General features: G+C 41.4%; 2 protein-coding genes across 11 annotated transcripts; one reads left to right on the forward strand and one right to left on the reverse strand.

The window, feature by feature from the left end:
- Window positions 1-1,521: 1,521 nt before the first annotated feature.
- On the reverse strand, window positions 1,522-58,743 carry LOC310888852 (spindlin-Z). Of its 10 annotated transcripts, XM_083852468.1 has the most exons (9): window positions 57,277-57,574; window positions 55,818-56,040; window positions 54,726-54,856; window positions 53,236-53,302; window positions 32,217-32,442; window positions 21,056-21,104; window positions 9,144-9,397; window positions 8,252-8,485; window positions 1,522-5,265 (listed from the first exon to the last, which is right to left on the reverse strand). In XM_083852468.1, exons 5-9 carry the CDS (start codon window positions 32,266-32,268, stop codon window positions 5,066-5,068), a joined length of 789 nt encoding a protein of 262 aa, XP_083708594.1. In that variant the 5' UTR covers window positions 32,269-32,442; window positions 53,236-53,302; window positions 54,726-54,856; window positions 55,818-56,040; window positions 57,277-57,574; the 3' UTR covers window positions 1,522-5,065. The 10 variants fall into 10 exon arrangements, with proteins under 10 accessions (XP_083708594.1, XP_083708595.1, XP_083708590.1 ...); XM_083852469.1 differs by lacking the exons at window positions 55,818-56,040; window positions 57,277-57,574 and adding an exon at window positions 45,640-45,698 and having other exon boundaries at window positions 54,726-55,101; XM_083852464.1 differs by lacking the exons at window positions 54,726-54,856; window positions 55,818-56,040; window positions 57,277-57,574 and adding an exon at window positions 58,320-58,740.
- On the forward strand, window positions 42,830-44,756 carry LOC310888851 (ATP synthase subunit alpha, mitochondrial-like). The gene has a single exon (XM_083852461.1). It carries the CDS (start codon window positions 42,971-42,973, stop codon window positions 44,630-44,632), a length of 1,662 nt encoding a protein of 553 aa, XP_083708587.1. The 5' UTR covers window positions 42,830-42,970; the 3' UTR covers window positions 44,633-44,756.
- Window positions 58,744-60,948: the final 2,205 nt, after the last annotated feature.

A 60,948-nucleotide genomic window follows, 5' to 3' on the forward strand; every position in this document is an offset into this window, starting at 1 on the left:
CAGACAGGAAAAATTATGACAAGACTTGAATGAAATTTGGAAGCAGACCAAAATCTTACATGAGGTTCAACAGAATGACACATCATTTGGAATTTTTAAAATATGGAATTGGATGACATCCTGGTTTCCTGATTTAAAATTATGGGTGAAGAAAATTTTAGTTGTAATAATTATGCTAATGATTCTTTTAATTTATGTATATGTATTGGTACAATGTATCTGCATCTGCTGTTCAAAGTTAATCTACTAGAAAGGACATTAGTCTTGAATACAAGAATTATTTTGATCACCTTTCTATAACTGTGTGTATAAACACCTGTAAGATGGTACAGTGTTAGGTTGTAGTTGTTGCTCTAATATGATGAGGGTTGTAGTTTGCTCACTACAAAGCCTCAAAAGAAAAGAAATTGATACCAAGTCAGAAGGACATACGGTTCTCTCCATGGTAGAATAATAGAACCAAATCTGAAATGTTTTATGAACAGACAGCCCAAACCTCTTCTATGTTTAGTTAGATAGAAGGAAGACTAGAAACTTTGTATGTCTGATGCTACCTTACTCACTAATTAGTCAGCCTTATCTGTAAGACCATACATAATTGTATCAGTACGGGGAATGGAGCCAGGTAACCCAGGCCTGGAGGATGTGTCTGAAAAGAATAGGTGAGGAACTCATGGTATACATAGGTCCTTGGATACATAAATGACTTAGCTTATTATGCATGCCTAAATTTAAACAAGATAAGAAATAATCTGATGATCTGAGCACGTGCAAGAACTGGGTTCTTGTGAACCCAGCGAACATAGTGAGGAAGACTACTGACAACCACCAGAGACCCCCCAAAAGACCACCAGCGGAATGAGACATGTATGTCAGAGACATTTACATATTTCAATGAATTCCAGTAAATAGCATGAATATGTTAACTATTTATTGGAAATCCAATGAATATGTATGTTTTGACTGTATATAACCCCTGTAGCTTGAACAATTTGGCATGCACACTAAGTGGAGTGATCCCCTGTGCTTCCAGCACCGCAATTAAAGAATGCCTGCATTTTAAAACTCCAAATTGAGTCTTAGAGAGTTTCTTTGACTTACTTTTATGGTAACAGTATCAGTTAAACACTGACAAACACTTCTACTGTACCCCACTGCTGAAGTACTGCTAACAGTTTGAGCTATACTACGTTCTGGAAATAGAGGCTCCCTCACAGACTTACATAACCACCTGAAGAGGAATCTTTCTGCCTTTGGTGAAATACAGTTTAAACGTTATGCTTTACCTCAGTTGAATTCATCTTATCAATGTTCCTACTTACTTGACAAAAAAAAAAAAATGGCTAAGCAAGCAAACTTATTTCATAGGGGAAAGTGTTATACCAGCATACATGGCTCAACATTAAAATACTAAGTTGTCTTTAATTAAATTTAAAAAAAAATAATGAAGAAACTGCTTTTTCACAGTCTGAAGTCACATCACTACATTTTGCTCATGAGAACAAAATTTACAGTCATGAGTTGCACATAAAGGATTTATTTTAAACGTTTTAAGGATAGAGTTACATCATAATTATAAAAATTACTTACAGAATTAACAGATTTAAAAGTGTTCATACTTCTAAATGCAGAAAACAGGGAACTGACTACATTGTTCAAAATAAAATAAAAATAATGAAACCGAGCTCTAAAGATGAAGTCATTACCTAATTTCAAAATGTGAATACAAAGACCTCTGAACTATACACATACCAAGAAACATCCAAATTGCACTAATGAAAGATGTAAAATACAAACAGCACAGCATTTTTAAGGAACCCAAAACTGCTTTTACCATAATTTTTCCCTGAATCATCTGTAATATATTCTGTCTGAAGATAAAGCCTCCCTTTTTAAATAATTCATTTAAAGAAGGCTTATGCCTATTACAATAAATAGGATTTTCCCCAAAGTATTTTAGTCTTCATGTAGTCCAACTTATTTTAGGGTTTGGCATTCAAAAGAAAAAATGTAGTGTTTTACTAATCAATTGTGATTTTATTTGTTCTTGAACAGAATACATGGTCCCTTCAAATGCTGTATGACACATACAACTGGAAAATTACCTTCTGTTGGCACCATGCTCGCCTCACCAGCACATTTAATCCTACTAACAACCATTAAAACAGCACAATAAGCAAATTCACAAAAAACTGAACACACAAAAAAAAGAACAAAACCCAAACCTAAACATTATAACATGCAAATTCAGTTTGTTACATTGAACGTTCTAACATTCTAAGCATGCAAAAAAAAAAAAAAAAGATGGCCTGGTTTTAATTTTTTTTTTCCCTTTTTAAAAGTTTTAATTGGCAGCTTGACATCACACACACACACACAATACATAATACTACAGCAGGTAAATGAGAGAGGCCAATAACTTTTATACAAAGATCCATGTTTTGTGCCATCACAAGCCCTATGATAAATTTGGAAAGTAATGTTGCACCCCTAGAACAAGGGACCAACATATAGTTACCAGGTTAATGAAAGCACTGCATGCAGATCTGAAACATGAGCCTAAAACAAAGCCCAAAGCAGATGGCAGGGAGTGGAATTAGTCTCAAGCCACAAAAAGGTGGTTTAAGCTATAGAAAATAAACAAAACAACAAAAAACCACAACCTAACAACAATAACAAAATTAAGAAAAAAGATTAAAAGAAAAAATCATGCAACAGAGAGCAATGACATCTAAAAACTGCCATAAATTTGACAGTTTAGAGATTATATTCTAATTAGCAAAATACGTGTTGTATTAGTGTCTTGCATAAAACCCACACATGTAAGCTTAATGCTAAAAGTGTTCCAGTAAACCTCAGCTATTTCAAAACAAACCTTGTATTCCTTAGAAGTATAGCCCAAAATTCATTGTACTAAGTTATTCATGTATCTTGTTTGTAATCAATACACTCACTCATTCTTGTGCCACAAATATCAACTGGGGCTCACGGAGCCAGGCTCAGCTTTAAGATTTACATGCAGGACTCGTAAGAGTCAATAGAAAGCACATAACAGATCTGCAGGATGAAAGCACTGTGTTGCAAATCTGCTCACTGTTCAAAACACAAGGAAAATTTATGACTCAGGTACTTAGCGCTTAAGTACTAGATTGAGAAGCTGTGAACTGAAAGACAATAGTCTGCCTTTGGTTGCCCATGATGAAATACTGGACAGAATGCAATATAGTAGCAAGGGACAAAGGATTAAGGTATATTTATATGGTATTACCATTAAACAGCATAATGAGGCATGGGTCTTAAGGCTAAAATATGAAATCAGGCAAAGAAAAGGACAGAAGGGGTCTTAAACCACTTAGTTCTTGATATCAAGGATACCCACAATAAAGGTCAGATCTCTGATTAACAGCACCTCTCCTGCATCCTTCCACTGACTGCATAAGGTTGGATATCTATGTATTCCTTCTTTCCATCAACAGTGTCGACTGTCCTCACGTACTGTATTTCTGTAAAGCTGTACTTTGAACCTTGTAGAGCTCTGCTTTAATGTAAGCATGATAATTTTGCTGCTGTGCTTATCCTTGTTGCAGCTCTGTAGCTTTTAAAAGCTGCTACACTTCAACAACAACAACATAACCTTGATTTAGAACCAACTTGCAAGATTAAAACTGTGGAATGATTTGTCTGTTGTGGGCTGCTATTTACATCCACAATCTAATGCAGATGACTGAACCACTGAGACTGCCTATAGCTTCCATTAGATAGTACACCACTGGCATGCAGAATTCTAGTGTTCATAGAATGAAATTCATGTTAATAGCATACCTCTAAGCAAGTACACCACCAAAGGCAACAATGGGTTTAAGCTGTAGATTTGTCTGGTCACTTCTTACATGGAAAGGCCAGAAAAAGCAATAAATGGGGAACGTGCCTTCTTGAACCAAGATGGTTAAGAACAAAAGAAAAATGAAAAAAAAAAAGCAAAGGAAAGGAAAGAAATACAGAAGACTGAGCAGAAGGCAACAAACACTTCTTCTCTAAAGGAGGTCTTCAATGTAAAAGGGCCCCACCCCCAAGATTGTATTTACCATGTTAAAGATTAACTACTCTTAGGCTTCTAAATCCACACACAAATATCCAGTTTGCTAGGTTCTGATATTAAATGAGAGACTACTGATTGCCAATGCATAGTCTAAAGTCTTCTTAAGTAGTATATATACTATTAAACTTGTGGCACCAAACACTTGGGTTTTGCTAAGAAACGTGTTTAACAAAACGAAGTACAACATTTAGGATTGAAGGCAGCTTTTTTTGTGTCTATTTTACTGGTTCCTACAACTTGTAAAAACTGGGACATTAACCTGCATTTTCTAATTAACTGGTTATACAGATTAAATATGTTTTTATACTTTAAAGCGTTTACACTAAAAGGTGCTTAAGTCAAACAATTGATATTCAACTGCCCTGTGACTACTAAAAATGCACAAGTATTTCCATGTACCACAAATTCTTAAAAACCTTAATGTGAAGTAAAGTGTAGAAACACAGTAGATTGATGTTACTTGTGTTAGGCACTCCTTACCGCTGCACAAAGCATTCAAACCTTTCAGGAAAGTCACTTCTGTATCAACCCGGAAAACAAAGGACTGCCAGTAGCCAAGAAATTAAATTTAATGTTACAAAAGAAGGTATATCAAAAATAGCAAACTACTTCCATGTGGCAGTTGAACAGGTGAGTGCAACGTTGAAGAAAGTTAAAATCTATGAAAAAAATAGATTACAATACTAGATTGACTTTATACAGCTTGATTTTGCAGCTGTTCTTTGCTTTTAACTCCCTCCCACCCAAATATATTGACTTCCTTCAAGAAAAGGAGTTCTCTTATGCAAAACGGATCACGTTCACATAAATGTTTGTATCATTCAGAACACAACAGCTTTGATGACAGAGACTGTGGCTTCACAGGGACATTTAAGCTTTCATTTAACTGAAAAGCAGTCAAGTCTTTGTGTCTACAAATTTTACATTTAATAGTTCCACAAAATTGGCAAAAGTTCATGTTGATGTCTAGGATGTCTTCACCAAATCATAGACATAAATATGGAAATCATCATCAAACTTGATGAAATAGACAGATGGTTTGGCTTCAACTTGATGAATGACCATGCCAGTCCGTTTTGATCCATCTTCTTTGGCATATTCCACTTGTTTGCCTACCAGGCTGTCCACAACTTCACCTGGTTCCCGTTCTGCAGGAGGTGAATCATCTGTAATACAAAAATACAGCATACTTTGGTAGACATTTATAGATTTATTTTCAATAGAGAAAACTGCAGTCTTCTTTAAGAAGTCTTCTTTTTAAATAATCACAAGTTTAAAATGCAGAGTACGTCTAAAACGAGTTGTTCAGACAAACACCTAACTATTGTCATGCTTCTAGAAAGTACAGTCACAGAATTATTATTTTTTCTTTAAGGTAATGCTATCTTCAATTTTATGAAGCCAAAAACAGCACTTCAATTGGTTAGAAAAGTAATTTTTTTGGCATGAAGGTTTACACACTAGTTACAGAATATATTTGTAGATAATTAAATTTAAACCCCCAACAGAACAAGGCACTGAGTCTCTAACAAAAAGGCAGGCATGCTAGGCGTCCCTCTCTTCACATGCTTTATTCAAAATGCCAATGCAAGCATGCCAGTGCAACAAAACCACATCTTCTAAGTTAAGTGTAAACTCCTTAATCAATAAGGCTGTTAAAAGGGGCTTTTGATTTCACACTGAAATGGATGCTGTTGCTTAAGTCTAACTATATTATTTCTAGCAAAATCTAGCCAGAAGTATCTTTAAGGACAATTCACATTATCTGAAAAAGATCCAGATTCAGGGAAGGGAGTTCATACTTTGGAGTGTCTTGGAAACAGAAGTAAATAGTAGATAACCTCATGATGAGCATGAAGGGAAAAAAGAACACATGAAAAACAATTCTTAAATGTGGAAAGCATATAGGCCTTTTCCCTTATTTTATTCCCTTATAAGAAAGCAAAGTAGAACTATTAAAAGCAGAAATACCTTACAATCCTTGTTAAGGTTTTGCACAGAGAACACATTACTTGGAGATGCCTGCTTTGAAAGACCTTGCTTTATTTGTGACCATCTTATTCCTAAAGAAACTTTTTTCCATTTGTGGCTCACTTTTTTCAAGCAACAGATATGTTATTTTTGTGTTGCAAATTTGCTCACTGTTCAAAACACAAGGAAAATTTATGACTCAGGTATTTAGTGCTTAAGTACTAGATTGAGAAGCTGTGAACTGAAAGACAATAGCCTGCCTTTGGTTGCCCATGATGAAATACTGGACAGAATGCATCTTTTTATAACTATGTATAATCACCTGTAAGATGGTAGTACAGTGTTAGGTTGTAGTTGTTGCTCTGATATGATGAGGGTTGTAGCTTGCTCACTACAAACCCTCAAAAGAAAAAGAAAAACCCCATGTTTATTATGTAGTTACCTTCTTTCATTCCCTTCACATGAACTCTCATTATCCGTTCCCCATTCAATACTAATTGAATCCATATGTTTGTTTTCCTACCATCAGAAATTCTAACTCAAGCAAGATAGCTTTTCTATCTGTTTCTAATAAAACTGCATGATAATTTTCACTTTTTCTTTTATTCTTTCAACGTCAGCTTCTGAGAAGAAAATACACCGAGCCTCACTAACAATGAGAACTTTGCATTAGGAAGAGTAAATATTTTTTGAAGGTGGAAATTTAGAATGTTGTATACAAAATGGGTATACAAAACCTGATATTAGTGAGGAAGAGTTTCATCCTTCCCCAATTAATATATGGTAATGTAGCAAAAATAAATACTTGCATAACTTGCTGTTACTATCCTTCTTAAACTTTTGAGCATGATCTCTAAGTAATATCATAGATTTTTGTACTGCTTTTGCTATTAATGTTGTTTGCTGTTCTTATAGCTTAAAAGGTAATTTTGTTTTCTAATTCATTAAATTCATAAGAATTTATGTTAGACACCTACTTTTCTAATATAGTAATCAGTACTGTAAAGGCAAATTAATCAGAACTTTTATGGAAAACACAACAAACTATTCCGAACACATAAGACTTCAGTTGTAAGAGATCAAAATGTTCATGAGGATAATTTAAGACATCCCACCATCCAGTTTAAATGTGAGCATATACAAAATACATATACACTCTTTTCAAGCCACAGATATATCATTTTTTGGTAGACTGGAAAAAAATATCTAAAAAAGTAAGATTACTACAGAGGCTATGCAAGTAAGTGCCACCTGTTCACTCAGCCATAAGACTATTTATCATCAGTGCTAGATCTGAAGGAAGACAGTCTCAAACCTCAATGAATGAGTTTTAACTAGTATTTATGTAGTGCATTGCATAGCCAAACACTAATCATCTAATTATTAATTCACTTTAAAGCTAAAATTGCCTCTCTGTCAGAAGTGCTTTTTAGGTGCAGGGAGAGTACAATATTTTTGACAATTTTTTTTTTAATATATATACACTGGCTATCCAAATCTCTTGAACAATATTAATTATGTGAAAATGCTTCTATATTAATAGGAAAAACACCAATAACTTTCACTTCAAGAATGGAAGAAAAAATATCCCTCCTAACCTATTGAAACATTTTTCCTGTTACTGCGTTTAAACATGAGAGAAAATGAGTTTTCAAAAGACTAGTGCTTCTTTCCTCGAAAGAACTACTCAACAACTTTTCAAACTGAAGATGCCTACTCAAACTAAATTAATCTGCCTATTTTAGTTATCCCCAAAACATTATTCTTAGAAGAACTGCTTTAGAAATGCAAATCCAGAGCCTGTCAAGGAGCTGTGACACTTCTGTAAGAAAACAACAGTGGAAGGCTTCTAGTTTGTCAGTTTCCAGTTAAAAAAAAAAACTTCAAGCGTTCTCTCTTCCACAGAAGTATGTACATCCATCAGAATTAGGCATGACTACAGAACAGTATTTTCCTGTATTTATTGCATACTTCACCACTGATTCAAGTGAAATATTTCAAGAGTTAATATGTGTATTTTCTGTTGTGCTATAGTTTTGATACTTTTAAGAAAACATAAAAGGGAGTAACAAACAAGACCCTTGTTTGTCATCTCTCTTTTCCATAAATAAACCATAAGCCAAACAGTAATACAAAGAGAGATGCCGCTTCCTAGAAGAAAAAAGTAACTGGCCTACTCACTAGAATCAGGCATAATGCGAAGGTCACCTTCTTTATAATCATCTAAGAGCTGGTACATGTACAAGACAGGATCTTTCTCATAGGTAATATAAAACCATGTGTTCATAATAGGAGCTCGAGCCAAGACCATCCCCCTCCATTCATCTTTTGAGCCATCCTCTGTCTCAAACATATGTTCCACAGCTTTGCCAATCATTGTGTCTGCCAGGTGGGCATCGCTAATTCGAGATGAAGCTGAAATGACATAAGTTCATAAATCCATTAAAAAAATACAGACGTAAGTCTTTGTCAAAAATAATCTTTATCCAGATTCATGAATAAATTTGTTTGAAAGTTAGTCAATTCACATATAAATCAAATACTGTCTATTCCAGATAGTTGAAGATTAAAAATCTGCAGAACTTTAGGAATTATTTTAACATGTTAACACTCATTAATATTTTCCATCACTGTACACCTCCCGGTCCAGATTAAACAAACTGTTATAATGCAAGATAAAGGGAGACCAATATATGCCATAGCAATAAATAATGTCTGTGTTTTCAATATTTGTATTGTGGGGGGAGGGTAGAGGAGGAAGAGAGGCTAATCACAGAGCAGCTCTATGAAATTATTAATGAAAGTGTTGGGTTTAGTCCCCCCAACCTCATTCTAGAGACTACTACTGATCTCTTTGCAATCAGGAAAAACAAGATCTTACTCCTTTCATAAACAAGTAATTACTAGGGTAAACTTGAACTTTGTGAAAATTTGGATTATCTGCAAAGTGACAAAAAGTGATTTAATAAAATTTAAATGTTCTGATGTTATCTTGGGGGAAAGTCAGGAGAGATTGGTGGAGAACATTTAATATTAAATGACAACATATGCATATATAGGAATAACCTCTTACCAACTCTGTCTGGAAGGACTTCAAGTGCTGAAACTCTTTCATCTTTGTGCAGTTCTAGTCCATACACACAATCAAATCCATCATACTTTATAAGATAGAGAGAGGGATTTACAGGAACTTGATCAAGAACTGTGCCCTTCCATTGTGTTACAGGTCCACTCCCTTCTTTCCAGCCATGCTGTATTCTGCAGCCTACAATGTTTCTTCGTGGCTGAGAAATAGGTTTGCTTGGTCCCACATTGTTTCTATGCTTTCTGTACACAGATACAAACATAGTATTAAACAAGTACATACTCAAAGTTCTACTCTGGCAAGAGCTGTATGCTTTAAGAAGGCAATATATTATTATATATTAATTAAATTAAAATTATAAAGATGCAATAAATTCTAATACATACAGTTTAGTGCACATTATTCAAGTTAGGGTATAAAGCATATTCTATTATACTGGAAAAAAGAAAAAAAAACATTGAGAAGTAGCAAAACACTTTCAACATTTTGTGTAAGGTTGCTTTCATAATAGTAGTTTCCAAACCTAGCTTGCTTAAGCCAAAAGAACTATTTTACCTAGTGCAACAATGAACATAAACTCATTTGTTAAAACCCTAAATCAGGTCTCAAAGAACAGCGTTACCTGACAGTACTATAGCTTTGCTGCTTTGTTGCTCTCTGCGGAACAGTAAACACAATTCCCTTACCACAGGAGGAAGAAGTCAGTGGAAACTTTAGTGGTGGTTGATTAAAATTATTCAAGGCATTTGTTTTCCCTAACCTGTGTTGTCACCTGAAAGAAATTTCACTTCCCTCTGCACTTGCAGGTATCTTTGACTTCGAGTGTTTTTAAAGACACACTGTAGTGACAATATTCTTCTAACATTCCTTTTTAGTACAACACAAGAAAAATTATATGCAAAGGTAAAAGCAATAACATAGATACCCCTTAAAGCAGAAAACAGATTAAATATACTTTTTGCATTTCCTCAGTTTTTTAATGCAACTTGCATGGAAAGATTTCCGCTAGTGAATATCAGTTTTTCAGATAAAGTCATGTAAGCTATTTCACAGTTTCAAACCACTAAAACATTATTACACAAGTTTTATTCTACTCAGATTAAAAAACAAAACAAAACAGTTTCAATTAAAAAACATGAGCGTTACAACAGTACATTGGTGATAAACGTATATTATATTTATTTTAGCCTGTTATGATACACATATTAATTCCTAAAATGATATTTTGAAGGTTGCCTGATTAAAATTTTCATGAATGTTAGCTAATTCCAAAATAAATTTCTGGATTAGTTAATTAAATGGCAGTAAAATATACTTGAAAACATACTAGTCATGCAACTTCTAAAAAATGAAAAATCAGTTGCAGAAAACAACATCCACCCTTAGATTAGTGACAGTGACCAAAGAGAAACGTCTCCAGGAACAATGTATGATAGAGTTCCAAAAGAGACAAATAGCAATCATACAAGTAAAATCTCATAATCAGTCTTAAAGAATAATGAAAAACAGTACATAAAATTAGTAATGCTGAATATGTAATCATAATTCTATTAAAAATAAGATGTACAATTCCTTCAGCAGTTTGTCCCACCTCCAAATTTTCATTCTTCATGAAGATCTTAGCAGAGCTCCACATTATCTTTTGTCAAATTTCACTTTTGTGATGATTTAATCCTTATCAAGGATGTCACCCTGCAGTTCATACTCCTAACTTAGGTAACTGATTATTATAGAAATGCTAACTTCTATTCCACTTAAGAGGCACTCCCCTGCAAAGTTGGTTCTAATTTTACACAGAAACTTGAACACATGCTCAAATTCTAGTTTTTGATCAAATCTTACTTTTTTTTCCCTAAATATTCCAGTTTAAAGCATCCTAACAGAATAAAACTAACTACTACTGAACCTAAAAAGTTAAAATTGAAAAAGGTAAAATAATGCTTATGTTTAAATTCATGTTTATGTTCGTGTTTAACTACATAATTTTACTTTATGCCTATAAAGCATAATCATAACATTTAAGTTTGCACAATTAAGTGAAAAGCTTAAGCATTTTTTAAAAATATCATAGAAAAAGATTACATAACTAAGTTCAAACTGGTAATTACCTTTTAAAGTGCCTTGGAGAAGACAAAGAGCATTGTAAATGCAGTTACAAGTCAAGCAGCAGTTAGGTATACTCACAGTTCAAGTTATTCTTTGCATGACGGTTGTACTACTGAACAAATATTCATTCTCATTTGGAGTCTCTCATATTGCAAGAAATTATTTTCTAATGAACAAATTGTCAAAGAAAAACTACTTTTGCTTGCACGTGAACATGTGCTAAGAAAGAAAACATAGGTTTCTAACTGATAACAAATAATAGCTACCAGTATGCTTTCAAATAAGACAATAGCAAACCTTAAACCATTTTTTTTCCAATAATGTGTGGTGTTTTGTTTTTTTTTTTTTTCTGACGTGCAGAATAATACAAATGTACATAATTTGTGATTTAACCTGGCAGGCAGCTTAACATCACACAGCTGTTTGCACACTCCCTCCTGTACCCCACAGTGGGATGGGGGGGAAGAATTGAAAAGAGAAGTGCAAAAAGTAAAGTGCAAAAACGTGTGGGTTGAGATAATGACAGTTTAATAAGAAATAAAATAAAAAAAAGAAAAAAACCCACACAACAACAACAAAAAGAATACACAAAACAAGTGATGCACAATGCAATTGTGCATTACCAGCTGACTGATGCCCAGCCAGACCCTGAGCAACAGCAGTCCTCCCCTAACCAACTCCCCCCAGTTTTTATTGTTCAGCATCACGTCATATGGTATGCAATATCGTTTGGCTAGTTTGGGTCAGCTGTCCTGGTTCTGTCCCCTCCCAGCTTTTTGGGCACCCCCAGCCTCCCCCCTGGCAGGGTGGTATGAGAAGCTGAAAATCCTTGACTTACTGTAAGTGCTGCTCTGCAACAACTAAAACATCCCTGTGTTATCAACATTATTCTCATCCTAAATCCAAAACACAGCACCATACTAGCTACTAAGAAGAAAATTAACTCTATCCCAGCTGAAACTAGCACAATAACCTTTTGAGATGCTATAATCAGAAAACCCAACTAAATATTTTCCTTCTGTTTTATTGGAAATATCTTTAAAATTCCACAAAGGTTTGTTCTTAAAGACTGAGATAACATTTGAATTCCCTAGACAGTCAATATTTCAATTTCCCTATGTATGTAAAACACAGTCAGGAAAAACAGATAATAGCAATTTCTAAAAATAGTTCTTGATGCATCAGATACATCCTCATTTTAAATGGCCCTTCAATTGCAGTAAGTTTCAGATCCTCTTACTTATCTTGAAGGCAATAAGTTGATAAGTAAACCTAGTTACATGAAAAAGTTTCATTAGCAGGACTAGATATTTCATAGAAAGTTCAAAGAAATCTCAAAAATAGTACAAATGAGGCAGAGTAACAATGGTCAGTACAATTTCTGTCTTTCACGGTGCGAAGTAGAAAAATTATTTAAAATATGGTTCAAATTATAATTGTGATCAAACTAAAACAGTGAAAACTCAATAACTGAAGTTATTAAGCAGGTATTCTTTATTATGGCACCAGGCGTGTGGGGGATCGCTCCGCCTAACACACACACACTAAGGGTTACTGGCAGTGTGCTTATATTAGTGGGACAAACACACACACTAAGGGTTACTGGCAGTGTGCTTATATTAGTGGGACAAATACATATTCATTTCATTTCCCATAAGTCTCTTGCATATTCATCAGGTCTCCGAAGAATCATTAACGTAGGTTCCCGCCCCTATTTGCATGCGTACTGGAATCCTTGGGTGGTCATCAGGCGTACTCTGGTGGTCTTTTGATGAAGGCCAGGAGTCTTCTAAATTCCTGACCCTTACTTTCTTTGACAGACTTCAGCAGTCAAGCCAGTACTTTCTGGTTCTATTATCTATGCACACAGTCTTTTACTCCCTTATCTTTGGGGTCGTTAACATACAATTGTGCTAGCTAAGACCTAGGAATCAACATCCTTTATCTTGTTCCCTGTCTCAAGTCCCCCCTTTGCTTTATCCTAAGCGAATTATTTTGCTTATAACACTCCTTGATTCAAAGTTTTCATAAAATTCTTACCAGTTTCTACATGGTGCTCGATTTGGTTACACTTACAGGTTTCATAATCACCTAGTCCTTTTATACAGCACCAAAATCTACACTGTACTAATACACAGGTTAAGAATACTAGTATAAGGAAGATACATATTCCTATAAACAATTGCTTAAGCCAAGAAAAGTTGGGTAACCAAGAGGTCAGTTTGTTCCATAATTCTCAAAAACCCCAGGAAGTGTCATCTTGAACTACCTTATGTAAGATCTTGGTCTTTTCCAAATACTTTTTTGAGATCAGTCTCAATTCGTCCTGCCTCATTTACATACATACAGCAACTAATATTTATTAAAGTGCATATTTCCCCTTGGGAGGCTAATAAAAGGTCTAGTTCCTAAAACATTCTTATTGATTTGTAAGGCCTGCCATACAGTATCTCAAAGGGGCTTAGTTTTTCCTTGGTCCTAGGCCTAGTTCTAATTCTAAGAAGTGCGCCATGGGTAGCGCCTGATACCAATACATATTGGTTTCTTGACAGATTTTAGCAATCTGTTGTTTTATCAAATGATTCTTTTTTTTTTTTCTTTTTCCACTTGGCCACTCACCTGTGGCCTATATAGAGTGCATAGTTGATAATCAATCCCCAGCACTTTGCTGACTTGTTGGGTCAATTCTGCAGTGAAGTGTGGTCCCCTTTCAGATGACATTACTGAAGGTACACCAAATCTCAGTATAATTTCATTCAACAATACTTTGGACACTTCTCTGGCTTTGCTAGTTCTACACGGGAATGCTTCTGGCCATCTGGAAAAGGTGTCTGTTAGTACCAATAGGCATCTAAACCTCCCTTTTCTTGGGAGTTTGAAAAAATCAATTTGCCACTGTTTCCCAGGAACATTTCCCTTCCCTATTGTTCCCATCTGGGGTTTGATTCCTGTCTGTGGGTTATTTTTAAGACATATGACACCTGTCTGACAATGGTATACAAATTAGGTCCTATCCATGTCCTACTTAAAAACTGTTATAAAATTTCAGCTCCCCAGCATGTTTTATTATGTTCTCCATCTAATATAATATGGTATCACAATTCTCCCATCATTTATTTGTGCTAAACCTGTAGGTAACATTTTCCATTTACATCTTCAATTAATTGCTTATCGATCTTAGAATATTCTACTTCATTTTCTAAGGCTTTTGTTAATGCCTGGTTTTCTGTTCCTGGTACTAGTGCCAAAATTTGACTCTCAGATGCCCGTTCTGCCTCCCCTTTGGCTTCTGCATCAGCCAATCTATTTCCTTCTTCCAATATCAGTTTCCCCTGTTTGATGTCCTTTACAGTGCATAATGGCAACTTCAGTAGGCAGGTATACCGCTTGGAGTAACTTCAGTATCTCTTCTGCATGTTTAATTGAGGATGATAAGAGTCCTCTCTCCTTCCAAATTGCCCCGTGTGCACGCAAGCACCACACCAAAGTCATATTTCAAATCTGTCCATATGTTAATTCTTTTCTCTTTTGCCAGCTCAAGAGCTCTTACCAAGGCGATGATTTCAGCCTTTTGGGCTGATGTTTCTTACCACATACCCTGTGCATACCCTGTGAGGTGAATTCCCTGGCAGACGAAGCTGCTGCCATCTATATAACAGTCCTCTGCGTCTTCTAGGGGTGTTTCCTTTAAGTCTGGTCAGCTGGAGTATACCGTGCCCATGGTCTTGATGCAATCATGAAGGGGTGATCTGGAAACTCTGTTACTAAGGAAAGAGGCTGGGTTCACGGTATTAGTGCCGAAAAAATTTAGTAAACTAATAGTCCATTCCACACACTCCTTTTCTTCTTCGGTAGCTATCAACAGATCATCTATGTATTACAGCAGTGTCCCCTTTTCCTGAAGGGGTTTTCCAAGCTTCAAGATCACAGGCTAACACAGTCCAAGTAAGCTGAGTTTTTCTTCATGTATTGGGATTTTCCCATTCAAAGGCAAAGAGTTTCTGGCTTTCAGTCATCACGGGCAGGCAGGAAAAGGCATCCTTTAAATCTAGTACCGTGAACCAAACTTGACTGTTTTCTAATTTTGTCAAAAGGTTATAGGGGTTGGCTACTACAGGGTATAAATCTTTTGTGACCCTATTGATGGCCCTTAAGTCCTGGACTACACAATAGGTTCCATCTGCCTTTCTAACCGGGCCTATATGGAGTGTTATATTCTGACTCATATTCTACTAATAGTCCATATTTAAGAAAGTTATTAATTATTCCTTCCATTCCCCTTCTGTCTTCCACCTTTAGTGGGTATTGCTTTTGGCATACCTTGGGAGCATTTTCCTTTAAATCAAAATTATTTTTTTTCAGGTACTACATTCTTTGCTCCCCCGGGTATTCCTGTAGCCCAAACTCCCAGATACACTTGGTTCATAATTACATCCATTCAGGGAGTCCTGTCTGGAGCTTTCTCTGGACTCACCAGGGATAGACTTAAGAGTTTAATATGTTACTTTTATTTCCATTTTCCCTTGGTCAAAAGAAATTTTTGCATCCAATTTTTCCAGCAAGTCCCTTCCCAATAAGGGCCGTGGCGAACTGGGTAAGTATAAAAATTGATGTATTCCAATCATTTTTCCCAATTTAAATTTCAAGCATTGCAAAAATGCCTTTTCCTGTTGGCCAGTTGCTCCTATTACATTTATAGACTCAGCACTTTTCCAGAATCAATTTTTGAATTAACACAGAGAAAGAAGCTCCCATAAGCAACAAAAAAATCCAAGCCTCTCTCTTCGTTCCCTAGCTTTATTTCAACCAGTGGACCTGCTAGGGTAGATGCCCCAGGTCTCCATCATTCCTGTTCTGACTGTTGCAAGTTTATCCTGCAACCTAAGACAATCCTCTTTTTTTTTTTTCCTTTTTTTTTTCCCAATGTCCTTCCTTCTTGCAGTATGCACACTGGTTCTGTCCTCTAAACCCTCCTAAAGTCCTTTCTTTACCTTTATCAATTCCCCCTTTGCCCCCCTCCTTCTCTCTTTCTGTTCTAGTGCAGCCACTGTTTGTCGTGGCTATCACCTTAGATAACTTCTGTCCTTTGCATCTTCCCTATTCCTAAATGCTTTCCACGCTGCATTCAATAACCTTTCTGGGTCTCCCAAGTCTTGTCCCTCCAATTTCTGTAATTTCTTGCTATTTCTGTAATTCTTGCTATCAGGGGCCGATTGCCCTAGAAAGAGGCTAGCCAATTGCCTCTATTTGTCTTCTGAAGCCAGGTCCAAATTGTTTTTTTTTTTCCATTGCATTTCAAAGTTGGTCCAAAAATTCCATAGGGGTTTCTTTTGGACCTTGTTGGATACTATATATGTTTGAATGATTTATAGCTTTCGGAACCGGTTCTCAATTCCCAATTTAATCAGATTTTGGTATTTACATAACTGTTCATAATTTCCGGGGTGATTAGGGTCTCAGAGGGGGTCGGTCAGGGGAATGCAATCATCTACAGTTCCCTGAGCGGTCCCATTGGCAATCTGAGCTCGCACATGAACTCAGGCTGCTTTAAGAATTAGCTGGTTTTCTGTTTCCATCATCTCAATCATCTCCCCCATCATTAGATCAATGTCTCCCCAGTCTGGATCCTGATTTTTTTTTTCTCTCTATTAAGTCCACCATTGGTTACAATACTTAATTAAGGTCTTACAATTAACATTTCCTCCAGGTGGTCCACCAGTGTCCCTCCAATGGGCCAAGATACAACCCAGAGGGGTCTTTTTATCAATAGTACTCAAAATTCTTCCCATTATGATGTCTTTTCTCAATCTCTTACACTTCTTCCATCTCCAGCCATATTCCTCACGGAATAGCGGAACCGCGGATCAGGACTCCGCACTCACTTCGCAGCGATGCTGCGTCTCACTCACACAGCACAATCACGCAATCACACAAAGAGGCCCCTTACACCTTTCACTCAAGCAACACAAAACAGCAATCACTACTACAAATAGTATCACTTATTACAACAAATTTCCCAGTATAAATCGTGATCCATTAAGCGTTTTCCATTATTCAATGTCAAGAACACATCCAGAGTCAAAGTGCCAGAACAAATCCAAAACGAAAACAAAGTACTGACTAAATCACATGGACTCCCAGTGGCTAGTAGTACGGGACCAAATGTAGAACGTCTACAAAACAAAGTACTGACTAGATCACATGGCATCCCACTGACTAGTAGTACAGCACCCAACATAGAACGTCTTCTATGCTTTACGGGTACCTTCCAAACCAACAGTATACCAACCAAACAAAATTCCAAAAAGAATACCTTTACAAAAGATGGTCCTTGTCTGTCCCCCCAGTGAGCCAGCTGAGGTGAGGAGTCCCTCCGAGAATCTCCCGGGCACGCCTAGAGAGTCCTACATCTCAGCGGCTCCCGCAGCCAAACAGAGAGGGTCCCATCTGGGTCGCCAAACTAAAACAGTGAAAACTCAGTAACCAAAGTTATTAAGCAGGTATTCTTTATTACGGTGCCAGGTGTGGGGGGGGATTGCTCCGCCTAACACACACACACTAAGGGTTACTGGCAGTGTGCTTATATTAGTGGGACAAATACATATTCATTTCATTCTCCGAAAGAATCATTAACATAGGTTCCTGCCCCTATTCACATGCGTACTGGAGTCCTTGGGTGGTCATCAGGCGTACTCTGGTGGTCTTTTGATGAAGGCCAGGAGTCTTCTAAATTCCTGACCCTTACTTTCTTTGACAGACTTCAGCAGTCAAGCCAGTACTTTCTGGTTCTATTATCTATGCACACAGTCTTTTACTCCCTTATCTTTGGGGTCGTTAACATACAATTGTGCTAGCTAAGACCTAGGAATCAACATCCTTTATCTTGTTCCCTGTCTCAATACTATAGAACATACAATTGTGCTAGCTAAGACCTAGGAATCAACATCCTTTATCTTGTTCCCTGTCTCAATACTATAGACTATCAATAATATCACTGATAGGGGGATTGTGTGATCAGATAATTTTTATAAATTGTTTTTCCTCAATATGAGGCACATTACTTGAGGAAGCAGTTTTAGAGTACTTTCTGTACTCCTTCAAAAACCATTATTCACTTCTGAAATTCATTTTCTTAGAACACTGGGGTGGCCTCAAGTGAGAAGAGGTCAGGGGCTGCCCTGTGACAGATGCAACTGGTTCCAGCTGGCTTGGCAACATCACCACAAGCCAAAGTTGAGCCAATCAGCAAAGTTGGTGGCGCCTTTGTGAAAACATAAAAGAAAGCGCAAAAAAGGCTGGACAGGCAGAGAAGGGGGAGGGGTGTAGGGAGAGAGCAAGAGAGAGCGTGAGGGAGAGAGAGGGAGCACGTGAGGGTGGTGGGGAGCGGGGAGAGAGAGGGAGAGAGCAAAGGGAACACCAAGTTCAGAAAGAAGGAGGTGTTCTATGGCACCAGAGTAGATATCCACACTGTAGTCCGTGGAGGACTCGTGCTGGAGCAGTCGGATATTTCCTGACAGGAACTGTGGCCTGTAGAGAACCCATGCCAGTGCAGGGGAAAAGTATGGGGGGAAGGAATAGCAGAGAGAGCAATCCTTATGTACTGGCTATAAACGCCCCTCCCCACTTCCCTGTGCTGCTTTGGGGAGGAAGAGAGGGTAGAGGAATCTGGAGTGAAGTTGATCATGGGAAAGGAAAGGTGTTATTTTAATGTTTGTTTCTTACAATTCGAATCTATTTTAATTGGCAATAAAATAATTTCCCCTAACTCAATTTTCCCTAACTCAAGCCTCTTTTGCCTGCAACCGTAATTGGTAAGCAATCTCCTTTTTATCTTGACCCATGAGCTTTCTCATCCTATTTTCCACCCCTGCCCTGCTGAGGAGGGGGAGTGAGCAGATGGGTGGGAGTTTGGCCCTTAGCCAAGTATAACCTGCCACAGTAAGTGTGAAATTCACAAGGGATAAATTCAGTGGTAGTTGAAAGGATAAAAGCTAAGAGACTACTGACTGATCTGACAATAGGGTCAGCTTCATATTCATCACTACCTATTGACACTGACAGAGCGCACATAAGAACTGCTCTTTTGCAGCTGACCTATAACCATGGGAACCCCTTCCAAAAGAGTCAGTAAAAGGGTCAATGGTTAACTAACATTAGTTAAGAAGAGTTCAGAAAGCTAATCCACACAGCTCATTTTATCACTTCCTGAGTTCCCCTGTTCCATCCACTTGGCTCCTCCCTTCCCCATGGACTTTCTGAACCTAGTTTAGAAGTTTTTGAAGGCCCTATGGCCTTCAAATGCCAGTAGACTTGTTCCTCTTTTTCCTTTAAATGAGGAATGTAAGAGTCATCATAACTAAATCAACTATAAAGTATGCATTACTAATTCATGGTTGGCTATAACAGCTCAGAGTAGCATCAGCATACATTTTTACATAGGCATTCATATCCCACTTGTTTAGTATAAACATGTCTACAGCACTACTTACTGTTACCTATTCATTTCAAAAATGTAAGTAATGAATATCAAATATAAACAACTCTATACTAGTCTCTCATTCTCAGAGAAGTCAGTGAGCAGCACACAAAAAGTCATCTTGGTTTGGTACAAAATAAAACCTTTACCAAACAATTCTAAAACAGTTAGACTAGGCTAAATTAACATAAAACTCAGTTGGGTGCTTAAGTTAAATGCCTCAAAATCATGTGACATAGGATCACAAATTAATATGCCCCATAAAAGCCTTTATGCTAACAAATATACAACCTATTTAGCTATTTGAATAAGCGTATATCAACAGAACAATAAAGACAAATCTAGCCACCCTCAAGTACAAAAGGCAACCCACCTCTGATAGTCTTCCCATCATACACTCCTTTCTCTGAGCGGTTGAAAAAGAACAAGAGAAATTAAGTTTTAACCAACTCTACCTGTCTCTAAACAAATAAATGTTTATCTTTGCCTTGTAAAGAGATAGACAAGAGTGAATAGTGAAGAGTTGGTGAAAGGGATTAGAGCAGAGCATCATGTGTCGTGTCTGGGAAACACTTAATATTAATTCAAATATGTTAATCATAGAAGATATTCCTGCCAGACAAATTGCTTTGTATTGATGCATGTCATATAGCACCACTATAGTAATTCATAATTAAAATATAAGTAGCAGTATATTAATATTTCACCCTTCCCCAGCTTATGTTTAGAGTTCTCCAACTAGACATTCAGCCAGTTGCAACATCTAGCTGTTAGACACTAATGTCAAACATGTCCAAGCTATTACCTCTGTCTTCTCATACTCATAATTTAGCTGCTACTATTTCAAAATGTAGTAGAGAGAATAATACGTGCCATGAATGTATAGGATAAGCAAGTATCCTTCACACACAAATAGCAGCCTTCTATAAGAAGTGCTTCAGTTTGTTCTTTATTTAAAAAAAAAAAGTGAAAAATCCTTTTCAAAAACTAAAGCTGTAACAAATCCTAGAGTACATGTACTCAATTTCTGGCTTGCAACCTCTTGCCTCTGAATTCCAGAGTAAATTAAAAAATTGCATTCACAGGATAATTTCTCTCAGAGTAACATTCAAAACGATATTTAGAACTCCACCAATGGTGCATTCTTTCCCACCTCCCTCCCAAAAGAATTAAAGTCTGACTCTACACACATACACTGGCTGAATACTACTCCACATGATTTTCAAGAGCAAAGTGACTGGAACAATACAGATATATTTCTAGAATGGAAATTCCAGTTATTGAGAACTATTCTTTAGTAAAAATATTAGCAACTTACTTGTGGGAAGTTCTTTTCTTCATCATGCTGGCAGAGACTCCCGCATGACCTACAATATAAATAATGGAATTATTGAAAAATAAAATGTGTTTATACACAATGCCAAAAAGGCATCTTACAGAAAAGTTCTCTTTTTGAAGTCAAAATGTAAAAAACTTAAACACTTCATGTTGTGATTGATCAATGAACTCCTAGAATGGAAGAAGGCTCTGAGGGGATAACTTCATGAGTACATATTCATTGCCTAAGTAAAGAAGTAGAGAGTGACTGACCACAAGTGTTTTAAAAAACTGAAAACACAAAAGGGATAGGAGATAGTCTTTGTTCTAGATAAATGGCTACAATAGTTGAGGGAATCAATTGGCTGTGTAACTGTCCCTGGCTTAATTAAAATAAATAAATACGTGCAAATACATATCTTCCAGAGTTAGCCAGACCAGAATGGGTAGGGTTATATGTGGCTCAGCCAAACTGAGTATAAAAAACTCAGTATAGAACATACAGTATAAAAACTGTACAAAAAACAGAAAGAACTTTGAAGAGAGCAACAGGCTTAAGCCAGTTTCAACCCATGTATTCCTTCCTAGCAACTGGGGACAGCCAGAGTCATGATGAAGACCAGCAACAAGAATCACATTTGTATTATGATTCAACTGTATATTGCAACTACTATACTCTGCTAAGCATAATTTTTATTTGTATTGTGATCGAAGTAAACTGCTATTTCATTCTGCTAAATCAAAGTCCCGTGTAGTGTCAAATAACTTCAAAAAAGTAAAGTTGGTGTGCTGGTTTGGTTGGGATAGAGTTAATTTTCTTCCTAGTAGCTCATTTGGTACTGTTTTGAATTTGTAATGAAAATAGTGTTAACACACTGATGCTAAGCAGTGCTTACACTGAGTCAAGGTCTTTTCTGTTACTCACATTGCCCTGCCAGCAAGTAGGCTAGGGATGGATGCACAAGAAGCTGGGAGGGACACAGCCAGGACAACTGACCCAAACTGGCCAAATGGATATTCCATACCATATGATGTCATGCTCAACAATAAAACTGGGGGGAGTTGGCCAGGGGGGTGCTGCCATTGTCTGGGGTCTGGCTGGGCATTGGTCAGCTGGTGATGAACAATTGCATTTTGCATCACTTGTTTTTTTGTTCCTTTGTGGTTTTTGTTTGTTTGTTTTTTCCTTATTAAACTGTCTTTATCTTAACCCACAAGTTTTCTCAATTTTGACCTTCTGATTCTCTTCCCCTCATCCAACTGGGGAAGGGGTGGAAGGGAGCAAGCAGCTGTGTGATGCTTAGCTGCCTACTGGGGTTAAACGACAACAGTTGGTATTAAACATTAAGCTCTCTACATATGGAATATCTAAAAGAACCCAGTCAAAGAGTGTTGGACTTTGACACATACATAACTTCAATGTCTGTCAATAATAGTAATAATAATAATAATAAAAACACCTCATGTATATGTAGAAACATGTTCAGAATTTCATCTACGGATGCTTAAATTCACACCTATGGAGAAATACTTAATTGAGTTTCTCTACAGATCCAAATAAACAAATTCTTTAACATTATGTACATGTTCCAAGCATAGCTTGAGCATATGTATTTTGAAAATTAACTTTCATATTACTAGTAATGTCACATGAGTCAAGAACTGAAAATGCCATTAACCTTAAAAGTTTTCATAAATATTTTAATCTTTGGATTTTCTGATGGAGAAATAAAGAGGATGTAAATCATGTGACAGAAATGGCAGAATTAAAATAAGACTACACTTTATGTTTCCAACACTCAAGCTTGTACTGAATCCATGGAAAGATGTATCTCCAGTTTTAATGGCAGGTAGAATTTTAAGTTTTCAGAAATTAGGCCCTCTATGCTAATAGCTACAGTAAAGATCCTATTTGCAATTTTTGACTATTAAAAGACCAAGTAAATAGAACTTCCCTTTATAAGGGCTGTTTATAAGAACTATTAGCTAGAAATTAAAATTAAAAAAAAAAAAGATATCACAAAAAGTCTGACTAGAAACCCAAAAGACCTAATAATGGAGAGTTATCCAATTCTATATAACATGAATGTCATTGAACGGATTTAAGTTCACATCCTTTACCTTCTTCTGACTATGGAATGACAAATGCTATTGTTCTAACTAGAACACTCCATTAAATTCCATGTTTTAGACAACATTCAAAATAAACTCTATACAACTAAGTTGTATGGGGGGAGTGCCACACAACAAGAAAAAACAACAAAAAGACACCCCACAAATAGTGATTGTATTTGTTTTATGCTTGTTTGTAATAAACAGCAAGACTCAAAATTTGATAGATCTGAAGAAAGAGAAAATGTTTATGTCTCAATCTCTTATGACTACAAAAATAAATATTTTTCATAATAAAAAGTCAGTACAAACTCTAACTCCCAGTCAAGAACAAAAGCACTTACTTGTCAGTTGGTCTGTGTTTTTTGAGCCTGAATTAATTTTGCCTGATGGAGCCTTAAAATAGACCATTAAATTCAACAACAAAACTATGAGCCATGTTTCTAAATGCTTCTACCTTACTCTCACAGAGAAAGAAAAAGGGTAAGACAAGACAGAAGTAAAATAAACATCCTTTGAGGATGTGGACACTAAAGAGACTATACATGTTTCAACTGGGGGGGGGGGGGAGGAGGAGAAGAGAATAGGAAGAAGGATAAGAGAAAGCTACTAGCAATATTTTTAGTTTTGTCATATCAGATGGCAATCTCCATCCAGTCCATCAAAATTAGATGGGCTCTTCAAAACACACCTCAGCATCTTATTTCTCAGAATATCCGCTGTCTTTATGAGAGGCAGCAAAAGCTGGACATTTTAAAATCTGCTACAGAAACACCATATAATCACATAAGAATTATTCTTGATCTTTTAAAATTACTTTGGGCTTATGGGCTCTTTTAAAATTACTTTGAGGGACCTAAGAATTCCACAGACGTGTTTATTCACACCTAAAATTGCCCAATGTGAACTTAAAGAGTTTGTGAAAGAAGACCAGGAGTAGAGCAGTAAAATAAATTCCCAACTCTGCCAAAAGATTTCACCATAATTTTAAGCAAGTTGCATCTAGGAGTGGGATCTCTTTTCTTAATTCACAAGGACAATACCGATAACAACTAGGAAGGACTGTAAAGGACCATATCTTACATTTCTACAGCATGAAACAATTAATCAGTATACTCAAAAAGGCCAAATATAAATGTAAACACAAGAATAATCACAACTTAACTTACAATTATATTAGATTATGTTAATGAAAAAAAATCTGGATTCACCTATTATTGGAAAGTGCCATGCAATAATTAGAAGCACAGATACAATGCCATGCATGGAGTGGCTACTCAAATTATATCCCAGAAAGCTGCTCTATATTTTAACAAAATTACTGAGGCTGCAGGCATGCACTCTACTGTTATAAATAAATAAGAAACAAGTTTGGTTTTCCTTCATTTTTCCATCTTCGGTGTTATCCTTTATTTCTCAAGATGGAATTATTGTCTGTTTCCCAGTAGAGGCAGACTTCAAAAATCTGGATATTTTAATTAAATGTATTTTTCTCCTCTTACACCTACTTGATAGCAAATAAAAGCCTTTACCTTTGTAAGCAGGAAGACAGAACAGAGAAAAACTAGCCTTTTCAAAGCAGTCACTGCATCTAAGTCTTTACTATTGAATGAAACCAAACTCAATTGCAAAAAGCTTTGGTAAAGCATTTAATTCAGTAACAGTAATCATGTTAGGCCATATGAACAGCTGACACAATCACTGGATCATCTATACCTACAGATTTTTTGCAGCCTGAGCATGATTGCCAAAGTCATCTAGAGTCCCATGATTTTACAATTTTACATGATCTACAGATGAAATATAAATGAAGTAGGTAAGTGATTTGCATGCTTTTACCATATCTTTATTTAGGAGGGAAAATGAATAGGAGAAAATATACCAACTTTATATATATTCTTCTCTTAAATTATGACAATTTTATAGACAAGATTTTTATCAAATTATTTTCTAGTGAAAGTATATAATTCTCATGAAAATAATTATCTGCTCATGTAGTTTCTGGGACATGGCCACAATCTTTAAAAAAGGAAATTAATGAGAAGCATCAAAATATATGAAACGATACTTGCATCAACGATTCTTTAAAAACACAGAAATCTTGTTTAAAAGTTATTTACCATTAACATACAAGATTTTCTGTTATTGTTGTTTTAACAATATGCAAGTTAGAAAATATACTCCCCCCATTGTTAATGTCATTAATAATTTTCAAATCCATTATACTGTCAATCCAGTAATCACTTGAAGTATTTGCTTTCAACTGAAAATCTCAGCACCAGTAGGATAAATCCTTAACAGTCCCAATTAGAACCAAGAAACAAAACCCCAAACGCAAACACTTTAAAAGTCTATAAAAGTTCACAAACATCACTGACACACAATTAATTCTAATGTATAGAATAGGTGAGATTTAGTGACAAATTTCTGGACTTGAAGTAGTTCTTCCCTAACAAATTTATTAACGTACAATTGAGGAACAACATCCCTTCACTGGTATGTAACTAAAATCTCCTTCTAAAAGAAGGGAGTTATCACTTAAACTACTTTCCAATTTGGATTTCTAATTCCAGCTCCCTGTCACTTGACCTAGTTTTGCTTTTGATAGGTTTTCTCAACCAGATTTTTTTTTAATAGTTCCTTTTGAGAAAGGTCCTTTCAACATTTCTGTTGCCCTCCTTTGGACACATTTTAATATTTTTTATCCTTCTTATATTGTGACGCCCAAAACTGCACACAGTACTCTAGGTGAGGCCACACCAATGCAAAATAGAGTGAGACAATCATTTCTTTTTGACATGTTAGCTATACTGTGCTTAAAACACCACCCCATCAAACCCCTCCACAACATTATAGAGTGGGCTGTTCCGTCTCCTAATGATGGCTACCTGGTACACTCCTTCCTAATATACATCCATAATTAAGAAACATACAGCAGATAATTCCATCATTGCATAATTTTTTTTTCAAAAATCAATAAAGGCCAACTACCCACAGCCTATGAAATATGATCAGAAGAAGGAGCAACCACAGCAAGAAGGTCAGAAATTGTCTTCTTCAAGAACATATATCCAGAGGTTGGAAGCTGGTGGCACCCAAGCCTAGGCAAAGACTATGTCAAGAGTTGAGAGTGAACAAATGTGTATGACTTGGAGGCGTGTATCAAAAAGACAGTGATATATTAATCAGCCAGGAGTGTAAATTAAGGACTCCTCAGTTACAATTAAACAAACCTCATAAAGAAAAAAGTAAAGGTCTAAATATTAACTGTTGTGTATAGATATTAAAAAGCAAAAAAGGCATCTAAAGAAATCTGAGTGTCAATTATGATTTTTCATGGAACAAAATGAAGGTGCAAATTATAGGATAAACTATAATGACATAGCAATGGAAAGTGTGACCATCTAAAATAAGTCTGGTTTGTTATTTTTTAAGCCAAGAGGACAAATAATGAAATTTTCTATTCAACATGTAAAGTAAAATTACCTAGTTTCAGTCAAAAAATTCACTCTCTACATAAAATCCACATTATGACACCTCAAATCTGCTGTAATGTTCTTGTTCATTGTATGTTACAGATTATTAGACAAAATTATTCTAAAAGTTACCTTTACAAACCTAATGTCTAAATTCTTTGAACTCTCACAGTACCCAGCTAATGCTTAGAAGGCAACCATACTGATATTAAGTACCGTGTCAAAGCCTGCTTTCCTTTCTTTTCTCTTACAAAAGAAATTCTCCTCCCACAAATATTCTGGCGGTATCAAGAAGGAGGACTCTGATGGTTTTACTCTGCTGGGCACCTGAACTCCACCACAACCGCTCTCTCACTCCCCCTCCTCAAAGGAAAAGGGGCAGAAAATATGATGAAAAGGGCTCAAGGGTTGAGATAAGGACAGGGAGATCACGCAACAATTATTATCATGGGCAAAACAGACAACATAGGAAGATTAATATAATTTATTGCCTATCACTAGCAGACTAGAACAGCAAGAAACTAAAATCAAACTATCTTCTACCTCCTCCTCCCGAGCAGTGCAGGGGAATGGGGAACGAGGATTGCAGTCAGTCCATAAGGCTTCATCTCTGCCACTCCTTCTCTGTCACTCTCTTCCCCTGCTCCAATGTGGGGTCCCTCCCATGGGATGCAGTCCTTCCGGAACTGATCCTACATGGGCTTCCCACAGACAGCAGCTCTTCAAGAACTGCTCCAACCTGGGTCCCCCACAGGTGGCAGTGGGTATTTTAAAAAGTAGTTGAGCTTTCCTAATTTCATATGAAACTGATTTGGTTTCATGAGATTTTTCAGAAAGCACCAATAAACGATGGTCAGGGTTAGATAATGTGCTGCACCATTTGTCTACAAAGTTTTCCACTGTGCAGGTCAGTAGTGAATTTTGCTGTGGTACAAAATAGGAAGGGCATTCCCCCTCTGCCAAAGAACGTGAAGTAATTCCAGAAGAGAGAAAAACAACTACAAAGTAAATTATATTACTCTCAAAAGTTCAACTAAAAAGCAAATAATTAAACAGTGGAATGAATGAACAGCATTCATTTTTAACATTTTAATCCCCAAAAAGCTGGACTGCAGAATTCTTAAATGAGAATTTCTAATTTCTAGACCCTTTCCTGCACACTAGTCCAAAAAGAATGCACAGAAAAAGCACAGTTTTGCTTAGTTTATAAAAGACTAAATACTAGCATACAGAACTATTCTTGACTGGTAAGTTGATGCTTTTGCTGTGCCATGCTGATAATCCTCACTACAGAGCACAAAAAACGTATAGAGATTCATTAGTCTATTGAGCTACAAAACTTCAAATTATTCCAATGTGGTAGTTATACTCAGGTGGGCAGCTGAGCTCCACCACAACCGCTCTCTCACTCCCCCTCCTCAAAGGGAAAGGGGGAGAAAATATGATGGAAAGGGCTCAAGGGTTGAGATAAGGACAGGGAGATCACTCAGCATTTATCATCACAGGCAAAACAGACTCACCACAGGAAGATTACAGAAATTTATTATCTATTACTAACAATCTGGAGAAGTGAGAAACAACGAAAACAAACTAAAAACATCTTCCCCCCATCCACCCTCTTCTACGTCCTCCTCCCGAGCGGCGCAGGGGAATGGCGGAATGAAGGTTGCAGTCAGTCTATAGCACTTTGGGGACCCCACAACGTGGGGCCCTTCCCACGGGATGCAATCTTTCCTGAACTGATCCTGCGTGGGCTTCCTATAGGCAGCAGCTCTTCAAGTAATGCTCCAAATATGGGTCTGTAATACAGGGTCCATCCCTCAGGAGCAAACTGCTCCAACATGGGTCCCCCACGGGCGGCAGCTTCTGTCATATCACCTGCTCCCCTATGGGCTCCTCTCCATGGGCTACAGGTCGGGCCTGGAGTCTGCTCCAGTGGGGGTCCTCCACAGGCTGTAGCCTCCTTCAAGTCGGATCCACCTGCTCCACTGTGGGCTTCTCCATGGGCTGCAGCGTGGAAACCTGCTCCACCGTGGTACACCACGGGCTGCAGGGGGACAACCTGCTCCACAGGCCAAGGGAACTTCAGCTCCGGCGCCTGGAACACCTCCCCCCTCCTTCTTCACTGACCTTGGTGTCTGCAGGGCTGTTTCTCACTCCTCATTCTCCCAGCTGCTGTTGTTGCAGCAGGTTTTTTCCCTTTCTTAAAAATGCTCTCACAAAAGTGCAAACTGCATCGCTCATTGGCTCGGCTCTGGGCAGCAGTGGGTCCCTTTGAAGCCGGCTGAAATTGGCCCTTATCTAACATGGGGCAGCTTCTGGATTCTTCTCACAGAAACCACCCTGCAGCCCCCCACTACCAAGACCTTGCCACGTAAACCCACTACATTTAACAAGTCATAAAGGACTGAATGAAGAGCAGTTTCAAGACCTCCTGATGAAACTAAACAACTACAAGTCTATAGGACATGATGACATGCATCCCAGGGTCCTGAAGGAAATGGCTGATAGAGTTGGCAAGCCTCTCTCCATCATATTGGAAAAGTCCTGGCAGTCAAGAGAAGTCCCTGGTGACTGGAAAAAGGGAAACATCACTCCCATTTTTAAAAAGGCTAGAAAGGAGGACCTGGGGAACTACAGACCTGTGAGCCTCACCTCTGTGCCTGGCAAGATCATGGAACAGATCCTCCTGGAAGCAATGTCAAGGCACATGCAGGACAAAGAGGTGATCCGAGACAGCCAGCATGGCTTCACCAAGGGCAAAGCATGTCTGACCAATCCAGTGGCTTTCTACAATGGAGTGACTGCATCAGTTGACAAGGGAAGACCGACTGATGTCATCTACCTGGACTTCTGCAAGGCCTTTGACACGGTCCCACATAACATCCTGGTCTCCAAATTGGAGAGAGATGGATTTGATGGGTGGACCATTCAGTGGATAAGGAGGTGGCCTGAAGGTTGCACCCAGAGAGTGGTGGTCAATGGCAATGTCTCAAGTTTGCAGATGACACCAAGCTGAGCAGTGCAGTTGATACACCAGAAGGAAGGGATGCCATCCAAAGGGACCTAGAAAAGCTTGAGAAGTGGGCCCATGTGAACCTAATGAGGTTCAACAAGTCCAGGTACAGGGTGCTGCACCTTGGTCAGGGCAATCCCAGACATGAGAACAGACTGGGAGAAGAATTCATTGAGAGCAGCCCTGCAGAGAAGGACTTGGGGGTTCTGATGGATGAAAAGCTTGACATGAGCAGTGTGCGCTTTCAGCCCAGAAGGCTAACTGCATCCTGGGCTGAATCAAAAGAGGAGTGGCCAGCAGGTCAAGGGAGGTGATTGTCCCCCTCTACTCTGCCCTTGTGAAGACCCACTTGGAGTACTGCATCCAGGTCTGGAGCCCCCAGCACAAGAAGGATGTTGATCTGTTAGAGTGGGTCCAGAGGAGGGCCACAAAGATGATCAGAGGGCTGGAGCACCTCTCCTAGCAATGATCTTTATGTACATTTAGAAAAATATTGAAGTTATTTTGAGAGATGCTCTTTCACAATTACTACCTGATTAGCTTCTATAAAACGATTAAATAGTTTACAGTGAGTTATATCACAGAATGGTTGAGGTTGAAAGGGACCTCTAGAAGTCATCTAATCCAATACCCCTGCTCAAGCAGGGACACCTAGTGAAGGCTGCCCTGGACCATGTCCAGATGGCTTTTGAAGATCTAAGATCTCCAAGGAGGAAGACTCCACAACCTCTGTAGGAAACCTGTTCTAGTGCTCAGTCACCCACACAGTAAAGAAGCGCTTCCTGATGTTCAGACGAAACCTCCTATGTCCCAGTTGGTGCCCATTGCCTCTTGTCCTGGCATGGGGGAACCAATGAAAAGAGCCTGGCTCTTTGCACCCTCCCTTCAGGTATTTATACACATTGATGAGATTACCCTCACCCCCTGAGCCTCTTCTTCTCCAGACTGATCAGTCCCAGCTCTCTCGGCCTCTCATAGGAGGGATGCTCCAGTCCATTATTCATCCTCATGGCCCTACACTGGACTCCCTCCAGGATGTCCATGTCTGGGGGGCCCAGAACTGGGCACAGGGCTCCAGGTGTGGCCTCATCAGTGCTGAGGAGAGGGGAAGGATCACCTCTGTTGACCCGCTGGCCATACTTTGCCTCACGCAGACCATGCTACCGTTAGCCTTCTTTGCGGCAAGGGCATGTTGCTGTCTCATGTTCAACTTGGTGTCCACTAGGACCCCCAGGTCCTTTTCTGCCAGGCTGCTTTCCAGCTGGGTAACACACCCCTCCCCCAGCATGTACTGGTTGTTCCTCCCCAGGTGCAGGACTTTGCATTCCCCCTTGATGAACTGCATGAGGTTCCTGTCAGCCCATTTCTCCAGCTTGTCTAGGTCGCTCTGGATGACAGCACAACCCTCTGGCATATCAGGCACTCTCCTTAGTTCTGTGTCATCAGCAAACTTGATGAGGATATACTCTGCCCCATCGTCCTGATCATTAATGAAGACGTTGAACAGGACTGGACCCAGTATTGACCCCTGGGGTACTCCGCTAGTTACTGGCCTCCAGTGGTGAATATGTATGGTAAATACATTACTGTTTATTTTCAAGCACTTCTGGGATGAGCAAAATGTTACTCTAGTCCTATCACAAGCTCCTTTGTAGAATTTTAGTTAACTTCCTGTTATGTTAAACCTTTGATATTATAGACTACTAACAAGCATTTCAGTTGTAGATTAACCCTGGTAGGGAGCTAAGCACCACAGCTACTTGCTCACTCCCCCCCCCACACACATAGTGGGATGGGGGAGAGATTCACAAAGGTAAATCAAAAGAGAAAACTCGTGAGTTGAGATAGACAGTTTAATAGGCACAGCAAAAGCTGCACTTGCAAGCAAAGCAAAATAAGGAATTAATTCACTATTTCCCTTCGGCAGGTAGATGTTTAGCCATTTCCAGGAAAGCAGGGCTTCATCATGTGTAACAGTTTCTGGGAAGACAAACACCACAACTCTGAACATCCCCCCTTCCTCCTTCTTTCCCACAGATTTTATTGCTGAGCATGACATGAGATGGTATGGAATAACTCTTTGGTAAGTTTGGGTCAGCTGTCCTGGCTGTGTGCCCTCCCAACTTCTTGTGCAACCCCAGCTTCCTTTGCTGACAGGGCAGCATGAGAAGCAGAAAAGGCCTTGATGCTGCATAAGCATTGTTAAGCAATAGCTTAAACACTGGTACGTTATCAACACCATTTCGGTCATAACTACAAAATATAGCACCATATGAGCCACTATGAAGAAAATAAACTCTATCCCAGCCAAAACCAGTACAATTTCTTATATGTAAGTCTGTACAGCTTAATTAAAATTTGTGTATAACCTTTCAATTCTACAATTTCTATAATCAAAGTATAATTCTTATCTTTAAAAACAAGCAGAAAAAAACATAAGGAAACAGTAACAGCTTCATAAAGCCATTATTTTATATATTTTCTTATGTATTAAGAATATTTTTTACCTACTAAAAACCAATTAACAAACAATGAAAACAAATTCAATAACACCTCACCTGCATCAGCTCTGGACCGCTGACCTGGTGATTTTCCAAATGGGGTCTTCATTCATCTGTGTTTAAGTGAGCAGCAAAGCTGCTGAACTAGGGTGAAAATCCAGTTCTTCCCAAATCCCCAAATATCTTCTTACTCTTGTAATATGGCAACTACTTATTAATCCACCATCCAACCAGCAATTTGTTCTTCCTCAAATATAGGAGAAGCACTTTCAATTATATTACTCTGAAAAACAAAACAAAGTATAGCCTGATTTGAGACTCAGTTAAGATAGATACTGAATTTAAAATATTTGTTTGTTCATGCTCCATGAGAAGTCCCTTTGTATTGTTATTCTGGACACATTCTGCAATCAGAGGGCAGGTACACGAGAAGATAGCCAAATATTAAGACTGATACTTTTCCTCATATTCAAAGTGCAAGTTCCGTATCAGATCAAAGTCATCCACAGACAGACACACAAAGAAAAAAAGTTCTTAAAAACCACTTACCTTAGTACAGGGAAGAATGACTACTACTTTAAAAACCCCACCTAAAAGTAGAAGAAACTGCATTACCTTGACCAGAGGTAAAGCAGAAGCCACCTACTTCCGTTTGTTAGAAACAAAACAAAACAAAACAAAAAAAATGCTTCACACCCACATAGCAGGGCAGCCTTCACTAGGTGTCCCTGCTTGAGCAGGGGTATTGGATTAGATGACTTCTAGAGGTCCCTTTCAACCTCAACCATTCTGTGATATAACTTGCTGTAAACTATTTAATCGTTTTATAGAAGCTAATCAGGTAGTAATTGTGAAAGAGCATCTCTCAAAATAACTTCAATATTTTTCTAAATGTACATAAAGATCATTGCTACACTGTATGCTCCGTAAATTGAAATAATTAGTCAAAGCTTTTTAAAGAATTCTTTATTTGAAGGAACTGAAAATAGGAGTAACCACTCATAGATCATAGCATCATAAAATGGCTTGGGTTGGAAGGAACCTCAAAGATCATCTAGGTCCAACCCCCGGCCATGGCCAGGGACACCACACACTAGATCAGGTTGCCCAGGGACTCATGTAACCTGGTCTTGAGCACCTCCAGGGATGGTGCATCCACAACTTCTCTGGGCAACCTATTCCAGTGCCTCACCACCCTCTGAGTAAAACCACCACACTGCTCTCTATGAATTCTTCTCCCAGTCTGTTCTCATGTCTGGGATTGCCCCAACCCATGTGCAGCACATCGCACTTAGATTGTTCAACCTTGTTATCCACCCGAGGGTGCAGAGGGAGTTGGTGGATGTGATTGCCAAGCTGCTTTCTGTCATCTATCAGCGGTCATGGTCATCCGGAGAGGTCCCAGATGACTGTAGACTTGCTAATGGGACGCCCATCTATAAGAAGGGTCATAAGGAGGACCTGGGGAACTACAGGCCTGTCAGCCTGAAGCCGGTTCCAGAAAAGGTGATGGAACAGGTCATCTTGAATGCAATCACGCAGCATGTGCAGGACAACCTGGGGATCAGGCCCAGTCAGCATGGGTTCATGAAAGGCAAGTCCTGCCTGACCAAACTCATCTCCTTCTATGACTGGGTGACCCACCTGGTGGATGAGGGAAAGGCTGTTGACGTAGTCTACCTAGACTTCATCAAGGCCTTTGACACGGTCTCCCACAGTATTCTCCTGGAGAAGCTGGAAGCCCATGGATTGGACAGGTACCCTCTGCTGGGTTAAAAACTGGCTGGACAGCCGGGCTCAGAGAGTGGTGGTGAATGGAGTTAAATCCAGCTGGTGACCAGTTACGAGTGGTGTTCCCCAGAGGTCGGTACTGGGGCCCATCCTCTTTAATATCTTTATTGATGATTTGGATGAGGGAATTGAGTGCACCCTCAGTAAGTTTGCAGGCGACACCAAGCTGGGGCGAAGTGTCGATCTGCTGGAGGGTAGGAAGGCCCTACAGAGGGACCTGGACAGGTTGGATGGATGGGCAGAGGCCAATGGGATGAGGTTCAACATGGCTAAGTGCCGGGTCCTGCACTTTGGCCACAACAGCTCCATGCAACACTAACGGCTTGGGGCAGAGTGGCTGGAAAGCTGTGCAGAGGAAAGGGACCTGGGGGTGTTGGTCGATGCTCACCTGAACATGAGCAAGCAGTGTGCCAATGGCATCCTGGTTTATATCAGGAATAGCATAGCCAGCAGGACCAGGGAGGTGATTGTCCCCCTGTACTCTGCTCTGGTGAGGCCGCACCTCAAGTACTGTCTTCACTTTTGGGCCCCTCACTACAAGAAGGACATCGAGGCCCTGGAATGTGTCCAGAGAAGGGCTACGAAGCTGGTGAAGGGCCTGGAACACAAGTCCTATGAGGAGTGGCTGAGGGAACTGGGTTTCTTTAGTCTGGAGAAGAGGAAGCTCAGGGGAGACCTTATTGCTCTCTACAACTACCTGAAAGGAAGTTATAGGGAGCTGGAGGTCAGTCTCTTCTCGCAGATAACTAGCGATAGGACAAGAAGAAATGGCCTCAAGTTACACCAGGGGAGGTTTAGGTTGGAAATTAGGAGACATTTCTTCTCAGAAAGAGTAGTCAGGCATTGGAATGGGTTGCCCAGGGAGGTGGTGGAGTCCCTGGGGGTGTTTAAGGAAAGGTTGGGCATGGCACTTAGGGACACGGTTTAGTGGGTGATATTGGTGGTAGGGGGATGGTTGGACCAGATAATCTTGGAGGTCTTTTCCAACCCTAATGATTCTATGATTCTATCTGCTATATCAATGGTATTACAGTAAGAGTCACCCAGATTAATGCAAAATTAATTTTTACAGAACCAGACAAGTGCAGTGATGATGTAACTAGAACTGGCTTCAACGTGCAGCAATCCAATACCACAACCCATCTCACCTGCCCTGAAGAACCATGATGATAGATGGAGCCCAAAGTCAGGGAGTAAACAAACTCACTGGACATTCTAGAGGTATGGCCCATACTCTAAGGGAATTATATCTGTGTATGCATATCAAAAGACAGGAAAAGCAGATGATGATTAATTGGGATGTAGTGGAAAGTGTAGGACCCAAGCATGATGTAAATGGTAGAGAATAAGGGGGGGATACTGTCCTGGTTTCAGCTGGGATAGATTTCATTTTCTTCCTAGTAGATAGTATGGTGCTGTGTTGTGGATTCACAATGAGAATAATGCTGAAAATACATTCATGTTTTAGTTGTTGCAGAGCAGTGCTTACACTAATTCAAGGACTTTTCAGCTTCTCATACCGCCCTGCCAGTGAGGAGACTGGACACCCCACCTAAGAAACTGGGAGTGGATAGAACCAGGACAGCTGACCCAAACTGGCCAAGGGAATATTCCATACCATAAGACATCATGCTGAACAATAAAACTGGGGGAGTTGGTGGGGCAGCCTCTGTTCCTTGGCAGACTAGGCATGGCTCAGCTGGTGGTGTTGTTCATCACTACCTTCATATATTCTTTTATTATTTTTTTCTCTTCTTTTTCTGTGCTATTAAACTGTCTTTTCTCAACCCTTTTCATCGTTTTCCACCCCCCCATTCTCTGCCCAAACCTGCATTGGGGGAGGGGCAAAGTAAACTGCGTGGTGTTTAGCTGCCTGCCAGATTAAACCACAACACATATTCCCTCAGCCCTCCCAGCCCAGTATCCCTTCTGGTTTAAAATCTTAAAATGGCTCTACATCCATGTGGATGCAGTGACGAGTGGTGTCCCTCAGGGGTCTGTCTTGAGACTGGTACTGTTTTGGGCCAAACAGCCCGAAACTCCCTCACTGATGCTCACAGAAGGGAGGGGGATCAATAACAGTGGAGGATAGCAGCTGTCAACAACAAGGACCAGCAGGAGGAAGTCTTCCCCCAAAGCCTGAGGTGCCTTTACAGAACCTCTTCACCCCTCTGCAGACTGAAAAGGAAAGACCCATTGCAGGGAGGGTGGAGCTGAGTAAGGCAGCCTGGTCTGCTCCCTGCGTAACAACTAGTCCAACTAAGAAAAGGTGATGGGTGATAGCAGTAGGAGACTCTCTTCTGAGAGGTACAGAGGCACCCATCTGCCGACACGATCCACTCTTGAGAGAAGTCTGCTGCTTACCAGGGGCTCATGTCAGCGATGTTACCAAGAGACTGCCAAGCCTTGTACAGCCTAAGGACTATTATCCGCTGCTACTCTTTCACATAGGCACCAGTGATGCAACCAGGAGCTGTCTGAGGTGTGTCAAGAGCAATTACAGAGCCCTAGGAGCAGCAGTAAAGGACTCAGGAGCGCAGGTAGTTTTTTCATCAGACCTCCTGGTCAAAGGGAAGGGGATTGAAAGGGCCAGTCGAATCTGGCAAATCAACAGATGGATGCAGGACTGGTGTCACAGACGGGTTCATCTATTTAGACCATGGGACTCTCTTTGAGAAACCTGGTCTGCTGGGAGCTGATGGAGTCCACCTATCAGAGAAGGGGAAGAGCATCTTTGGTCATAGGCTTGCTGAGCTGGTGAGGAGGGCTTTAAACAAGAGTTGCTGGAGGAGGGGAACCTCAATCCATGCTGTTCCTCCCAGCTTGATGCCAGCGTCAGTTATAGATGCCCAGAGCCTGGAGAAGGGTCATGGGTCATCAGGAGAGCACCTGATGAACAGCACAAAGGAAGGCCAAACTCTATGCTAACACAGGTAGCATGGGGAATAAACGGGAGGAGTTGGAGACTACGCACGCCTGCAGGACTATGACCTCATTGGCATTACAGAGACATGGTGGGACAGCTCCCATAACTGGAGTGTTAGCATGTAAGGATACAGGCTCTCTAGGAAGGACAGACAGGGGAGATGAGGAGGGGCATTGTCCTCTATGTCAACAAGCAGCTGGAGTGCATGGAGCTCTGCCTGGGGATGGATGAGGAGCTGACAGAGTTTATGGGTCAGGATTACAGGCAGGGCAGGGACAGGGGGCATTCACTATAATGTCCCCTGTCCCTGCCCTCCCTATAATCCTGACCTATAATCCTTCTCTCCTATAAAGAGAGACTGAGAGAGCTGGGGATGTTTAGCCTAAAGAAGAGAAAGCTCCAGGGAGTCCTCATTGCAGCTTTTCAATACTAAAAGAGGGCTTATAAAAAAAGATGAAGAGCAAATTCTTTCTCAGGCAGATAATGACAGGACAAGGGGGAATGGTTTTAAACTAAAAGAGGGGAGATTTAGATTAGAGATTAGGAAGAAATTCTTCACTCAGAGGGTGGCGAGGCACCAGAACAGGTTGCCCAGAAAAGTTGTGAATGCCCCATCCCTGGAGGTATTCAAGACCAAGTTGGACAAGGCCCTGGGCAACCTGGTCTAGTGGGTGGCATCCCTGCCCATGGCAGGGGGGTTGGAACTAGATGATCTTTAAGGTCCCTTCCAACCCAACCTGTTCTATGATTTTAAGTAGCTCAGGTGGATCTGGGATGGCAACATAAGGGTGAATTATTTATAGCTTAGTGGACCGACACCTCAGGGCATCAAGGAAGAGATGCAACATATTGATGGGCTTGTGATCAAGGGGTGGACCTGACTGTGGACAGTATTGCACAGATTATCCATGCATGCGAAATGCGCACTGCAGTCAAGCAAGCCAAGCGGTTAAAGTCTCTATGGTATGGTAGACGATGGCTGAAATATAAATATGGAGAGGAGGCCTGGCAGACTGATTATATCACACACCCAAAAACCCGCCAAGGCAAGCACCATGGACTTACAATGGTGGAAACAATCATCAGATGGCTGTAAATATATCCTATGCCACTGCCCAAAACACTATCCCAGACCTTGAAAAGCAAATCTTATGGTGACATGGCACCCCAAAAAGAATTGAATCAGACAACAGGACTCATTTCCTAAAAAAACTCATAGACATCTGGGCCAAAGAACACTGCATCGAGTGGGTATATCACATCCCATTTCATACACCAGTCTCTGGGAAAATCAAACGTCCCTTTCAACACCAACCATTCTGTGATTCTGTGAAACCCATCTGGGCTGCCGCATCGTGGCAAGATCATAGAATTAGAGAATGGTTTGGGGTGCAAGGAACCTTAAGGATCATTCAGTTCCAACCCCCCTGCCATAGGAAGGTATACCTCCCACTAGACCAGGTTGCTCAAAGCCCCATCCAACCTGGCCTTGAACACTTCCAAGGATGGGGCATCCACAACTTCTCTGGGCAACCTGTTCCAGTGCCTCACCACCCAAAGAGAAAAGAATGTCTTCCTCACATCTAACCTAAATCTCCACTCTTTTAGTTTAAAGCTGTTACCCCTTGCCGAGGCGATCGGCTCCGGGGCAGACACATACTGCAGCGGAGAAGGGGATCGAGACAGGCAAGGCTTTTTTTTTGCGGCATCGAGGCCACTGGAAGCAGCCGAGGGAGCCGCCAGGACCCGGCAGCCCTCGCGAGGGAGGCTGAGAGGCATAGGCGGAGCCAGCAGCGCCCCCGCCCCGGCCGTTCAAAAGCAGCCCCTAGGGAGCGCGAGCGACCAGGACCACGGCAAACAGGGCGGGCAAACAGGGCGTGGCGCGTCAGAAGGGCGGGGCACGGCAGTTTGCGTGGCAGTTCATGCAGGCAGGGCGAGCAGGGAGGGCCCCTCGCTGCTCTTTTGCAGCGGTCTTTCCCTTCGGTACTTGTAGCCTGCCTACGAGGAACCTGGCCATGGTATCCACCAGGCAGAAAACCATGGCCTCCGCATCTGTTGCGGCTTCTCCAGCCACAGTCACCGATGTGGCTACTCAGATGGAGGGCTCAGGGAAACATGCAGCCGTCCAGGTCTTGGGCTGCAGGGTGTGCCCGAGTCTTCTGTCGGTATCTGACAGCAGCAGCGAGGGGTATGCCTGTGGGAGGTGTGCCCAGGTTGAAGAGCTGCTCAGCCAGGTAGCGGAGCTTCGGGAGGAGGTGAGCAGGCTCAGGAGCATCAGGGAGTCAGAGAGGGAAATTGACTGGTGGAGGTGTACTCTACCCTCTCTGAGACAGACTCACGAGCCTTCCATAGCACAAATGTCTCCTGCTACGCAGAAGACAAAAGTTCCCTCATCCCGCCAGGCAGTAAGAGGAGACCTAGGCCAAGGGGGGGAATGGAGGCAGGTTCCTGTTTGGGGTGGTAGGCGAGCCCTGTCCCTGCCCACCTCACCTTCCCATCTACCCTTATATAACAGGTATGAGGCTCTAGAACACGACAGTCAGAACAACGAAGTAGACGAAAGCCCGTCCCAGTTGGAGAGGATGCCTAAGGCAAGGCAACCTACCCCCCGCATTGCTACATCAACTGTCAAAAAAGAAAGAAGGGTTATTGTCATGGGGGACTCCCTTTTGAAAGGGACAGAGGGCCCAATATGCCGACCGGACCCTACCCACAGGGAAGTCTGCTGCCTCCCTGGGGCTCAGGTGAGAGATTTCGCTAAGAAAGTCAAGCACCTGGTATGGTCCACCAACTACTACCCGCTACTGGTCTTTCAGGCTGGTAATGACGAGGTAGCAACAAGAAGTCCGAGAGCGATCAAAAGGGACTTTAGGGCTTTGGGGCGACTACTTAAAGGATCGGGCACAGGTTGTGTTTGCCTCTGTCCTTCTGATAGGGGGGATCGATGCTGACAAGCAGACTCATCACATTAACACGTGGCTTCGGGACTGGTGCAACCGGCAGAATTTCAGGTTTTTTGATCACAGGAAGGTCTACACGACACCGGGCCTGCTGGCACCAGATGGGATGCGCCTCTCTCAGAGAGGGGTAAGGATTTTTGCTCAGGAGTTGGCAGGGCTGATAGATAGGGCTTTAAACTAGAGTCGAAGGGGGAAGGGGATAAAACCAGGCACGCCGGTGATGAGCTAAGGGATGGTGTACTAGAATCAGAGGGACTGTGTGCTAGTGAGGCCCTTCGGTCAGGTACACAAGGTGCTGCGTGTAGGGAGGCGCATTTGAAGTGCTTCTACACAAACGCACGCAGTATGAGGAATAAAATGGATGAGCTAGAAGTCTTGGCCCAGTCCCACAGCTACGACATCATTGGCATAAGCGAAACCTGGTGGGATGAGTCCTGTGGCTGGTGTGTTGCAATAGATGGTTACAGGCTCTTCAAGAGGGACAGGCAGGGTAGGCGAGGTGGCCGGGGTGGCAACGTATGTGAAGCATGGGCTGGACTGTGTGGAACTTCAAGTTGGCGATGGCAAAGTTGAGAGCCTCTGGGTAAGGATTAAGGGACAAACAAATAAAGGGGATGTCGTTGTGGGAGTCTTATTACAGACCACCCGGCCAGGACAACAATGCCGATGAATTATTCTTTGCAGAACTAAGAGATGCCTCGAGATCAACTCCCCTTGTCCTTATGGGGGATTTCAACTTGCCAGACATCAGCTGGGATCACCACACAGCTGACACGAGCAAGTCTAGGAGGTTCATAAAACACCTAGATGATAACTTCTTGGTGCAGGTGCTAAGAGAGCCAACTAGGAAAGGTGCCCTCCTAGATCTGTTGCTGGAGAACAGAGAGGGTCTTTGTGGGGGACGTGGCAGTTGGCGGCTGTCTCAGTCATAGTGACCATGAAGTGGTTGAGTTTAGAATTTATGGTGACAGAAGGAAAACTGCCACCAAAACTTCAGCCCTGGATATAGGGAAAGCAGACTTCAGGCTGCTCAGGGAACTAGTCAGCAAGGTCCCCTGGGAAACTGCTTTTGAAGGCATTGGCGTCCATCAGTGCTGGTCAGTCTTCAAGCACTGCCTCCTAAAAGCACAAGATCAGGCGATTCCAAAATATCGGAAGTCAGACAAGCGGGGCAGAAGGCCGGCCTGGCTGACCAGGGATCTTCTACTGGAGCTTAGGCGAAAAAAGGAAGTGTACGGCTGCTGGAAGGATGGTCAGGCGACGAGGAAGGAATACAGGGATGCTGTTCGTGTTTGTAGGGAGAAAATTCGTGTGGCCAAAGCCCAACTAGGGTTGAAGCTGGCCATGTCTGTGGGAGACAATAAAAAAGTTTTTTTTAGATATGTGAACAGAAAAAGGAGAACCAAAGAAAACATAGGTCCGCTACTAGATGGGGAAGGTCTCCTCACAGACAATGACATAGGCAAAGCAGAGACGTTTAATGCCTTCTTCGCCTCTGTCTTCAACACTGATGATGGGCTTCGGGACCCAGGGTGCCCTGAGCTGGAGGACCATGACGATGGGAATGACAAACTCTCAACCGACCCTGAACGTGTGCGGGATTTGCTGCTCCACCTGGATCCATACAAGTCCATGGGTGCGGATGGGATTCATCCCAGGGTGCTTAAAGAGCTGGCTGACGTCATTGTGGGACCTCTCTCAATTATTTTTCAACGGTCTTGGGAATCTGGAGAGGTCCCATTGGACTGGAAGCTGGCAAATGTTGTGCCAATTTTCAAGAAGGGTAAGAAAGAAGACCCTAGCAATTACAGGCCTATCAGTCTCACGTCAGTGCCTGGTAAAATTATGGAGAGGATGATCCTTGAAGTTACTGAAGCGCGCCTGGGGGACAATGCAGTCATTGGTCCCAGCCAACCTGGGTTCACGAGGGGTAGGTCCTGCCTAACAAATTTGATTTCTTTTTATGATAAGATTACCCATCTAGTCGATCAAGGGAAACCAGCTGATGTGATCTTTTTGGACTTCAGCAAAGCTTTTGACACGGTTTCCCATAGGATCCTACTGGACAAAATGTCCAGCATACAGCTAAACAAAAATATCATACGATGGGTGAGCAATTGGCTGACGGGCAGGGCTCAAAGGGTTGTGGTAAATGGGGCCACATCAGGCTGGCGGATGGTCACTAGTGGGGTCCCTCAAGGCTCCATTTTAGGGCCAGTCCTCTTCAATGTTTTTATAAACGATTTGGATGTAGGACTAGAAGGTGTTTTGAGCAAATTTGCCGACAACACCGAACTTGGAGGAGTTGTGGACTTGGATGAGGGTGGAAAGGCCTTGCAGAGAGATCTGGACAGATTGGAGAGCTGGGCGATCACCAACCACATGAAGTTTAACAAAAGCAAGTGCCGGGTCCTGCACCTGGGACAGGGCAACCCTGGCTATACGTACAGACTGGGCGATGAGACGCTGGAGAGCAGCCCCGCAGAGAGGGATCTGGGGGTTGTGGTTGACAGCAAGCTGAATATGAGCCCGCAGTGTGTCCTGGCAGCCAGGAGGGCCAACCGTATCCTGGGGTGCATCAAGCACGGCATCGCTAGTCGGTCGAGGGAAGTGATTGTCCCGCTCTACTCTGCGCTGGTGCGGCCTCACCTCGAGTACTGTGTGCAGTTTTGGGCACCACAGTACAAAAAGGACATTAAACTGTTGGAGAGTGTCCAGAGGAAGGCGACAAAGATGGTGAAGGGCCTAGAGGGGAAGACATATGAGGAGCGGCTGAGGTCACTTGGCCTGTTCAGCCTGGAGAAGAGGAGGCTGAGGGGGGACCTCATCGCAGTCTACAACTTCCTCGCAAGGGGGAGTGGAGAGGCAGGTGACCTATTCTCCATTATCACCAGTGACAGGACCCACGGGAACAGTGTTAAGTTGAGGCAGGGGAAGTTTAGGCTAGACATCAGGAAGAGGTTCTTCACTGAGAGGGTGGTCGCACACTGGAATAGGCTCCCCAGTGAAGTAGTCACTGCACCAAGCCTGTCTGAATTTAAGAAGCAATTGGACTGTGCACTTAGTCACATGGTCTAAACTTTTGGGCAGACCTGTGCGGTGCCAGGAGTTGGACTTGATGAGCCGCTGCCGCCATGCTCTCCACCCACCTGGCCGCCACTCTCACCCGCTCCCTGCCGCGGCATGCCAGCCTGGTTTCCAGAAACACTCTGGGTGCAGCATTTTTCGCCACAAGAAACATCCATGCCTCCAAAACATATTTCCAGAAAACCAGCACTGCTGTGGTATCCTCTATTCTTGAGGAACGTATTTTGGGAGCTGACACCTCTGCTGAACTTGAGGAGACTGGCCGTGTGCTCTCGATTGGTGATGGTATCGCCCGTGTGTATGGCCTAAGAAATGTGCAGGCAGAAGAAATGGTTGAGTTTTCTTCTGGGCTGAAGGGAATGTCCTTGAACTTGGAGCCCGACAACCTTGGTGTTGTCATGTTTGGTAATGACAGACTGATCAAGGAAGGGGATGTTGTGAAGAGGACTGGTGCCATTGTGGATGTTCCCGTTGGGGAAGAGCTGCTGGGCCGTGTTGTAGATGCCCTAGGCAATCCCATTGATGGGAAGGGTCCTATTACATCTAAGACAAGTAGGAGAGTTGGCTTGAAGGCCCCTGGCATCATTCCCAGAATCTCTGTGTGGGAACCTATGCAGACTGGTATTAAGGCTGTGGACAGCTTGATGCCAATTGGCCGTGGACAGCGTGAGCTGATCATTGGTGACAGACAGACTGGGAAAACATCAATTGCAATTGACACTATAATCAACCAAAAACAATTTAATGATGGAACAGATGAGAAAAAGCAGCTGTACTGTATCTATGTTGCCATTGGCCAGAAGAGATCTACTGTTGCGCAGCTGGTGAAGAGGCTCACTGGTGCAGATGCCATGAAGTACACTATTGTGGTGTCTGCCACAGCATCTGACGCTGCACCCCTTCAGTATCTGGCTCCCTATTCAGGCTGCTCCATGGGGGAGTACTTCAGAGACAACGGAAAGCATGCATTGATCATCTATGATGACTTATCCAAGCAGGCTGTTGCCTACCGTCAGATGTCTCTGCTGCTGCGCCGTCCACCTGGCCGTGAAGCCTACCCAGGTGATGTGTTCTACCTGCACTCCTGCCTGCTGGAGAGAGCGGCCAAAATGAACAATTCCTTTGGAGGCAGCTCTCTGACTGCCCTGCCGGTCATTGAAACTCAGGCTGGTGATGTGTCTGCTTACATTCCAACCAACATCATCTCCATCACTGATGGACAGATCTTCTTGGAAACAGAGCTGTTCTACAGAAGTATCCATCCAGCCATCAACGTCGGTCTGTCTGTGTCCCGTGTGGGTTCTGCTGCTCAGACCAGGGCAATGAAGCAGGTGGCAGGTACCATGAAGGTGGAATTGGCTCAGTACCGTGAAGTAGCTGCCTTCGCTCAGTTTGGGTCTGATCTGGATGCTGCCACACAGCAGCTGCTGAATCGTGGTGTGCGTCTGACAGAGCTCCTCAAACAAGGACAGTACATTCTCATGGCTACTGAGGAACAGGTTGCAATCATCTGTGCTGGTGTAAGAGGTCACTTGGACAAGCTGGAGCCCAGCAAAATCACTAAATTTGAGAGCGCTTTCCTAGCTCATGTACTGAGCCAGCACCAGGCCCTCCTCTCCACGATCAGGACCGAAGGGAAGATCTCTGACCAGACAGAAGCTAAGTTGAAGGAAATAGTCACAAATTTCCTGTCTACTTTCAAGGCATAAACTTGTAACCATTCAAACAGACCAGATGGTTTTTGTGGTCACGTGCTCCAGCTCCATCAAAGACTTAAAAGTATGTGCGACTTGAATGTACAGATCTCACTGAGAATAAAAGTTTCCATGAAAATGTATTAAAAATTTAAAAAAATATCAAAGTGACATGCTTAGTGGATGAGGGAAAGGCTGTGGATGTGGTCTACCTTGACTTCAGTAAGGCTTTTGATACCGTTTCCCACAACATTCTCCTCAAGAAACTGGCTGCTCGTGGCTTGGACTGGCATACGCTTCGTTGGGTTAAAAACTGGCTGGGTAGCTGGGCCCAAAGAGTTGTGGTGAATGGAGTCAAATCCAGTTGGAGGCCGGTCACTAGTGGAGTCAATTTTGGAGCAATCCAGATTCTGACCAGCTCCTAGACACTGGTGCATCCATTTTGTTAGAGGAAATATGCTTCTTCCCAGTTTTAGAATCAGTGGTCCCTTCTCTCCTTCCACCTGGTGATCTCTCATAACAATTAAATTTCCAAACTACTGTCAAACTATTTCCTTTGTACTTTAAGCCAGAGCAAGTCTTTTCATTGCAGTACACGAAACCCAACAGCTCAGTTTATTTTTAATTATTATTTAATCTTATATTACTAACCATTTTTAAGAACAAAATAAGAGTCACAGGATGAGATTTTCTTTTAAATTTGATTCCATTTTAAAACAAATAGTTTTACCAGCAAGTTCTGTAAATGGACTAAAATTAATTAAGACTATTGAGAAGCAAAGTCCTGCCCAGTAACCTAAAAATCACTTTATTAGCCCTAACCATGCCAGCCTTTCTCCCCTTGATAAGCGAATATGCAACAGAAAATGGTTGGTTTTCCTCCCTGTTCGGCAGCTAACATGTAGGAAGAAAACCAATCAAAACAAATAACGATCAGAATGAAAGTACACATATCCTCCATGCATACACAACTGTTTACAGCAAAAGAGAAAGAACTATACCTATTCAGGTGAGCATTTTACCTTATGAATCTGAAAGGTGAAACAGGCTCTACAACCACAAATAACTTCACCTAGTACAGCTGAAAACAAGTTAAAATATTAGTAACAAATATGACTGATAAGAACTTTACATACACTAAGCAATTGACAGTTTCAAGATCTACAGAATGAATAATCACCAATGTTTCTAGAGAAAAAGCAAACAAGTTTTCCTATCTTGTAGTTAAAGCCAGTAAATTCATCAACACCATCAGTTGTAGACTGCAGAAAGGAAATTCATTCCTGTTCCAAGTACACAGCAGTGGTGTTGGGTTTTTTTTTGTTGGTGGTTTTGTTTTTTTAGTGGGGGTTGTTTTTTATTTTATTGTGAGGGAGGAAAGAGGAAGAAACATAGACAGTCTCCCTTCCATGGGGAAGCAATAATGTCATAGAATTATTTAGGTTGGAAAAGACCCTTTAGATCGTCAATTCTAACCATCACCTAACACTACTAAGTCCACCACTAAACCATGTCCCTAAGTGCTACATCCACACATCTCTTAACTCCAGGGATGGCAACTCCACCACTTCCTAGGCAGCCTGTTCCAATGCCTAATCACTCTTTCCAGGAAGAATTTCTTCCTGACATCTAATCCAAACTTCCCCTGCTGCATCCTTGTATCCTATCACTTGTCATCCAAGAAAAGAGACCGATATCCACCTCGCTATGACGTCCTTTCAGGTAGTTGCAGAGAGTAATGAGGTCTCCCCTCAGCCTCCTTTTGTCCAGACTAAACAACCCTAGTTCCCTCGGACCTCTTGGTTTCTAGTCCCTTCACCAGCTTCACTGCTCTTCTCTGAACACCTTCCAGCAACTCAATATCTTTCTTGTAGTGAGGGACCCAAAACTGAACACAGTACTCAAGGTGCAGTCTCACCAGTACCAAGTAGAAGGGAATAATCACTTCCCTAGTCTTGCTGGTCACACTATCTCTGATGCAGGCCAGGATGACATTGGCCTTCTTGGCCACGCTGCTGGCTCATGTTTAGCCGGTTGTTGACTAACACCCCCAGGTCCTTTTCTGCAGGGCAGCTTTCCAGCCACTCTTCCCAAAGCTTATACCGCTGCATGGGGTTTTTATGACCCAAGCGTAGCACCTGACATTTAGCCTTGTTGAATGCCATACAATTGTACATGACCCATCAATCTTGCCTATACAGATCCCTCTGCATAGCCTTCCTACCCTCCACCAGATCAACACTCAAGCCTAACTTGGTATTGTCCACTTATTAAACTTATTAAAGGGTGTCAACCTTATTAAGGGTTGTCCACAAACTTATTAAATCCCCTCATCAAGATGATCAATAGATACTAGACAAAACTGGACCCAATACTGAGCCCTGGGGAACGCTACTTGTGACGAGACAACAATTGGATTTAACTCCATTCACAACAACCCTTTGTGCCTGGCCACCCAGACAGCTTTTTACCCAGCAAACATTACATCCGTCCATCCATGAGCTGCCAGTTTTTCCAGGGAAATGCTGTGGGAAGCGGTGTAAAATGCTTTGCTAAAGTCCAAGTAAACAACATCCACAGCCATTCCCTCATCCACTAAGCGGGTCACCTTGTCATAGAAGGAGATCAAGTTAGTCAAGCAGGACCTACCTTTTAGAAACCTATGCTGACTGGGTCTGATCACCTGGTTGCCCCATACGTGCCGCATGATGGCATTCAAGATGATCTGATCCATGACCTTCCCTGGCACTGCGGTCAGACTGACAGGCCTGTAATTCCCCAGACCCTCCTTCCTACCCTTCTTGCAGACGGGCATCACATTCACCAACCTCCAGTCAACTGGGACATTCCCAGTTAGCCAGGACTGCTGATAAATGATGGAAAGCGGCCTGGTGAGCACTTCTGCCAGCTCCTTCAGCGGATCCCATCCGGCCCCATAGATTTGGGTGTGTTCAAGTGGTGTAGTAGATTGCTAACCATTTCCCCTTGGAAGGGCTTCATTTTGCTCCCTGTCTCTGTCTTCCAGCTCAGAGGGCTAGGTACCCCAAGATCAATTAGCCTTACTACTAAAGACTGAGGCAAAGAAGGCATTAAGTACTTGATCCTTCTCCTCATTTCCTGTCACAATGTTTCCCCCTGCATCCAATAAAGGATGGAGATTCTCCTTAGCCCTCCTTTTTTTTGTTTATGTATTTATAAAAAGACATTTTAATTGTCTTTTACTGCATATTCTTCTTTCAGACCTGCTTACCACTCACTCGTTGCTTTGATGAAACAGTATGTATTGTAAGCATGCGACTACTAACTACATGTTAGTTTCTACCCTGTTTTCTGCAGCTCAAGTTTTCAGAGGAGAAATGGTTCTTTTAGTGTTTTCTCATTTCTAATAGCATCTTTCTTCAAGTTTGAGACATGACTTCTTCCTGTGTATAGCGGACAGCCTGTGATAACAAAAGCTACTGGTTGAAAATGCTTCAGGCATCATCAACATCCTCCTAGGTGCAGAAGGTTCCAGCTATGAACAATACATTGAACAGTATAATCATTAAGCAAGGAAAGTTAACATTGTAATTTAACATGATTTAACGCAATCTTGTTTCTGTGAGAAGCGTTAAAGGGATGTTTTTCCTGTATTGGTAAAGTTATGAATGAATCCAGCAAACATCCCTCCTACAAGTGACATAAAAAAGATGAATAAGAGTTGGTAGAAAAACCTCTCTCCTTTCTATTCCCTTAATTGCCAGTGTCCTGGGAAGTTAAGTTACGACTTCACTGACAAGTTGGTGGATTTTTATTTCCTCCATTAGTAGCCTTAACACTTAATTCTGCCATTACGTAGATAGTCCCCCTAATGAAGTATGCTAATCCTGACCCTCAGAAGCAAGATGAGTTGATCACACCATTCAATTCTCTTCATACAGAATAAGAAAAATGCTATCCTAGCTTTTTTGGAGAAGAGTGGAAGGAGAAGACTTTCCTCAACAGTAAACAACATGATCCATACAACCCTAAACCATTTTAAAAAAAATGGTTATACAAAACAATATACCTTCACTAAGTTCTCAAGTTGTATTTGAATTTTATCAGTATTTTATTAACTTTTTTCCAGAAATGCTAGTAACTTGTACAAAAAAGCAACACTTCTCATAAAAACATCTACATCAGTCTACAGCTTTTCCAATTATTCCTGAAGTATTCTGTATGCTGAAGGCTTCAGAAACATATCAAGTGCACTCCCCCTCCCTATAGTATCTATAATGAAATAGCATCATAGATAAGTAGGCTTCAAAGAGTCCTCAAAATGATCATCTACTTTAAGCTGTTTTCTTGACAGAAGGTTGATTATAGCTAAGCTGTATTTTCCAAGTCTTGTGTTTTCTGTTTACTATCTTTCTGTACTTTCCAATTATTTTCAAGCATACAGCCCAAAAATGCTTCTTTCAAATTTTGTTAGCATATTTATATTTTATCTTTCAAATCACTAATAGAATTTGAATGAAAGCTAATCCAAGGATATGCCAAGTATGGTTCATAAGAACTTCCCAGGAAACCATGCAAGAAGTTCCACCTACAAGAATCATCAACAACTGAAGAAACTAACCTCCCTAATGAAAACTACCTCTCAGCGTGCATTTATAGTTTCTTTGTTTCTTATACTACAGCTTCCATAAATAGGCTAAAGTAAGCCATGTTTTTGATTTGAAGAAGGGTAGCTTATCAAAGAAACAAAGCTACTTTATCCTTTTTAAGATCAACCCAAGAGATTCATTGCTATTTAATTCACATATGGCACAAGTTTACCAAATAAGTTTTCCTTCCTGCTAATAATTTAAGGAATTAACTCACTGCATCTTCCTATTTATTCAGCACCTATCAACCACCAAAACCAGTCAATACTATTAGAAGTTATACTGGCATTTCCCAAACTTGCTAGTTACTTTTTGTAAAAGCTTTACTGTTGTAATAAACACAAGCATTTTAAAAATCAGGAGTTTTTAGAAGTTTGGATTTTACACAGAATACCAGAAAAAACATACGTTAGCAGATTTTGCAGGGAACTATAGATTACTAGCCATATACAATTGCCAGACACCTATTCTGATAAAGTTCCCCCTGCCATACCTCACTGTATTTAAGAAAAACACTTCTGTTCTAATAGGTTACACACTTTCCTTCCCAAAATTCAGAAAAGCTTTTGTTACCATTGCAACTGAGCCTTATGAAGCAAAAATACAGTAAAATTTAACAATGATGGAGCAATGACAGACTTCCAGATAGACGTTTTGGTATTGTGACGTATAAACTTCGGCCACTTGATAGGTCATTTATAAAGTTCTAGCTCATTTCGACAAGCTTTGCCCTAATTTTGGCAAACTTTATGTGAACTTCAGTGTGAACTTTTATGTGAATCACTGGCCACAATGACTTTGCCTGATAGCAAACCTGCAGAAATCTGCTCTGAGCTGGTAACAGACAAAGAATGATAAACAGCCCAGACTATCATCTCAGAACAACAGCTATGTTGAGGAGATTTCATGGTGCACATGAACATTAAGGACTGATTGTAGATAAATTTAGGACTGGGACTGGGCTGTAGCCCACACGTGGGCTATATTTTCCACTGTGGAAAAATATACTTTCAGAGAACAGCTACATGAGTTTGTGAGTATATGAACTGCCTCTACAAACAAGCAAAATGCCTCCATCAAACATTTAATTCTTCTTGTCCTGTATTAACAGAAAGGTGAAAAAATGGTGGCAAAAAGGAAGTCAAGACTAAGAATCAAGACCATCTTGGAATCTTTTTTCCCTTGCTTATCCTACATAAAATGTGCATTCATTTCTTAAACTCTTACCAAAAATTTCTGTGTCTAAATTACTCTATTGTACATGCAGCCCAAATAGAGAAAAAAAACAAAACAGGAAATTATATTCTTCAAGACAGAAGTACCTCCATAAAAACATATTTTAAAAGTGGGAGAAAACACCAGAGGAAGAGAGAACAAAAAGGAGTAGAAAACAGAGTGAACACCAAGGTCAAAAGAGGAAGAGCTCCATAGCAGAGCAAATATTCCTGAAGGAACTGCAGCCCATAGAAGACCCACACCAGTGCAAATATTCCTGAAAGGAGCACAGCCTGTGGAGAATCTATGCCAGAGCAGAAAAAAAGTGTGAGAAGAAAGCAGCAACAGAAGGGTAGGAATTTGGAGTGAGGTTGAGCCTGGGAAAAGGGGGGAGAAAAAGTATTTCCCTAAGTTAAAATACCCCAAGTCTGTTCTGCCCATGACAATAATTGTTAAATGACCACTCTGTCTTTACAAGCTTTCTTGCTCCTATTCTTCCTATTTTCTCCCCTCCATCCCGCTGGGGTGGGTGTGGGGGAACAGCAGCTGGGTAAGAGTCTGTCTGCCAGCCAGGGCCAACCCACCTATCCCTGCTTCATATTTAAACTAGATACCCCCATCCAAACAGTCTCCTATAAGCGTGGGCAGAGGCCTCAGATAGGATGTTCATTCACAGCAAAAAATCCTGTCTCCAGTTGTTATCATTTTAAAATGTACTTTTCATCCATTATTAATACAGCTACACCCCTAGTCATATGAAATAATGTTTGCCTCATTGTCCTCTCTATACAAGCCAACACAGCTATAACTGAGGGTAGGAGTGAACCCCCCACCCCCCCAACCAACTTTAAACAAGCAAACTGTTAAGACAGCGCACAAATCAGAAGAGAGGTTGCTTGCTCTTTGTCTTATGGCTGACACGTAACAATAAAGTATATTTCTACTAACAAGATTGTGGAACAGAAGATCAGAAGAGATGTAACCTGAGGTGCCCTCAGCAGTCAATGGACCAAGAAAGATTTCTATTTATATTCACTTCTAGAGAAGCCTTTACCTTCTTCCTTCAGCGATTAAGACATGAACCTCCGGGATCCAAGGCTAGCCTTTGTGAATGCCCTACCCAATAAGGGCCCAATGCTTTCCAGTTTCCAAACATGTCAAACACCTGTGTACTCCCTAACTCTAAAAGTATTTAAGAGTCAGATTTTTAAAGAGTATTTGTGCCACATGACAGTGTCGTTTTATACTGTTGTGTTAAGGGTATATGGATGAGGGAGGCCCTCCCATTGAGTCACAAGGTTCAGAAAGTACCCCCTTGCTTTCTAAACTCCTACTCAGAGAGGAACCTAGGTGCAGCTGGATCAAGTCCTAGTCCCAGACTTGGTCAACGGTTTATGTCTAAAGGATTATCAGTATAGCCACTTATTAGAGTCAACGTTTGCCTGTTTCAGAGCCCTGCCAAGGACTTTCACTGAGACAGTTTCGCAAAGTTGTAAAGATAGGTAATTTATTAAGGTGACAGATATCACAGATTCGGGATTGCCACTGATAAATTCACTTACTGCAATAATTGAGCTGAAATTAATAGTTTAGCGCTTTAGTTATCAATATTTTCCCAGGTAACATCTGACAGTCAGAGGCGAAAGTCTTACCGAGAGGCGTCCCTGCTTGGGAAGGAGAGAGGTCCAGGCCTGTCGACCCGTCTGATAATTGGAGTTCTCATCCTCTATACCCCCCCCCAAAAAAAAGGATTCTGAATACCAGATTTATACTTTTGGCCAGGTGGGACCGAGTCATTTATCATGTGACTAGCTCTCAGCAAGGCTTGTTGCATTGTTTGATCAAGAGGAAGGGGGAGGCAAGACCAACTTTCAGTACAGAAACAGGTTGCTTTCCTGGCTTTACTTGAAACATCAGGCTGTGAGGCTCCTGCCTCACCCCACACATCGCTTATTTGTTGTAGTTCCCGGGCCCATTGTTCAACTGCAAATTTCCAACAACTGTCCTGTACTTTGGCCAGATGAGCAAGATATGCATGTTAATCAATTCACATTCCTGCATGTTAATTAAATCACATTCCTGCTCAAACCCGGTCTCAGCAATCCCCTGCTGATTTACAGTCACTTGGTATTTCAACACCAATAAGCCTGGCAATATTCTACGGACAGGCAGAATTTTCTGATCAGCTTTTTTTTTTTTTTAAAAAAAAAGATACTCCTGTATCTTCCTGTTAGTGATTTGGGGGGGAATTTCAATCAACTTAATTTGTCAACTCCAAAGATGTCAAGTAGATTCAACAGCTGGTCACCATGATATAAATGTTCTCCCTGTAAAAGGCTACTAGAAGTCATCAATATAAAAACAGCTGGAATATATCCCTGGAGGTCTTTAAAAGACGTTTAGATGTAGAACTTAGTGATATGGTTTAGTGGAGTACTTAGTGTTAGGTCGGAGGTTGGACTCGATGATCTTGAGGTCTCTTCCAACCTAGAAATCTGTGATACTGTGATATTAATGAAAAACAAACAAAAATATAGATCTCCTCTATCCAAACTACCACCTGCAATTGAAGGTCTGAAGTTCAGCAGCTCATCTATGTTAAGGATGTAGTAAGTTGCTGAAATCCACAGATTCCACTCTTGAAATTAAGATCTACTTTCACCACTATCTAGAAGCGCAGACCCTGAACAGCACAAGAGCATTCAACACTAATATTAAAAAAAAAAACAAACAACACTAAAAGCTAATAGGGAGGAGAGAACTATAAAAACCTACTTGCAAGTGTTTACAGCATATTGTCAGTAACTCATCTTTTATAATGAGTATTTTCTTGGAGATCTGTCTATAAAGAAAACATAAAAGTTAATTCAACAATACATTTCAACCACCTTGCAATAACTGCACATATTAGAATGCAATTAGGTAACATTTAAGTCTAATATAGTCACCACAGTTAATGGCAACAATTTGTAATGGATCCACAAACTGATGAAATATATAGTTCCCAAGTAAGCAAGTCAAACATCACATAACATGGACTTACAGCAGTTTTACAACATATATTACATAAAAGAAATATAAAAAGATATTCTCCTCAACCTCTCCAATAGCTAAATCAATTCACCTCCTAAATTCTGCACGACAAAACTAATAACCAAATTCACATTTTAGATCAAGTTAAATCCAACCACTCTCACATAGTAAAAGCAGTAATAAGTACTGTATGACATTTAGTTAAATAATATCATTATTATTTGAAAATTACTTCAGTGATCCCAGGCCTGTTTTTCACTGTTCACAGATAAAATACAAATTAACTACACTGTTTCAAGAAACTCAACACCTGTCTTTGTCATGGAGATGTATATGGAAACAGTCTGGATGTTCATATAAGAAAGGTCACATTCCCCATTCCTTTATGTCACGTGGTATGATGACATCTAGGCAGCATTTGCTTTGGATAGCAAGTGGGCCTCATCTTGATATGGAGAAAGTACCAATTAGGAAAAGCAATATCAAGAAAGGTCACTGTTTGCCTTCAAACTATAAGCTTACCAAATTCCGAAGAGTACTAATACAATGAAAACAAAAAATCTCTGGCACCTATTAGAAACAAGCTATCTGACCACCCAAACAGAAAATGAGTTATCATATTAACAAACAACGGGGGGGGGGGGGAGCACAAGAAGTTTACAACAGTAGACTTTAATGTCTAAAAAGACTGGCTGTTACCCTCCTTCAGAAAACACAATCTTATTGAAAGCTGTTTCATTTGTCAAAATTTAAGCAAATAATGCATTACATTTAAACAGCTTTAAAAGAGCTATTGTATCAGTATGATATTTACAAATCTTAACATATCAGAGTTCAACTTGGCAACAGTTAGCAATGAAAGCTACAGATAAGTCAGCAGAAGAACACTTTTCATAAGAAAAATATAGGAAAACATTAACATATAAGATGGACCAAAAATGTTTGCTACCTTCAGGACTTCATATTTCAGTTGGAAATTTCACAAATATTTAGTGCTACACTCAGTCATGATTTGTTCTTCGATCAGTTTCACTGAAAAATATTTCTTGTAAGAAGTAATCAATTTATTTCTAACATCTCTCAGCATGCCTATCACAGAGCCTGTACATTTCTTGAAGTCTTCCCCCAATCCCCCACCTCATTTCACAATATGAGCAAACAAACAGTTTTGAAAGAAACAATTCTAATAATATAGTTTTTGATTTGGCTAAGCATAGCCTAAAATTACCCACAAGGACCAAAACATTGGAGTGTCTTCACTTCTTGGCACCAAAGGTACAAAGATTTTGCAGATTCTTCAACTAGATCAGCTCCCCATGGGACACGAAGGAAGACCAACAATATTGATTTTTGACAAACTCATCTAGATAACCAAGACAGGAAGAAAAACCTTCTAGGTATCATTCAAAGGAACACAATCACAAGTTATAGCAAAGATGCTATAAACAATAAATATTTGTAAAGCTAATAATGTATGCGAGAAACTAAGTTGTGTTTTTGCAGTAGAGAACTAATTTTCTGTATTCCACGGTAGTTGTGTAGTCATAATAAGGAGAAATGCTAAGTAGATAAGTGGACAGTAGAAGGCCTCACTGTTCCAAAATGAGGTGGAAGGCTTGAGAAAAACAGGATGAGCAGCGTAGGAACAGTAAAACAAAGATCACAGGGTCTCAAAACATAAGAAAGGGAAAAAAAAAAAAAAAGGGAAAAGGGAGAAATTAAAGGGTTGAAAAAAAATGTACGTATATGGTATAGAGGAGCATCGAGTAGGTTGTAAACCTGTAGTACTCAGCCAATGAGGAAACAGGGGAGGTGATCAGGTGTCGGGTAATAGGGAATAAAAGGTTATGATTTGTTTTCTATAATGCGCTCCTAATTGGCAGGACGCCCACCATTGCAATGGCAAATAAAATAGCTTCACAGAAGATCCTGTCTGAAGAAAATTATTTGAGATTTTTCTCACATGTAGAAATGAACTTTACCAAAAAAAATAAGCTCTAGCAAGAAAATTACAGCGTACTAGAATAAAAAACCATCATGACTATTTCAAAGTGAAATGTTTCCACTCTAAACCCATTATTTAAATGGATTCTTGGGGGGTGAATTGTACGTTTTTGTCTAATTTTTTATTTTTAGTTCTGCATCCAAAATAACTTGCTTAAGCATCAAAAAGACTATTTAGAGGGAGGAGCTGCATATCTTGTCATTTCACACTTTTAATAAGAAAGTTAGCAATAATTTCAGCATTTGGTCACTATCATAACAAATGACAAAGTATCAAACCGTTCTATTGTGTTTTTGTTTGTTTGTTTTACAAATATTACCTTGTTGGATAGTTTGTTGAAAGTAAAAAGACTGCTGCACAAATCCACTAACATATCAAATTACAGACTCTCCCTCTGACTTCACAATCTAGAAGTATTACAGATTGCTCAGGATCCGTAACATAGATGCACGTTCCAAAATGTAATTTGGATGACTCCATTCAAGTTTTATGTTGTTGTAAACTCAATATTATCATTTATTTTCTCCTCCAGGTAATCGACACTTGTTAATGGGAATGGAAAAAGTTGAAGAAAAAACAGTCACAAATTAAAAGAGTATTAATATATGATACTACATTTAAATGCTAGAATTAGGTAACTATTTACTTCTATATCAGTAAAAACAATGATTACGCTATGTCAATGCTTCTCCACTAGAAGCTTCCAAAGCAAAGCAGCCAATGAAAAGAGTTAAAACATTACTTTAGGGCACTGCTCAGATTGATAGTGATGACTATCAATGGGTACGTGCTTTGAATAAAGACTGTGTTTTTTAAATATAATCTTTGAAAATGAAACATTTACTATGAGTTACAGTAACACATCTAGAAAGCAACACATCCTTTGCACCTTGAGCATTCATCCTTAAGTTAAAATCTAGATATACACCCCCCCCCAAATCTACATTCAAATGTTATTTGGGCTTTATGCCATTTAAGTTTTATATATATATAAATACATTTAATATATAATAAGTTATAAAATATTTATAAACATATTGTATATACACAGAAAGATATTTTCATTGAAACCAGAAGGAGGTGCTCTGAATAACAGGTTGGTGGTGCTGAACTGAACATTTGCCTTGTATTAGGAGGTCAGAAACACAATGTCTTGCAGTTCAGTATCACACTTCAGTTCACAATGCTTTGTCTTTTAAAGAAAAAAAAAGTACTCCTTTTAACAGAAAAAGGCACCTCATTTTGCGCTATCGTCATCACTAGGGCAAAGTAATCTGTGACAGAAAACTAGCAACGCAAAGAGACACAGCAACTGTTAATTCCAGTTTTGTCTCCTATGAGCTGTGAGGTATTTAAGATACTGACAAGGAGATACAGGAAAAGCCAAGACACCCCTCCCCCCAAAAAAGCTACTGCTTTTACCTACACAGTGTCTATTCTAACATGATTAGCTCAAGTTTTTCCAGCTGTGGTGAGTTGATACCTTATACTGAACTACATCCTAAAGTTAAAGGAACAGCACTAGATCTTTCTGCAAGTGTAATACAGTGGTATTTCATATCAGCGAGCATATTTGGCACATCACACACACACACACACCAAAAAAAGAAAGATAAAAGCATTCCACTCTAGCCTCTTTCAGCAGGACTCAGCCAATTCTCCCCCACCAGCCCACCTTCCAGGCCTTGCCAGGTTCCCAACTCCATTCTGATTTTAAGTTTCATTTTGTTGTAAACAACAAAACGAAAGCAGAAAGCTTTCAAAGCGACGATCCTTACCCTTGAAATCCCACCGCGCACACAATAAGGACGGTGCATTGTTTTTCCTCTCTCTTTTTTTTTTTTTTTTTGACAGCAGATGAGGGGGAAGAAACAAAACCCTCAATGGAGGAGAGACTAAGTGGCAGAGACAGAGAAGGAGGAGAGCCTAATGGAGAACCAAGGCAGAGCGTCAGCCATGTTGTAAGTGTTGGTCCAGTATCTACAAACCTACAGCAGCTCTTAGAGTCTGGGAGAGAGGGGAAAGAAAGGAGGGGGAGAAAGCAGCGGCAGCCACAGACAAAGGAATCCAGCAAAGCCCAAGCAGAGCGCGCGCATACACATACGCCCTGGGTGTCCCAGGTAGCGGTGCGTGCAGTCCCAGCGCAGCCAGCCCAGCGCGTTAGCACGGCGGCGACTTTCCCAGCTACACCTTCTAGTTGCTGTGACGCAGCCGAGCCCCGCCGCCACCCTCACAACCCTTTCGCCCTGTTTTTTCGCGACGGGAAGAAGGGCAGGGCGGAGGCATGCCTCCCTCCCCCAACGTGCGCTATCGACAAAGAGGCTGAGAGCGCCTCGGTGGGCCCCAGCCCACAATACAATAGCTCCCTAGAGAGAAGGGGGGAGGGAAATATGCAGCTGAAATCCTTCCCCTCCGGTGGGGGGTGGCGATGGATACAGAGACACCGCGCCAGAGGAGGACAACAGTCCCTCCGAAGTCCGGAAGGGCGGGGGTTGCTAAGGAGCCGGGGCGCTAAGGGGGAAGAGAGGAGAGAGACAACAACATAAGCCCGAGAGCCCCACAGCCCCACTCTCGCCCGGTTCCCGCGGTTTCCGGGCGAGCCGCCGAGGCAGGCAGCAAAGAAGGAAGGGTAACAGAATCTGAACACTACAAGTATATAAATAACATCAGCCTCAGGGGAGGGAAAGCTAGGAGTGCTGGCTCTAGCTCATCTCACAACGACTCCCTCTGACTCTGCCCATTACTAGGCATTCCTAGGCCAGGCCAGGCCAAGCCACGCCATGGGCTGCACGCTCTCCCCCCACTCGCGTTCGCCACTCACCTGCCGGGGGAATAGGAGCTCGGGACTGCCAGGCGAGCAGACCAGGACTGCTGGAATTGCAGCCTCAGCAGCTCTCCTGCCTCACCAGGCTACTCAGCTTCTCTGCGGCAGTAGCGGGAACAGCTGCTCTGCTCCTCTCGTTTGTCCTCCTCCGCCGTCAGCGTTACTGCCTCCTGCTTGCCTCTGCCACATTTGGATCCCCCTCTCTACACGAGCTCTACCACCAGAATAGAGGCCTCCTCACCTTCCTGCCAAATTGTGAGTTCGCCGCATTGAGCCGTTCAAAACACAGGGCCGGACACCGCCCTCCTCTCCGTCAACGCGCAGGCGCGCTGTGAATTCCGAACTGCGACAGGAGAGCAAGCAATCCTCCACCCAGTCCACCACCAATCACTATTAACAAGCGCCCTCACCTTCCTCTTCTACTGCCGTCTCCCCCTATCCTGCTGGCAGTTATAACGAAGTGTGGTGTGGGCTGGTCTGTAGCTAGATGGCAGGCATCTGTCTGATGGTTCTCAAAATGTAGGCCACCAGGCCCTGGGACAGTGAGCATCTGCCTTTCCCCTCCCCTCCTCCCTGCCGTGAGGGGCCTAGGGTTTCCTCATGAGGGTGGCCACAGTGCTTCTGTTGTGGTTTAACCCGGTCGGCAGCTAAGCACCACACAGCCGTTCGCTTACCCTCCCCCCTCCCTCTCTGGGATGGGGGAGAGAAACGGGAAAATGAAGCCTGTGGATTGAGATAGAGACAGTTTATTAAGACAGGAAAATAATAATAATAACAGTGACAATAGTACTACTACTAATAATGTGTACGAAACAAGTGATGCACAATGCAATTGCTCACCACCCGCTGACCGATGCCCAGCCTATCCCCGAGCAGCCGGTCCCCCCACCCCGGCTAGCCACCCCTATATATTGTTTAGCATGATGTCAGATGGTATGGAATACCCCTTTGGCCAGTTTGGGTCAGCTGTCCTGGGTCTGTCCCCTCCCAGCTCCTGCTGCACCCCTAGCCTGCTCACTGGCAGGACAGAGCGAGAAGCTGAAAAGTCCTTGGCCTGGTGTAAGCACTGCTCTGCAACAATTAAAACATCAGCATGTTATCAGCATTCTTCTCATCCTAATCCAAAACATAGCACCCTACCAGCTACTAGGAGGAAAATTAACTCTGTCTTAGCTGAAACCAGGACAGATATCCACCCCTTATTCCATACCATTTTTGTCATGCTCAGGTTACACCCTTCCCAATACATTATAATTAGTCACCATTTTCATCTATGGTATATAGAATGTCCACTGAGTTTGCATAGTCCATGACTGACTTCAGGCTCCATCTGTTACAGCAGTCTTTCAGGGCAGAAGAGATGGTGTGTGATGTTGGACTGTGTCCTGGTTTCAGCAGGCCTGTTGGGAAGAAGAGAGACTTTCTTCATACTGCTGCAGTTGTTTAGCCAATTTATCCACCATGGGTTCCTCATGGTCTTTCCAGGCCATTACTGCCAATGAGCTGGCATATGATGATGGTGCACTCCGTACATACTTCCGCCACATGGGTGGTGTACACTTGACTTCATCTGGATCTGTGGATACCTGTTCATTGTCTAGGTCCCTATAAATCACCTCCCGTACGGCTAATTCCCTCAGGTACTGGATTCCCTTCTCCATAGTGGTCCACTTGCCTGGTAGACATACAAGTTCTTCCTTGAAGGGATACCTTTCCTTCACAGCTGACAGGAGGCGCCTCCAGAGGCTGTGAGATCGTGCTCCATCTCCAATTGCTTTGTCAATGCCTGCATCTCTAGCAAGGGATCCCAGCCGCCTGGCTTCCCTGCCCTCTAATTCCACACAATTGGCTCCGGTGTCCCAGCACCGGAGCAGCCAGGTGACAAGCTGCTCACCTATACAGCAACCAAAATCTTTTCGCACATCTCATAGCTCACGCTGGTATAGGTTTCGGGTAGTTACTGTTGCTTTTTCGACATCTTCATCTTCATCCTCCTGCACCTTTGATTGCCCAGCCTTGTCTTCTCTATACCTAGACCTAGCAGAAGACTGTCTGCGTTCTAAATGACCCGAGTCTCTATACCATTTTTTCACCTTGTCTAAAGGGGCAACTTGCACTGCTACAGCTCATTTCTCTGACCCAGACACAGGGCCTGCCACAGGGGTTGGAATACATGCTGGGCCAGCCACAGGGGTTGAAACAACCGCCAGGCCCGTCACAGGAGCTGGGATGACCGCTGGGCCCGTCATAGGGATTGGAACAACCGCTGGGCCTGTCACAGGAGCTGGAACAACCGCAGGGCCCGTCACAGGGGTTGGAGTGGCTGCAGGAGCTGGAGTGGCCACGGGAGCTGGAGTGGCCGTGGGAGCTGAAGCAGCTGCGGGAGCTGGAGAGGCCGCGGGAGCTGGAGAGGCCGCGGGAGCTGGAGAGGCCACGGGAGCTGGACAGGCCGCAGGGTCCATCGTAGGGGTTGGAGTGGCTGCAGGGGTTGGAGTGGCCATTGGGCTTGTCACAGGACTTGGAGTGGCCGCAGGGTCTGTCACTAGGTTTATAGTAACATTGATAGCAGCTTGATAGGCATAGGCCAAACCCCAGCACGCTGCAGTGATTTGTGTCTCTTTGGAAT

This window comes from Anser anser, assembly GCF_964211835.1.
Source record: "Anser anser genome assembly, contig: SUPER_W_unloc_2, whole genome shotgun sequence".
Lineage (NCBI taxonomy): Eukaryota > Metazoa > Chordata > Aves > Anseriformes > Anatidae > Anser > Anser anser.

Bases quoted from the DNA above. Each gene is read 5' to 3' on its own strand.
- LOC310888852 (XM_083852467.1), bottom strand. From the start codon at position 32,268: ATGAAGACCCCATTTGGAAAATCACCAGGTCAGCGGTCCAGAGCTGAT. The intron at 9,398-21,055 runs GTAAGTTGCTAA...ATCTGTGTACAG, and splicing joins AAGAAAAGAACTTCCCACAA to AAAGCATAGAAACAATGTGG. The intron at 8,486-9,143 runs GTAAGAGGTTAT...ATGTCATTTCAG, and splicing joins AGTCCTTCCAGACAGAGTTG to CTTCATCTCGAATTAGCGAT.
- LOC310888851 (XM_083852461.1), top strand. From the start codon at position 42,971: ATGCTCTCCACCCACCTGGCCGCCACTCTCACCCGCTCCCTGCCGCGG.